The 72,089-nt window shown below is 39.4% G+C and overlaps 2 protein-coding genes across 4 annotated transcripts; one reads left to right on the forward strand and one right to left on the reverse strand.

Moving 5' to 3' along the window:
- Window positions 1-4,589: 4,589 nt before the first annotated feature.
- Window positions 4,590-11,878, forward strand: nmur3 (neuromedin U receptor 3). The gene is made up of 3 exons (XM_030729223.1): window positions 4,590-4,672; window positions 6,093-7,020; window positions 10,392-11,878. Exons 1-3 carry the CDS (start codon window positions 4,637-4,639, stop codon window positions 10,820-10,822), a joined length of 1,395 nt encoding a protein of 464 aa, XP_030585083.1. The 5' UTR covers window positions 4,590-4,636; the 3' UTR covers window positions 10,823-11,878.
- Window positions 11,879-12,732: 854 nt separating this feature from the next.
- Window positions 12,733-35,062, reverse strand: lactbl1b (lactamase, beta-like 1b). 3 transcript variants are annotated; one of them, XM_030729220.1, is made up of 8 exons: window positions 34,923-35,062; window positions 29,139-29,214; window positions 24,889-25,090; window positions 23,667-23,773; window positions 22,268-22,425; window positions 17,083-17,330; window positions 15,276-15,381; window positions 12,733-14,617 (listed from the first exon to the last, which is right to left on the reverse strand). In XM_030729220.1, exons 2-8 carry the CDS (start codon window positions 29,196-29,198, stop codon window positions 13,639-13,641), a joined length of 1,860 nt encoding a protein of 619 aa, XP_030585080.1. In that variant the 5' UTR covers window positions 29,199-29,214; window positions 34,923-35,062; the 3' UTR covers window positions 12,733-13,638. The 3 variants fall into 3 exon arrangements, with proteins under 3 accessions (XP_030585080.1, XP_030585082.1, XP_030585081.1); XM_030729222.1 differs by lacking the exons at window positions 29,139-29,214; window positions 34,923-35,062 and adding an exon at window positions 25,289-25,567 and having other exon boundaries at window positions 24,889-25,014; XM_030729221.1 differs by lacking the exons at window positions 29,139-29,214; window positions 34,923-35,062 and adding an exon at window positions 25,289-25,567.
- Between the last annotated feature and the right edge of the window lie 37,027 nt (window positions 35,063-72,089).

The raw sequence follows: 72,089 nt of genomic DNA on the forward strand, positions 1-72,089 counted from the left end.
CAAGTTCTGAGTGTGACACAATGGGACTCAATTTGGCAATGTTCCTTAGGTGGTAGAAGCAAGAATGAACCAAAGATTTGATGTGAGTGTCCAAAGTGAAGGCAGAATCAAATGTGACCCTAAGGTTCCTAATGGAGAATTTTGCAAGGGGACCTAGAGCTTCCATTATATTGGGCACAGATCTATCTGGGGCGCAAATAAATATTTCCGTTTTATCCTCATTTAGTTAGAGAAAATTGTCTGCCAACCATGTTTTAATAGAGTCTAAGCACAAAGTTAGCACCTGTATCTTAGAAACACGTTCATGCTTAAAGGAGATATAAAGTTGAATGTCATCAGCGTAACAGTGATATGATATTCCCTTAAAGGTACTCAGGATGTGCTTTAACGGGAGTAGGTATAAGAGAAACAATAAAGGCCCCAAAACAGAGCCCTGGGGGACACCATAAGAGAGATAAGCACAAGAGGACCTGAATTTAGAAGTAGCCACATGAAAGGATCGTTCAGATAAATAGGAGGCGAACCACTTCAAAAGCAGATCCTGATACACCCACTCAGTGTTTCAACCTATCAAGCAGAATTGTATGGCCCACAGTATCAAAGACAGAAGTGAGATCCAACATCAATAATACAGAACATTCTCCTGCATCACTACGTAACAGAATGTCAACATGTCAGAGAGAGCATATTTCTGCCATATTGTCTTCTCTTCATTGGCTCCCTGTTAGAACCAGAGAAGAATTTAAAATCCTTCTCCTCACCTACAAGGTCTTGAATAATCAGGCCCCATCTTATCTTAAAGACCACACAGTATCATATCACCCCCAATAGAGCACTTCACTGTCAGACTCCTGGCTTACTTGTGATTCCTAGGATACTTAAGAGTAGAATGGGAGGCAGAACCTTCAGCTTTCAGGTCCCTCTTCTGTGGAACCAGCTCCCAGCTTGGACTGAAGTGAATTCAGTTGAACTGAATTGAATTGATTTGAACTGAATTGAACTGAATGGATGTTTCAAATCATCAACGGTTTGTATGGAGGAGGTCAGGAGAGAGGTACAACAGTGAGTTTCTATAGGCATCTGGAGGCTCTGTCATGGGTTGGGGCTTCATTTCACCCATTGGTGTTGAGAAGGTTGTCAAAATTGATGGAATTATGAAAACAGAAATGTATCATCAGATTTTGATCCACCATGCAATACCATCAGGAAAGTCTCTGCTTGGTGATTACTTCATTTTCAGCATGACTACAACCCCAAACACACTGTCAGTACAAAAAAAAAGCATAATTGGATATAAAGACACACAGTAGAACATCCCAGGACCCAGATCTCATTATCATTGAAACAGTGTGGGATCATCTTGACTGAGAATGGAACCCCCCTCCCAAAATAAAAGAAGCTTTGAACATTGTTCAAGAAGCCTGAAGAAATTACAAGAAATCTTGCTTAAGAGAATTCAGGCTGCACTGAAGAATAAAGGTGGTCAAATACCAGATATTGAAGAAATGAGGGATGGCTCAAAACATTTGTACAGTGCTGTATATTTGGCTCCATTCATTTAGTAAATAACCCAGCATCTGCTAAAATTTAGCACTCAAATTTAAAGCTGCATGAGCTACAGGTAGATTAGCTCACATAACTGCTACTTACTTAAGTGCTATAGGCTGCTCAGGCCACTGAGGGATTTCAAAAGATCCTTCACCCCCCCCATTTTCACTCCCAGTGTGTTCAGATGCCACAATTACATGTCACTAATATTTGTCTACTCTCTCCTGTAGTTTATGTTGTTCGTGGTCTCTCTGTACTTCACTTTTCTCTCTTCTGCATCATCTCAGCCTCCTTCTGGCCACATTAGATAGTTGCCCCTTCCTGAGCCTGGAGATTACTGTACCAGGGTTCACTGAGTTCTTCTAAACACAACCACCTGTGTCACGTTTCTCATCATCATAAAAACAGGGAGCCTCCACAAAATTTTTGTTGTACACAAAACTCCACCAGGCTTATCACAACGCATTGCACATACCAGCTCTAATTATGCTGATTTGTTGAATTACAGCCACATTACAAATAAGTCAGTATTCTGACTGAATGAAAATTAGATACTGCAAGGCACGCAGTACTTCCCAGCCATGATTTGAAACCTGAGGTTAATTTTCAGATGCAGCTCTGGTAGATGCACTGCATTAACAACTGCATGATTTAGGCATTTTGAAATACTTCTTTTGGGCAGCCTTCATAAAACAGCAGGTATTCCATGTAAAAGACTTTTTACTTTAACAATCTAGTCAAAAATATGACTTCACACATCAGGAGGGGTGTTCACAGCATTAAAGCTAATCTTTAACCATAAATGCAGGCAAGGCAGGATTTCTTGCTGGACAATGTTGAACTCCATACAGCTTTTTGGTGCAACCTTTGCATTTAGGGTCATGACGTCGTGCTGTCGGACCACGTCACAAATCAGTCATTTGTTTTCTCTGGAGCTGCACAGGAACGTGGACCGAAAAGCTGACTGTCATAGCATGGGAGAAGAAACAGAGATTTGCAAAAGCAACAGCAAATGTTTGGCCCATCAGGACCCAGCAGGAGGAATGACTGAAGCAAGCAAAAACAGTTTAAAGCACTTCACTTGGCTGCACAAAAACCGGGTGTGTTTATTTTAGAAAAAGCAAAGCAGTGTCCTGTGTCCTAACATAGTTAGGGTTAAATTCTATTTTCAGAGTAAGAGTTTTAAAACAAACTTGTAGGTGTTTATGTAGGCTTATGCTTACATTTCAATCTAACTCTGATATGAGCTCGCAGACCTCTGTGGTTCAACAGGTGCCTTTCTGGGTGAATCACTGATGGTATACAAAGAGCTTTGGGGTCTGAAGAGTGAAGCCAGTGCAAAAGTGCTTTAAACCTGCTGATGGCATCTCTCGGGGCTGCAAAAAAGGTCAGTTTGAATAGAAATGTACAGGGAAAATGACCCTTTAGCCCCCTTTTCTCTTTTTCTAATTACTTTAGGGTCTCAGTTGGTAGTTTCAGGTTTTATTAAATACAACATCTTGCTATGCATTATGAAAAGGGTGATCTTCATTAGAGTCAAAAAGGAGGATAAGGAAGGGTATGTGCACAGCAGGCAAGTCGCTCTGTTTTTGGCTTGTTTCAACTTCCTTCTACTGTCCAAAGATTTGCATACTGACTTTAAATAAGCTGTAAATTGGCACGAATGGTTGATTGTCTCTCCATGTTAGACGGTAGCCAGACTTTCACCCAATGTCAGACAGTGTTCTGTCCTCAATAGGACTGACTGAGGCTAACAAGTTAAATAGCAAGTGAACAGGAGACTGGGTGTTCAAACCCAATTCTACTTTGATTTGCTTCTTCACTTCACAGCTGTGCCTCAGTGACCATAAGTTCCGTGAAAGATAGCTCATGTAATAAAAAATTAGGTGAGCTACATGGGAAAAAGCGCCTCAGGTTTACATTATAGCTGGCAAGTGTAGATGAAAAATCCACTGAGAGACAAGAAAAAGACGTGACTGCACTCCTAAATGAGCAACTTGAAACTGAGCCTGTCACCTGAAGCCCATCGCATAATTCTAAACCATGGGAAATAAAGTCCAGAACACACGTACAGCTGCACTAACACGTGTTAGATGAGCCCCAGGTAGATCTCCTTTGGCTCTTACATCCAGATTAATTGTGTTTTTCATTCAACAAATACAACAAATTAATTGACTTTATTATTTTATTTATTTATTTTTTTAGGCAAAGTTGAAAAACCTGACCTCTTAAGTATTTTCACATGTAAACTATGATTTTATTTAATTTTTTTTTTTCAATTTCTAGCCTCATGTACTGCCTTTTCACTCTATATACAGTAACATGACCTACTTTATCATTTTAACTGGCTCTCGCTGTTTTTGTTTCTCGCTCATGTAGTCCTCTCTGGAGGGAAAGCCTTGGAAGGAAGGAAAGCCTTCATTTGCACCTGCTTGGAGCTTTATGTTAGCTCATCTCTTCACAACGGACCTCTATGGAGAAATTAGAATTATATGCAATCTAGAGACTCACTGACGCAACGTAATTGTTCCAGCTGAAACACCCCCCTCTGCTGTCTCAAACATACACTGTTAACCCTTAAGTGAAAAAAACAAAAACAGAAGCAACCCTCAAGCTTTATATTTTCTATTTCTAATATCCTGCAATGCTACAGTAAGTTATTACCACCAGCAACTGAATGTGATCTGTATGTTTTAAGATGTAGATATGAACTTCTTTCTTGTATTTTTTTTTTAAATGAATGGAAGCTATGGAAATGAATGAAAGTATAGGCTAACCTAAATAAATTAATTAAGCAAATGCATGATACCAGGATCCCCCCACCGCCACTCCGCCCCCTCCCTCCCTCCCTCCGTCCCTCCCTCTCTCTCCACATTTTCCCGATTAATCTCTGTCTGAAGGGAACGTGGCTGCGGCGCATTTCCAGTCCCCTCCTCTGTGGACCCTCCAAGTATCTCCTTTTCTCTCCACCACCGACCAGAAGCGCGTCAAACAACTTTTACATTCAGCTGATGATATTTTTTTTTTTATTGGCTTCGTTTTGCGCTGTTTGATTCGTCATTTTCAATCATGACCGCACAGAGAGCACATGGTCAGAAGCGGCTTGCAGATCAGCAGCTTCAAGGTGAGAATTTATTTCTACATTTACATGAAACATTTCTTTAAAAAAGTTTCATGCTGCTTCTGTTTGATCTCATTTTAAATATTCTATATTTAATTAGTTGTATGTATTTTGTCTGCTTTTGCTTTTTTTTTTCTTTGGCTAATGCTTGTAAGTATTGGAAAATGCACAATTAACACCAATCAACCTAAATATCAAATTATTAATAAACCTTTTACAATATGTTTTAGAGATACCACTCAAAACGTCATTGGATCCTTTTATTAACCACAGGCTGATTATAATTCCCCATAGGTATGTTAGAGAAATATGATGTTGAACTCTCTTTAAGGTTAATTCTCATAATGCTGCCCATACCATATTAGTCCAATAACCTTGGACTTACAGAGTGATACATGAGATCTGGCCACATAAATAACCTTTCAGAAGACGTCATTAGCATCTATCAGTGCAGTGTGTGTAATGGTAATTATTCCCAACAGTCATCAGCTGACTGGAATGATTTCAGCCATATTATTTTGCCACTAAAGGCAATGTTCTCCCGTCCATGAGGGAATCTGCCACTTAAATGTATAATTGTTTTCTCTCTATGCAGAAATGGCCGTGATCGAAAGGCAGTGGTAATTTTATTTATATAGCACATTTCATTACATGCAAACTCACAGAAGCTCAAAGCATTAAAACCTGCACAGGTTTACAATGCCTTCTGAATTCTACATCAAAAATGATAAACATTTTGCAGCACCTGATCTATTTTCTTTCCTGTTGCTGCTTTTTTTCAGGTTTGGAGTCTCCTTTAATGTTTCTAGTTTTTCAAATAGAAAATAACAAAGTGAATAACAAAGTGGACAAAATGATGTAAATATAAACGTGGACATCGCCTTCATGCTAAATAAACAAACTTACAGTGCCCTTTATTTGTTTTGAGTGATCATATGCTGCTGACATTATCACATTAATTGTTCATTCATTGAACATGTTTGGCTCCCAGCTGCCTGGCTCTTATGAAACATCTGTTGTTTGCTTTAGTGATAAAGGACACCAAAATTTGTGCCCTCCAAGAAATATAAAAGGTTGAAGCCAAATAATAGAAACTGATTGAACCACACAGCAACTACAGTCAGTTATTAGTAAATAAATAAATTGCAAATGAACAACAATAAGCTTTAGTTAAAGACCCAGTCATGCTAGTTTATTTTTCTTTTTGTAATAATGATAATAACTAAAGCTTTTAGGCAAGATAAAATTAGGTTTTGCATTGTGGGAATTTGTGCATCAGTTCAGAAGTTATTACACAATATAAAGAACTATTAAGCTTAGGTTTGACCCCAATAAGCAGCATCAAAGAACTGTTAAACGGGGGGAAAAAATCCTCTTCTGATCACAGCACAGTCTGTTTTATCTTCTTATTTTCTTTTAATAGCAATATCCCAGTGATGAATACACCCAGAACTCAGCAGAAGATGTTTTGACACCTTCAGTTGTTCCTCCAGCTATCTTATCTACAATGGAGCTCTCGTTTCAGGGCTCCTCTTTCAACTTTTCAAAAATGCTCCACAATGTCAGCATTCCTCTCAACAACTCGGGGAATTACACTAACGACCAGTTCCCTGAAGACAACCTGTTTGAAATCCTGGGTCCAAAACGCTCTCCCTTCTTCTTCCCAGTGACCAGTGTGTACCTGCTCATCTTTCTCATCGGCTTGTCTGGAAATCTGCTCACATGTGCAGTGATTGCAAAGCACAAAAAAATGCGTAACCCCACAAACTTTTACCTAGTGAGTCTGGCTGTGTCGGACCTCCTCGTGCTTCTGTTTGGGATGCCCTTGGAGATTTATGACCTGTGGCAGAACTATCCATTCCCCTTCGGTGAGGGTGGCTGCTACTTCAAAACGTTCCTCTTTGAGACGGTGTGCTTTGCCTCCATCCTTAACGTCACAGCTCTGAGTGTGGAGAGGTACATAGCTGTGGTGCATCCACTCAAAACGCGATACCTGTCGACTAACCAGCATGCCAAGCGGGTCATCACCATTGTGTGGGTGGTCTCGATGATCTGTGCGATCCCCAACACCTCACTGCACGGCATCTTCTACCTGCCAGAGAGAATGGAGGAGTCAGCTATATGCACTGTGCTGAAACCTTTGTGGATCTATAACCTGGTCATGCAAATCACAACTGTCTGCTTCTATTTTATACCCATGATGGTTATTAGCATGCTGTACTTAGTCATGGGCCTACACTTGGGGAGAGAAAGGCGGCAGTCCAGTGGGAACCTGGGAAAGAACTGTTGCAGCACTCGAAGGAAGATGCGGGTGGAGAATGGCCGCAGGAGACAGGTCATCAAGATGCTCTGTGAGTTTTTTTCTCTCTCTTCAAAAGGCAAGCATTGCTCTATCATGCTGCTCTAGACTTGAAAGCACATCTCCTTCAATCTATATTGTCACTGCCAAGGCATGATCCCACAGACAAAACATGATGAAAACAGAGAGTAAATAATGACAGAGGATTATCAGCAGTTTGCATGGATCATTTAGATTTTGCAGGGCTTCCTTTTGAGTTGCATCTCCTAATTCTGCAGCTTGATGAGATTACATGTTAGTACAATTTAGCCCATCCACCACACTGGAAGACCCTTTTACTGTAGCTGTTTGTTCTTATATTGAGGAACTGACTATTACACCCACCATTTAAAAATCCTCACACCATGAATAGCAAAAAAAAAAAATAAATAAAATAATTACATTAGGAATCAATCTGAAAACCTATTTTCTGAACCAGCTGTCAATTATTGTGAGGAGTAAACTATCAGAATATTCGTTATGAACACAATTAACAGTCCATTAGTGGTAATTTCACAGGAAATGTTTGCATTTTTTTGTCATGGCTCCTCTCATGAGTTTAGAGTAGATGGGTCCTCGAATGTGAAAAGGTGATGTCACTGTCATTGTATTTGTGCAACCAATCAGAATTTAGCAGCATAGAAATTATGTTTTTTTTTGTTTACAAACATAAACCAAATCTGCAACAAAGAAACAAAAAACACCCACAGTTTTTAAAGAGTTCATATATCATTCACTTATAATTAAATTTTTTTTCCTCTTAAAATATATATTGCACCCTGAGTCACAAATATATTATATTACAAGAAAAGGCCTAATGGGTGAAGTAATATAACATTCTTTAGTATAAAGAGCTTTTTCAGGTTTCAGGTTGGTAATACTGAGAAATGTTGAAATAAACATTTATATACTCTGACCTTTTCTGTATTTTTTTTGATATCCATGTTGATATTTGAGAGTTAAATAAAAGCATGTAACCCTATTTATAGCCATTTTTTAACAACAACAACAACAGCAACAACACATAAACACCTAATTGCCTCAGCTGCAACACTTATCTTTTGCATCTCTAGAATGTAATTATATGCTGCAATAATTCTGTGTATTTAAGAATATGCAGTACATTTTTTCTAAGAATTCTTTTTCCAGTGCTATAGCAGTCACACAGATGTTGCAGGGAAACTGTAAAGTTTTCTTCCAAACTAACAAAAGTTATGTTTACATTCAGTGTGAAATGTGAATTCTTGAGGTACAACAGACGTATTGAATGCATGTTCCTTTCTTGTAAAACAGAACAACATGCACTTTTCTTTTCCTCTGCCTTTGTTGGCTCAGTGCAGCACAGTGTGCAGGTACGTTCTGTACAACTGCGTGAAATAAAGCAAACAGGTACAAATGCCTCCGCAGCGCTACTAGATGTGTGACACATCACAGGAGGCCTTTAAAAGAGGTGTTTCCCAAAAGCATTTCAACCAAAGATCTTTTAGAAATGATTATAAATTCATAAGAGCCTCAGAGGACATTTTCTGGTTTCACTGCAGGTGGATCTCTTCATCATAAATGTCGTGTGTTATGGTGAATGGGTGATGGCATTTAAATTACAAAATAAATAAAAAGAAAACATATATGAAAAAGAAAAAACAATTGCTTTGATTTGGACAGCTGATCTGCTGCCATCCTCCTTATCTTGTTTTAGGTTTAATGTGTTTAGCATCTGCCTCTGTGAGCAGCTAACCTGATAAAAATTAACTCTTTTTATTTGATTCTCACTCAATGGCAACAATTTAAAGGGTTTAAAGTTATTTATTGGACATAAAGCTTTATTTCAAATATAAAGCTTATGTTCTTGACAATGCTTCCTGTATCACTGTATGTGTGCATGTTTAATCTAAAGCAAGGCTTACAGGCAAAACAGTAACTGGGTATCAGTGTTTGCAAAGAGTGTTCATAGATTATTTGATCTCCTGAGATGCAGTATAGTTAATTTAAACTCGTGCTGTTCGACCAAACTTAGTTTTCTAGTAAATTATAGTGAAAATCCTAAAGTTTCCAAACAAATCAAGCACATCTGCCTTGACTTAGTAATTATGCAAAAAAAAATTGCATTGAGAAAAATATGGTTTCATGGTCTGAGTATTTCAATCAAGATAAAAACAGGCTTGATGAAGAGCTGGAACAAGATGATTTAGAATATAAATATGATTCTGAACTGTAAAATAGAGGATTTTGTCCCAACTTTCAAAGTTTAGATAAGAGAAAATGATAAAAAACAAAGCAGTGTGTTAAGGACTTAAAAACTCTGTAGTCTGGAAAAGAAAGAAAGAAACTGAGTACTAAATGTCATATTTAGAAATGTAAATATCTTGGCCGTGCATTGAGTGCCACCAAGCAAAGCTTGATGCCATATGTCCACCCTCATAAAAAGCCAAACACTGTCTGGGCCTGCTGGACCTCCTGCAGGGAGAGCCCCTGAGAGCATTATGCCTGAATTATTTGGCAAGGAATGTAATAGCACTCCAATAATGTTGAGCATCGTCTGCTGCACAGAACGAAACATTTACATCTGCCTATGAACAGTCATTGAACCCTAAAATTATTAAGGCTTATTACACCTGTTTGAATTTGTTTGTAGTCTCATCTGTAGACCAAGATTGTGGGTTATGTTGCAGTTTAGCTCATTGTTTCTGTATGTTGTGGTTGCTGAAGTGCAACATTTGCTAAACAATTACAGGACAGTGGTATGCAGAATTTCCATTTTCAAGACTCTCTTGACTCATTTGTCTCAAGGGCATCAATAACTAATCTGATTGAGTATTACATTATTTCGCAGTGTGTGTGTGTGTGTGTGTGTCATGAATACAGGCATTTATCTGTCCTTCTTACCACCTCGTTCTCATTTTCAAAGCCTCAAACACAAGCCGTCTTTTGTCATATATTGATGTTTACAAAAAACATAATAAAGGAAATAAGAGCATTTAAGCGCAATGCATAAGCTAATCAGGCTAATGTGGTGGGAAAGGAATATTTGAACTTAAAACACATTTTCCCAAACCTGATTTTCCTGGCGCCTACAATAGCTCACAATAGCCCAGTGTTTTATTCCAAACACTGGAATAAAGCCCCTTGCAAGATAATTAATTCTTTGTGTATATCTTTTAGAAACGATTGTCTCATCCTTTGTGAAATAAGCTCTAAGTGTTTGTTAAACAGCTATTCAAATCAAGTTAAGGAGGGAAATCTCTTTATGCTTGGATTGTTAACAATTCATAAATGCTGCATTTTTATGAGGGACCACAAGTCAGAATGATTAGCAACCAGGAGTTTAATTTTAATATTGAAATACATTCTGCAAAAATATCTATGAGCATCTTTTTTTCTCTCCAGCAATCGTGGTGGCGGTGTTTGGCGTCTGCTGGGCACCCTTTCACATCGAGCGCCTTCTGTGGAGTTCCATCAGCCAGTGGACTGACTTGATGCACAACATTTATCAATATGTCCACATCCTGTCGGGTGTCTTCTTCTACCTCAGCTCTGCAGTCAACCCTATCATCTACAGCCTACTCTCCACACGCTTCAGGGAGTGTTTTCGGGAACTCGTTTGCTCCCAGGGGGAGGACAGCAACTCTGTCAGAGACTCCCCTCCTTTTCCTAAAATTTTACTGGATCCCTCCATCTCAAGCTCCAGAGCTCAGGCTGAGGGGAAAGACTCCAATGCTTTCATCCCTTTGCTGTCTACTAACATGACGCTGAGTATGGACACTGAAATCCTCACGTGTGCTTGCAAAGAGACAATGTGCAAGACCTCTGTGTTCTGATATTTTATTTGAATAAGCTACAAAGCAGCTGGCGCAGAAATACTTTAAAACAATAGATTAACATTTTGGATATTAGGTTTATTTACTTTCAAAATTTGCTGACATGATGCTCTGTGATGAATACTAAAAAAGGCTGTGTGCTAGGGTAAGGAAATTTAAGAATTTTTGGCAGTCATGGGAACAGAATAGAGCATGAAGTTAAAGCAGACTGTTACTGGACCACCTGGTGGTGGAGTAAAAAGATAGCTGATGAAGGCTTTGGATGAACGACAGGGATCAGGAGGAGAAATATGTGAAGGGCACAGTGACAGATTACAATGAGGATAACGAATAGGAACTAGTGGCTGATTGGCTTGGAGAGCGCAGATATCAGTGGAACAAGCCAAGCACCAATTAAATTTTTTATGAGGCGATTTTGAAAGCATAGAAAAAAACAAAACAAACAAAATACCTGATATCGCTAACAGCAAAGGAGGCTGAACATGAGCAAAAAACACATTATTATTGATAAGATACATAAATTTTAAAGGTGAAAGGCAGATTTTTTTTCTTACCCTTGAGAGCCAGGCTAGCTGTGCCTCTAAATTTACAGTCTTTAAGCTAAGCTTAGCTTTTCTGTGGCTCCAGCCTCGTGTTTAACAGCAGTATTATGGATATTCTCGTATAACCATCGATCAGAAAGTGAACAAACTATTTTCTTAAACTCCTTACATGTCATTAAAGAGCTTGTATGTAATTTTTTTGGAGCTATGAATTATATTGCTCAACAGTGCCTGCACATTTTACCTGCTGTCTTATTTTGTAACTGCTGTATGCCTTATGTGGGAAAGAAGGACAGTCAGGTCTGAGCTGAATAGTTACATGTTGTAATGGATTTGTTGTATCTGAAACTTAACGTGATGCTAATCTGCAAAAATAAGTTGTATATTTCTCTGTTTCAGTGGCACAAAGAATGTAATAATTTACTGTGATCTTGTTTTTTTCTCTTGTTGCATGGCGAGCTGCTACGCTGTCGTTCACAGTGATTGCAAACATGAAAACTGATTATGGCTATTGTGTAACGGCTAATTTAAAAGCAAAATAAATACTAAGCAGTCTATACATAGCTGTTACATGTTTGAACTATGTAAATGCTCACAGCATATCATTAGAGTTTTGTTACTTTGATTACTGAACCATGAAACTGAAGAGTTTATTAATCACAACTGTATTATGTAATTTTTTTCTTCCTCAGGAGTGTATACTCCCTGTGTGATTTTAACCAAAATGATGATAAGCTAGGATAGAGATTGGCTGAATGTATCAGCTCTTAAAGTCACTAGCAAGTTGTCCCAGTTCCCGTGCTGTGCAACCTGCCCCAATGTTACTGGCCTGTAATATGTGGTAATCTTTATCAACACCACCACATATTACAGGCTGTACACCACAGCAGTTTATGCCATCCCCACCTTTTTGCTCATTTAGAGGCTGTAAGGCATCCTTGATCCGATTGCCTCTTGGCTTTCCATCAGCTTGTTTTGTACTCTGTTTTTGTTATGAGGAATTACTGTTGAAGCAGAGTGAAGGGGCACCGCACACGCACCTCCTCAAATATATTGACAATTGTTATCACGGTTGGGAAACTTTAACAAATTGCCTGATCCTTTAACAAGTCTGAGCAATGGTTGAGAATCAGTGCATGGTATAATAAGCATTTTTTTTTCTCCAGTACACTGCACGAGCTAAATTATATTTTTGCATCCCATACTCGTCAGAATAAGTTTTAATCTGTCAGCTGTGACAACACTGCACCGCACAGCAGAATGCCAGTTTCAATATTTCATCCAGCGAGATGAAATGGATACAGTAGGCAGATTTGCATTCACATTCACTCACTTTCACTCATTGGACTGGATGCTTGAACACTGAACAACATTTTCAATACCTATTTAATTTCCATAACATTCTCAGACAAGCTATCTAACACAAAACAAAACACTGGCCTTTTCACTAGGAGGGTTATTTTTGTGCTTTTGAATGCGTTATCCTCTTCAAAGCAGAGTATTCATATTCATATTGGTGTTAGAGGTCGGGATGAATTGGAGTCCATTTTTAGGGATTATACAGGAGGGTCACACAAGCACCCAGAAGTGTCCCTGTCCCTAATCGCCTCTCACTGTGGAGCAAAATCAATTTGTGCCTTAGTGACATGTCACTGCATGCTGCTTTTAAATCATCAGTTTAAAATCTGTGGCAACGCACCCATTTAATAGCTGTTTGCCATTTAAATGTCCCACTTTTACCTGCCAGGAGTAAAGTAACACAAAGACAGTCTTCACCAAAGACAGATGAATATGTATGCGTGACACATTTCATGCAACTTGAATCACAGTTTAAGAGTTGAATACAAAATGAATGTAAATGTTCTTGTAAATGGCCACAATAAGGGTTGTTCTGCAGTTCCCGCTGATGAAAACTCAAGAGCAGAAAGATCACTACAATGTGAAATTTAAATGAAGACAGGAAAAAAAACACAAGCACTCTCACCACAGTGTGAATTTGTTCAGTTCCCAAGTGTAATGAAGGGCCAGCATGAGAAGGACATTCATATATTCATATACATTCATATACAATACATTTTCTGTGAAGGACATTATACAGTTGGTTGCCACGCTCATCTGTGCTCTCTGTATATCTAGAGCACAATCATGTCTGTGACCTCTAGAATAATCTCAACATCTCGCTTCAGTCATTCAGTATTTTAGAACGCCTGTTTACGGTCCCTTACACATCCCGAGGACACGACATTTGTCTTTAGGCCACAGCGCAGTTACGGTTCAGCTGGAGAAGGATGGCCTTCGGGGTATTCTGACCACATTATATGTGTTCAGTCCTGGCGCATCAAAACCAGGGGCCAAACCCTGCTTATTAAACACATAGAAGTTAAATAACTGGCCATCTTGGGCTTCCAGGGACACCGAAGCAGTGCCGACTCGCAGAACACAAGGGTACTCTTTTTCAAACACTACTTTAAACACGCGCTCAACCAGGTAGTTAAGTTTTATTGTCCTGTACTTCTCTGGGATCAGCTCTTCAATCTGAGGGCCAAACTGCTGCATGATCAGGACTCCGTCCGGCCCGACTTTGATCTCATAGAAAGTGATATTGCTGTAAGTGAAAAATCCGATGTAATGATCTGGGTTTGGCGGAGCAACGAGGATCTTCTTGGCCCCTCTGAAGGCTTTCTCTATGGCTGGGACAATGAGGCTGTAGGCCTTTGTGACCACATCTTGTTTCTGAGACCGGCTGCCTGCCATTAGCACCACTAGGCCAAGTTTCAGTCTGGGAACCAGGGAAAAAGTGGCTGAGTAGCCATCCAAATCTCCATCTTTTCGCAACACTTCATAGCCCTTCAGCTCATTCACCTCCCACGGTGTTCCGGTACGGTTAGCAAAGTAATCCTTATCACATCTAAAGAGCGGGGTCAGCATGATCTTCAAAGAGTCTGGCTCCAGCAGCTTGCGATGATACGCGCCCAGCAGCATCATGGCGAGTTTGGCCAAATCTGCGGCTGTCGAGAACATCTGACCAGAAGGCCGGTACCAGCCAAGATCATAGAGCGGGGCTGGTTTTCCATTTGAGTACACTCCAACAGCCAATTGGCTCTGCATCCCTGGGGTGAGGTCAAAGCTGGTGTCTTCCATCCCCAGCCGGTCTAGGATGTTTTCTGTGATCCATCGCTGATAGTCAGCTCCAGCCACCCGCTCTGCCATCACATGAGCGAGCAGAGAGAAGGCAAGATTGCTGTAGTGACATCTGGAAGAATAGAGATAAAAAAAAAAAACATTTTGAAAATGAAGAAGAATAAATGATATTTCATGCTGAAGCTTTTCTGAAATATTCCATGTAGTTTAAGTGAGTGAGATGTCTGAACAGAGCGTGCAGGAGGTGGTGCATGTAGCAGAGAATGAGCTGCAATATAAACTGCTGCCGTGGTGGTGCAATACAACATCACACACACTTTTTCCCATGGAGCTGCCACTTTAAAGACCAATTTTCTCACATGCACCTTTTCAATGAACTCTAAAAAAAAAAAACACTAAACAATAAAACAAAACAAAAACAATAAAAACACAATGTGGCGAGTGAGATATTAACATTTCACTTCTTTAATTAAAGGTCAGATATTTTACCAATCAGTGTAACATGTACTGACAGGTACAGCATGTAGAAAGATCTGAGAAAATTAAACTTGACATTTAATTACACAACTTCCCCCAGCTAAAAATCTAAGTAGTATCAAAAGTGAGGCATTGTAATCACAGCGCTCTCTCAAAATGCAAAGAGCCAAATGTAGTTCTAATGTAAGAGATAAGTAATAAAAGAATATTTTTACACTGCAAGAACGCCCATTTGCTCAGTCAGAATTTACCCATTAAAAACACTGATGTCAGCACAATAAAAGAAATCATACTTGGTGCCTGGATCTGCGATGAGGACGTCATCTTGTAGAAGATTGATTGCAGACTGAGTTTTTCCTTTCCAAAGCAAATTTGTAGCCCGAAGCCTCCTGGGCAGACCTGGATTAAACAACAGTTAAATAGTGTTAAGTAATTAAAAAAAAAAAGTTTAATTAGTTAACAAAAGGGTGAATTGTGCTTGTAGGAATTAGTCTTCTCAAACATGCATCTTTGCTTCCTACTTCTTCACTCTAATGCTTATTTCATTTACCTTGTAACACCACTTTCTTCATACATAACAAATTCAGTCTTCACTCTAAATGATTATTATGTTCAGCCAGTGTAGCTTGATGACAAATCTTAAGACATGGTTGGATTTTTAAAGACCTATTATCCATCCTTGCACCAGATGTGTCTCATATTTTAATTCATTACACAGACTGAAGTGTTACTTACTGAAAACTTCTTCAGATAAACAGGTTCCTGTTTGTGCATGGCCAATGCTTAATGGATGTTACAGCTCCTGAATGTTAAATATTTTTACTGCAAGTAGTCCAAGTACTGTTTTGAATGTCTACTTCACTTCTACACATCAAGGCAACGCAAATAAACAATGAAAACGTCATAGATGTCTAGGATTAAATCAGAAGCGATTTTAAAGATAACGATAGCTTTAAATGACAGAAAGAGATGTCAAACCAGCGAGAGCTAATCTTCTTGTCTTCATTCACTGTTTGTAAGAATTTGTCAGAAATCAGTCTAAAAAATGCCCAAGGCCATTTCCTAATCATCTTTTTATTACTGTCTGAACAAGTTCATAATCCAGACATACTGAATTTATTATGTTTCTCCATCCTGACACAGTAATGGCAGCTTTACTGTCATTTGACTCATTAGTACATGAACCATTTGCTTCAGCTCAAAAGTCAGTCTATAAAAGAACATCAGTCTCCAGAAATATTATTGCAGGAATCAAGCGTGCAGAAAGAGATTTCCTAAAGACCTGTTCCCCTTCCCGACGTTCCCCTCCATTGTTCAAGTTTGATTATAAGGTCCTTAAGTGGACAATAAGCAATTTTATTTGCTTTAACTTATGTCGCTAATGTTGATTAACTGGTTCTTGGGATTCTTTCTTCCTCTAAAAGGAAAGACTCCCGAGTGGTGTTTGTTCTAAAACTTGCTTCTTGAGGCACATCCTCTCACACTTGGCCTCATGATGTCTATTTTTCTGGCCTTTTTGATAGGCTGTAAAATAGTGGCTCTATCTATATTTAGATGTGCAATTTTGTCTGGCTCCTGCGATGATGAAAGCGCAATTGCACGAACAACACTGGAAGAGGATAGTGCTTTTTGTGGGTATTAGTAGCTTTCCACAGGTAACTAAAATGATTGACACTGGGACAATAACTGGAAGCTGGAAGAGGAGAGAGCGCGATAGAAAGAAAAACAAGAGCTGACCTTTGATAAACATTCACTTGATGGAAAGAAGAAGACAAAAATGGACAAAATCCATCTCATTATTAGCCTGATGCAACTGGGTGTTTTAAGATGGAAAATCATAGTCATGTATAGCTGTGGGAGTGTTGGCTAAAATTATAAGTTCACCATGTTTTGCTAGAATCATATTCAACACATTAAAAAAAATGCAGTTTCTAAACTGTAGCCCAATTTCTGTTTATTGGCTGACAAAAAAGCAATTTTATACAAAACTTAAAAGTCCAGCCCAGCTTTGCTGAAGCATTTGGTTTTCATGCAACAAGGGAAGGCTGTCTGGAATTCAGTGTTATTTTAAGGTCATTCTGAAAAAGTGCATGTATGTACCTGAGAGCTGGCTGGCCATCCTCCGCAGAGTGACTGAAGATGAGCGTATCTGAACCTCCCCACTGTCAAGAAATATCAGGCCATCTGTCACATATTTCAGCTCCGAGTCTCGCATCTTCCCCAGAGGGTTTTTGATGGTGAAGTTCTCCACATATTTCTCCAGAGGGTCATCTAGGGAGCCAATCTTCCCATCCTCCCACAACTTGTACAGCATTAGCGTCGGGAAAATTTTTGATAAGCTTGCAATTCTGTAAGACAGAGAAGAAAGCAACATAATAAGCTTTTAATATTGCAAAAGATAGCTCAACTTGAAAAGTTTTTTTATTTTTATTTTTAAATTGCACATTGACGCACTGCATTGTTTTGCATTGCTAAAAGCATGCGTACATAGTCCGCATTTAGGCAAAAATATTCAACATGTTACATATTTTTTGTTCACTCTGGACTATAATGAAGTGTAAAAATACAGTAAGTATTATTGGGACTAATGTGCAAAATAATTTTCTAAAGCTGCAGCTGGTTGCTTGACAAATGCATCTTCCTGTACTTCCACACAGGAAGTACAGGAAGAGCGTCGACCAGAGACTACAGAAAGTCAACAGCATTCAGAGCCTTCAAGCAACAACGAAGTAAGTGCAGAGCGGGCACTTTTCTCAACTTTGAGGCGAGCCACTGAAGCGACTACCAGCGGGAGTGCGGGGTACACTTGATTGACATATAACAGGGTAGTAAATATATTAGAGGGTTATTCAAGCAACTGAAGCCAGGAATGTTTGCCATCAACCACAAAGTGATGTGCTATGAGCCGATCGCTCCCTGTGTGGATGGGCCTTTAAACAAGACCTTAGAAAGTAAATAAGCAGATTTTTCAAAATGTTGAATTCTCCTTGTAAAAATGTGCTGATCACTCTGAAAATTCAAGCTGTGTAGACTGATTTTTGGGTTTGGGATTTTATTTCATATTTTGCTGAGATTCATTTCAAAAGGTTGAACTTTAATATAATGTAACAGCTAATAAAACAAACTAAACTTCAAAGGGCACTAATAATTACTCAAGTCATCAAAAGAAGTTACATCCAAAACATCCAGAAGAGCTTTATATTTCAAAATGCATTTTAATATTTGTCAATTGGCTCCAAACGTGCACAAATCACTGAAATGAAAGCTGCAATACTTTCTTCAGCAGCATGGATCATAGCCAATGATGCTGATGGACTTAGTGAGGAGGAGAAGCAGACTTACTAAGCAAAATTACTACCATCACACTTTATTCTGTAGAAGTCCACTGCTGAAAATGTTTAACTACAATCACGAAATAGCACTAAAGCTGAAAATATTTATTGCAGAAAAAGGTCTCATGTGGATGTCATACTGTGTGCTTACTGTATAGATTACTATTGCTGGTTGATATTTTATTATAGGTTACTATTATTCATTCATAAGCAAGATTTAATTTCAGTTTTGCACTGTTTTTTTGGAGATGTTCTGCCAGTCTTCAGAGCTAATCCAGCTACTTTTTTGCTATTGCACTAAAAAAAAAGAAAAAAGAAAGCTGTTCCCAGCATACTAGGCAAAGTAACAGATTTAATTTATTTTTCTTCTTTTGTCTTTCAAAGCTTTGTGCTTTGAATCTTTATCATGCTGGAATGCACCTTTTCTCTTGAGCTTTCTGGGAGTGTGTCGGACATTAAACTGGTGCACCCACAGGCGGTGCCATCTGTATACGTCCTTTTCTCAGAAGGACGTATATAGATGGGGCTGCGTTCATGTTGCATCCTCCATACTTCACTGTCGGGGCTATGCATTCACTGAGGTAGTTCACAGTGTGGGCCCCATTTGGGCACATCAAATTTTTCTTGGTCTCACCCATAAAAACAAAAAAACAGCAACAACAAAAAGTATTATTTGTAATTCATGAAGCTTTTGTTTATAAAAACTTCTGAAGTTGTGTGCCAGAGACCAACCATAGTTTATTACATGAAGGTTGGAGTTATGCAATTTGCTTCACACTACCTGAGCTGTCATAGAAACTCTAGTTTCTATTGGTAACCGCTGTGCCAAATCTAAGGCACTTCCTGTCGAGCTACAGATTGCCCCGTCTGTGGTGCCATTTTAGAAAAACAGCCACTGCAGCTTTGATTAGTCGCACTGTGGCTGATTCTGTACCACCTGATTACTGTTGCATCTGTGTTTTGCCTGAGCTCTACTTGATCGCTGATCTTCTTGTTCACTTTCATCTTTGTGACATCTTGCAATTAGAGTTTTTCACATCCTCTGGCATTTCTTTTCAATGCGGATTAATTCTGCAAAATTGTGGCTGCTGTTCGCAGGTCCTTTATAATGGTTTTCAGGCAATTAGGCTCACTGGAAAGCATAGGTGTACACTGACTTCCTGCTTTTGTGTGTGTGTTCTCATGTATATTTTTTATCATTGACTTACTAAACTTGTCAACTTGAGATACAAGTTTTTGAACTGTTTGACATTTAAGAGTTATTTCAGACAGGGAATTCACTTTTGTTGTTTACTCCATTTGAATTCTAAAAATTCAACTAGCCGTTGGTATTTTTACAGTGGCAACATGTCTTGAATTTATAATGAAGATTTAACATACTTTTATATCACTGTATCACTGTAATCACTTTATTACTTAGCACCATTTTTACACAAATGTAAACACCCCGAGGTCAACAGCCCAGTCTATAAATAGGAGTTTCTTAAGTAAATAAAGAGGAGATTTCTTAAGTGTGAGGCAATAACCTGTCATCATGTAATTAGTTTTTAGCATTGGGCTTGAAAAATGAACATTTCTAATAGAAGGTCTGCTGCAAAAACTTGAACACTGGAGTTTTCAGATCTATTAGGCAAAGCGGGTCTGATGAAAGAGCTTTGACATTTCTATCGTTAAAATGAAGGATGCCAGCTTAACAACTTAAAGTCGGATTTGGCGGCTTTGATTTCAACCCGTCTGTCTTTCACAAATCCTCCAACTTTATACCTCTTTAAATCACTAAGTGAGGTAACATTTATAAAATCTTTTTCATAGTTTGGCTGTTGCCCAGTGTTTCTTCTCGAGGGAAGGCTATGAGTCTGATTTTTAGACATGCTGGCATTTTTGGAAAATGGTCCAGACACATTGTGACCACCTTTGGATGGAACTCCATGGTATTTGGTCCCTATTGGCATCATCCCACATGAACAGCTAAGGCTGAACAGCTAAGGCTGTTCATGTGCGAGAACCCATTGAACCCATGCAAGTGCAGGGAGAACCTTCAAACTGATGGGAATGATGGGACACGTTGAGTTCAGAGTGGAAAAATGTAAACTGTTCTCCCTCAGCAGTTCTTAAGACATGAACAGCCTTAGCTGTTAGTTGAAGGTTCTCCCTGTGCTTGCATGGGTTCTCTCTGGGTACTCTGATTTCACCATCCAAAGACATGCTTCTCTGCCTCTATGTGTTAGCCTGCGATAGACTGACGACCTGTCCAGGATACACCCCACATCTCTTGTATGACGGCGGGGATAGGCTCCACCCCCCAGCTCCCTCACAATCCTGAATTGGATAAGTAGTTTAGAGAATGGATGGATGGAAGTTAGCCAGACTAAGATGGTTAATCATCTCATCTGCTTAAGTGCTAGCTCTATCTCCACCTCTTACCCAGGTAACAATAGAGGGTGTGAAGACTTACACGGTGGTATGTAGTCAAGGGTCAGCATCACAGAAGACCTTCCTAACAGGTAAACTAAACAGGCAGCAGCCACCAACTTGGCATAACACACCAGTAAGAAACAAACAGACTGAACTTCTATGAGTGCATGGATCATAAAAGAATGGTGTGCAGGTGGCGGGAACTCTGTGCTGCTGAGAATAGGGAACTAGTGTTTTGAAAAGCGAGAAAGTCAGGTTATAAGAACAGATGGGAAAGCCCGAGGATATCTGGTGAACAGCTGGAAGGCAGGTCTGGGGAGAAGTGAGCAGCGGGGCTGGAGACAGTGGCTGATGCCAGCAGAGTTGCAGACTGTGAAAACTGGAAGCAGTTGGACTCAGCAGTTTTACTGACAAAAGATAGCATCAGCAGATTAGATTGACGACGATAAGGTCGTGGCTTCTGAATTATATATATATGAGACTTTTAATGAGCTTGAAGGGAGTTCACATTTGAAAACATCTCTGATTCCAAGATTCTTGGACTCATTTTATTTTAAAACTAACTCATTTAAAGCCAAATAAATGTTAAATAATAAATAATAATTTCTTTGCAGTAATAGGTATACAAAAGCCATAAAAAATGTTATTTAAACTTGCTTTCACACACAAACTTCAGACAGTTTTCGTAGATTCCTTTTCTACAGTTCTTCTCTCTCAGCACTGGAAATACTGCCGACATAGACTGTGCAGCCCACAGCACACATGATGCCCACTCTCCAGTGGTGAATGGACTGGTACTGTACAGTATATTAGCTGCTGCATTCACACATCTGACATCACATGGACTTTGTATAAGGGTGCTGGCTGGGTAAAGAGTGGCTAATGTCTGATCTGACATTTGCGCCTCTGTAAGGTAAGTCCTAGAAAAGGTCAGGGCTGCAGCGCATGTGTGAAAACAGCTTAATTTAGTTTTGGTTTTAAGGGGATTTCTATAAGTGGCCTGTTCCAGCTGCTGCTCCAAGAATATATAATTGAACAGGTATTTTAGCCTTTATTTGTGGGGACCAGCGAAGACCTCTATTAGTAAACTAAGTGTTTGTTAAAATCTTCGGTGCTGCCCCCCAGTCACATGTACAGTAAATCCAATATTTTCCTCTTTATTCTGGTCCAGCATCCACATCTGTGGAGATTACATTTTGGCTTTGCTGCACCTTATACTTCATTCTGCTCAATAGTGTTTCGTGCTTTGTTAAGCCCTGTTGACTTTGTTGTGTTATGCTGTAAAATAAACACACTGGCATCTAAGGAAATGTTTTTTTTCCCCAAAAGTATATAAACAACAATACAACAAAATACAACTTCATGTTTCATTAGGAAGCTTAGTTTTTATACATATCAAGTCCATCTAATCACAAATATCTAGGAGAATGTGAAAATGCATCACAAACTGGTGCTCAGGTCTCAGCAGGTTAATGACGTTTAGACTTTTATAGATAGGATCATTGGTAAGACTTATGAATGAGCTTTAAAGCACTCACCTGTAGATTGTGTACTCGTTTGGTGGTCCTGAGTGAGGGTCACTGCCATTTCTCTTTCCAAAGTTCCCTGTCCACAAAACAGTGTCATTTAGGACTACTATGGCTGACAGAGCAGGAAGGCTGATGGGGTTGGTGGCCTGCCGAAGCAAAACGTCCACCTAGGTGAGGCACAGCAAGAAGTCAAAGGTTAAAGGCTGTAGTTGTTTTAATGATCATATATTTCTATTGATTTGAAAAAAAAGTGTTGCTTTGAAAGAGTTGTTTTTTCCTAGTGGAAGTGAACTTGTCACAGGGACAGTGGCGGGAGTGTGTTGGGACATTCCGAGAGCAAGAGAGGAGCAACCACAGAAAAGTGCTGGGAGGAAGAAGTTTACGGCTACACACATTTTGGATTGTCGATTAGATACGTCAGACACTGCTGGCCACTGCAAAACAGCAAACGTCGACCTGAAGTTTGCTGCTCATTGATGAAGTGAGTAACTAATGGACAGATCAACCAGACCATGAGCGGCCAGATCTATATATATGATAGATAGATAGATAGATAGATAGATAGATAGATAGATAGATAGATAGATAGATAGATAGATAGATAGATAGATAGATAGATAGATAGATAGATAGATAGATAGATAGATAGGCTATCTATCTATCTATCTATCTATCTATCTATCTATCTATCTATCTATCTATCTATCTATCTATCTATCTATCTATCTATCTATCTATCTATCTATCTATCTATCTATCTATCTATCTATCTATCTATCTATCTATCTATCTATCTATCTATCTATCTATCTATCTAATTCCAGATCAATCAGTTCCACCTTTCTTTGCCAAATATAATTAGGAGAAATTACAGTATTTTTCTTCTGAAGATATTCCGTTCTTCTCAGAAATTAATTTTATACATGTTCAGGGGGTGTGATATTAACACAAGATTGTTTTCAGTTTAATCAAATCAAATCTTCACGTCTTTTATCCGTTTTCTGCTCGGCTTTGGTGGCTGCTGAGATTAAAAGGAGATTTTCTCAGATGATGGAAAATACAAACTAAAATGTAGATAGCATTCATCTGCTTGGCTTTAGATTTGCAGGACTTTATGCTCATTTCAGTTTATTTCTTTGGTTAATGCAGTTATGTGCATCCACTACATTGCATCCCCAAATACTCTAATGGGTACTTCACCTCCTGACTACAGTAATATGACCTTTTGCTCAGACAGACTCTCAGATTTTTCATCCACTATGTCTTTAATCTCCCTCTGTCAAGTGAAACGACATTTGGTGTTAAGGATTACCGTCCAGCCTGTAAATTTACTCCGACTTGAATGGACATGCTGGAAAAACGCCTGCAGATTAAAGTCTGTGGTCTGTGCACGACAAACACATCTCACCTTTTCCAGTGCCTCTTTCAGACTGGGGATAGGATGCTCCAGAGGTAGAGGCTCGGGGAAACGGGGACACATCATCTCTGATTTGGCACTGTGACCCATCCCCTCATCTGGATGGTAGATTGGGGGGGAGAAAAGAGAAAGAATGAGCATAGGCAGCAGGGGAGGATAGACTATTGGATTCCCCTTTTGATACTGTCAGAAAAGTGTAAAAATGGCACAAAGGCAAATATAATGTAGTCTAATTGGCTTGGAGGCTCAATAATTCTTCCATTTTTACGATGAACCCTGCTGTTCTTACAGGATCTGGTCTCACAGGATGTGTGATATGTGATCAAAAGGCACGTGACCCTGACACACAGTGAACTCATGCATTAACATATTTTAATGCATTTCTTATTTGCCCTTTCATTCTAAAGAACTACATTCTTTCCCCTTGTGTTTCTTTATTCATATAGAATCATATTACACAGTATATCTTGTGAGCTTGGTTTGCTTTAAAGCAGTAAAATTCTTAGCTCATTCTACATGACACTGCTTTCTGAGATTTTGAACTTGCAATGAATACTTGCTACAAACACTCCCATTAAGGAAGCTACTGCTGTCTCATAATTACAAGATAAACATCATACAATTAAGAGATAGTTTTATCTCATAATTAAGAGATCTGTCTATCTTTGGTGGGTTTTTTTTTTGGTTTTTTTTGCATTCACATCAGATATGAAGGAGGGATTGAGTAGCTGTACATAAGGAATTGGCTGTAACTGGATGGTGCATTGAGGTCCACTGCTGGTCAAATTATTAATTTGGCTGTGACGAAGTGCATATGTCCAGAAAGAAAGCACAGTTATGCTCAGACTGCTTTAATGCAAGGCAGTCTACAAGCAAGTCTTGAGTGAGTCAAAACAAATCAACACAAGTCAGAAGTGTAATACTTTTGCACAGTTTGTTTGGAAAAATCATATCATGGCAGACAATTTATTTCAAGTCTCAAGAGACTGCCTGAAATCTCATATAATCCGCAGCTCACAGTCTGGAGGCTAATTGCAATATTTAGCCTGACCTAAATAACTATGAGGTCTGACATAAAGAAAAAAAAAAAGCCTGTGGAAAATCCCTAAAACATGAATTTTTTGTATTCGTGTTGTAATTAATATCGAACTAAGTTAACAAATGTGCTTTGCTTGAGGTCTTTAACCACCTGACACCAATCACATGCTCTTACCTGGCAGGACTTTAGGCATCTGATATTGCCAGAAGAAGCACCCCGTCATCACCAGTGACAGAATGAGGAAGAACACCAAACCCAGCTGGGTCCATTTTACCTTCATCCTCTTGGTTTTAGTTTGTCCTTCGAATTTAACAGCAGCAGCAGCAGCAGCAGGAGGAGGAGGAGGAGGAGGAGGAGGAGCAACAACAGGAGTTGGCTTTTGCACAGAAAGACAGACACACACACAGTAAGTTAGCACTGAATGTGTCAGTTTGCTATCTTACACAGTCACATTTATACAGCTTCTCCTGTTTGTGGTTTCTCACAGACTTACACATGATGTGACTTCAGTTGTAAAACAAGTCAGCTGTCCTTTAATATGTAAGCAGTCCCTGCTGCAGTTCACAATACTCACCACCTGATGCTTCACAGGTCAGACCGGGATTACCAGTGACACAGAAATCGTCTTAGCACACAATCAACATCCTAAACATCTACTCAGATTGATTCTACTGTGTAAGCAGTTCCTACACCCCTAAGGCAGTAAATGGTGTCCAGCAGAGGCTTTTCCTGAGCAGGAGAAAGGCACAGATATGGACTCCCATCGCTGACGTTTCCATGATTGTGCTGTAATTCCAGGCCATCGGTGTTCTGTCCCTCACAATTCAATTTCCTCTCCTGCAGCCACAGGCTGTCGACATCGTAATCCCCAGATTTACTCAACCAAAGCAGGCAGGGAAATCTTAATCCCTAATCCCAGTGAAGCAATGCACTTCAGTCTAGCTTCGTCTTGTGGAACCCACCAGGAAGGCACAAGAGCTTACAATGATGGCACCCACTCAGCAAGTACAAGTAGAGATTGGGTGTTAGGGTGTGCCTTTTAGCCACAGCATAAGCTGAAAAGTACACGTATTTGGGTGCAGCAAATTTGGATAAACTAGGTTAAGAAATGACAGCACGTTCGGGGCACTGGGGGGAAATTAGATGACTGAGGATAACACGCTCTTCAGTTTCTTTACTGTAACACTGATGCAAGGATGCATCCAATACAAAAGGATTATGCTCTGTTTTTTTGTTTTTTTTTGGTAATTGTCACAAATATATTTTGTGAGATAAATTATTAATTTTCAGTAATTTCCTGTTTATTGCTCCAAAAAATGGCAAAAGCAATATAACTGTGATGCACTGAATACAAAAATGCAAATCAGGATAGCAGGGGGCACTGTTGCTCCAAAAGTTACACCTGTTTTCTAAAAGATATTCCTTTCATTTTAATATGTCCTCTGGTATAAACAGATCAGGCATAGTGAAATTATATACTCACAAATCATAAACAGCTCTTCACAACCTGGAATCAGTGAAATTGGCTGGGATCTACCAGGTTGTATAATATGGGAAAGTATACAGATGCATAAGACAAGAAAAACCTGACATGGTGTTGAATGACAGTGTTGATTACTGATTGTTACACACTGCTTGTGTTTTTGTCTTTTTAAGATTGGGGTCCTTTCTTTCTTTCTTTCTTTTGATGGGAAGTTTTGGGTCCTACAGCCATTCTGTGGTCAACTAAGACTCCTATCTTTTCAAGGCCAGGCCTCCAGGTTCTCATAGTTTTAAGGATTTTTTGTTTTATTAATAATTTGTAAGTAATTTGTTGATACACTGAATCTCAAATGCGGCAGTCTCTTTCCGTGACCTTAAACTAGGACTATCGAGTTTTTAAGAAATATTGATATATTTTCATATGCAATATAAGATGAGACAATATTACCTATAACGATATAGTCTATGTGGTGTTACAATCATACTTGTAGATCCATCAGTTCACCTTTCTCTTCTCCCAGTTCTTCTCTGCACAACTTCACACTGCCCCGCCTCTCTCTGCTTCACCCGTAAATCATGCAGGAAGCAACAGCATGGCAGTGTTGCCAACTTAGCAACTTTGTCACTAGATTTAGCAGCTTTTCAGACCCCCCCCCCCCCCCCAGCGACTTTTTTTTTCTTTCAAAAAGCGACTAGCGACAAATTTTGCGACTTTTTCCAGTGACGTCAGCAACTTTTGGAGAGCTGTCGCTGTGTTTTGTGTACGTACTGCTTCCGTTCATACTCTTTGGCATCGCCCAGACCCCCCAAGAGTCCTGGCTGCAGGTAAGAGGGTGCCGCCATACCGCAACTCCATAGCAGAAGTTGGATTGTACCGTAAGTCACGGGACCTTAATAGCGGAAGTGGGTTTTTTTTTTAGTGTGCTCGTGATTCAGCCGGGGGATACGTCGACGCCGCATTGAGCGGGTGGGCTCGTTGCTGTAATACGTTAGCGCATGGATTTACTGTCTAGAGCCCTGCTGACTGAAGGATGGAATTTTCTTCATTGTCTGTTTACATGTTTTGTTATTTGCACAGAGTACTAGATGTACAGGAGTACACACAGGATCTGTATCTTTTCTGTTTACATTTTAATAACACAGCTTTGAGTCTTTTGTTATGGAGGAAAAAAGCATTAATTTATTTGAGGAGTATTATTATTTAAATATGCCAGTAGTTTATTTTTGAGCAATTTCTCATGTACATCTACAGCTGAATGTTAATAAAAGTGCCCCTGTGACATGTTGGGACATGTAGCTTTGACTCAGAAGTGCCTTTTTTCACAGTACTAATATGACCATTCACAAAAGGTCACAAAAGTGCCTTTTGAACTTTTTAAAATATGATCTCTTCATTTAATCATCTAAAACCAATGAATTTCAAAAGATTGTTTGTTTCAGATGTTTCCCTGCTGATTGCTATACGTGTCAGTACTTCTCCATGAGCCTGTATATAACTGGCTCTTTCAACTTTCCTCATTACATTTGTGTAAGTTGCATCTGGACTACGATTGGCTGCAAAAAGTTGTGATCTTCAACTCGCATTTAACGTGATAGTAAACAAAGCTATCACGTTAAATGCGTGATTTAACGTGATGTGTTTTGTTCATTGTTTCAAATGAACAAAACACATTTCTGTGTGAAGCAGGAGAACATTTTGAAAATGTTTAAATATTAATTTAATTTTATGCATCCTGGGGCAGGATACATAAAAGTATCCTGATCCACTGGACAGGGCAATGAAAAGAACAGCAAAGAAAAAGCACAATTTCCCCTAATATGAAATGACACTCATTGAAGAAGTGGAGAAAAGGAAATGTTTTTAATTTGGACGTCTCAGTTCTCACAAAGCACAAAAACTTCTGAGTTGGAAAAATAACAGGGGCTTTTTATTCAAAGCAAAGTCTCTGGCAGAGTTAAGAAGGGAGGCCTTGACTAGAAAACACTTCAGCAAGGTCCAACAACCACAGCAAAGAGCCATTGTTTCACAAAGCCATTACACATGAATGCATCTATTTTTAGCAGCCACTAGAAATAATTAAATGAATACTAAATATGAGGCCTCATCAAATTTAGTAAACACCCAATTACTTACAATGCAGTGTGCAAGCAGTACATTTTTCATAGTAATAGTTGTGTGTAAACAAATAAATTACAGCGATAAGAAATTCAAGCTGTGTGAAATTAGCTGTACTTATTAGCTGTTCGGTCTGTTCTTATTTTTGACTTCATCATATCTTTGTTTCACTTGTTTAAAGGAGTGTATAAATGACCTAAAATGTTTGATTTCTTTATATATGCAAGTTAATTTAAACATTTTGCCCCTGGCATTTGGAGATATTAGATTTTTTTTTATCTATTATGTATAAGATAAAAGAAAAACCTTGGTGTGTCATTCTCCCTCAAAAAGTGTTTTAGCTGTAAATGTTTCTCAACTTACTTTCCAAATATAGTATGTAATTACAGTGGAAAGATCCCATTGAAGATTTGATCTATCTATAGCACTTCCTGTGAGCAGTTTATATAAAGACTAGATTCTTTAAAAAGAAGAGACTAGCATTCCTTTAGTCCTGTTATTAATGGCTAAAATGGATTTTCCAAAGCTCAGTAATGTATTTTGATGATTATAGGTATGATGGAGGGATGTGAAAAAAACTGACGTGTGAAAGTAAGCTGTGCCTGATCTGGTTGCATAACGTGTCACAGCCGGAGAGTACAGCAGCTGGCCCATTTTACCAGAAAACACATATTTTTCTAACCATTAGAACATTAACAATCACAGCAGTGTAATGCCTTTTTACGTTAACACACACACGTATTGTGTGTATTTGGCACTTAATTCCTGCATGCATTTGTGTGTGTGTGTGCAGGTTGTGCACTGTGTGCAAGGTGACTGCATTTACCTGTGCTTGAACCCCATCCACTGAGGTTTCTATGAGGACTTTACTCCCTGACTTGCCCATGGTTTTACTGCACCAGCTGTTATATAAAAAAACAGAAAAAAAAGTAGTTAGTGCTTCTGCAAAATGTGGTTGTGAAATTAAAATTTTCTCTTTATAAAATGCATTCTGTAATGATGATTTTTTTTTAGTATAGATAAGGCAAATCAAGCACAGTGACATGAAGTGCTCCAACATATATATAAGAAGGATTCATTTCTTTGGAAAGAATCTTCCTATAATAAGTATTTTAATGTTATCACTGACCTTTGCATGATGGGTGCCCTTTAAAATATACTGGTCTTGATGATCCACAGATTAACAAACCCTGCTGCAGAGGTGCCCCCACTTCACTAATAACAGCAGTAAATAATTGCTATAGTTGAGTGCCAGACACTAAATATGTTGCCCCAAGAGAGACCTCCTGTTCACCTCAGTTTCGTTGTTGTCCGTGGATTTTAATTTCCTCTAACACATTTTCTAAGACATCAGTAGAAGTCTGTGCTAGAATTGTTGGTTGCTGGGAATACTTATAAGGGCGTGCTTGAAATGACCTACTTTGTGCAAAGTGTTACCTGAAAGTGTTATATCCATGTTATATGTCATGTATATCTACACCAATGACAACACTAAAAGGTGAGGTGTCAGGGGTGAGACAAGATCAGACTCTGCACCTGGTTGTTCTGTATAAAAAAAGGGGAACTGAGAAAGGTCCTGTAATAACCTGTCCAGGGTGTGCCTGGCTTATGATAGCTGGGTGGCTGGATTTACAATTGAGACACAAGTTTAAACTCTACTTGTTTTCTCATCTCCACAATGTCCTGTGTTTGCACGTGCATGAAATAATAACAGGCACCCTCCCAGCTATGACATTAGAAAGGTGTGAGATGGATAGGCTTTGAGACTATGGGGAATGAGAAACACGAGACTACTATAATACTCCATGAATGCACACTCACTGATAAAATCCAGCACGATTTGTGAATTAATTCGGTCAAAATATTGAATTTAAACTTTGGTTATATTTTCTCCCAGACAATGCAGACAATGCAGAAAGCCTCTTGGATCGAGAAAATGGCAACAGCAAGGTGCACCTTTGAATGCTCCATTGAAGGTACAGCTTAATGCTGGCTTACAAGAAAAGGTAAATGTCAGTGCAGGAAACTGCATTCAGTCGAATCATGGAGTAAAGTTCAAACTGCTCTTCCCCACTCTCAAGTGGGGAGCATGTTAGCTAAAGAGCTCAGTGTAAGGAGAGAGGCTGATTATTCTGCGGTAGTTTGGCTGTGTTACCACTTCAAGTTCCCAGTAAGTGTACACTAGTCAAAGAATATTCACCAAAGTACCTCAAGGCAACACATCACAGCAGCACATCCAAAAAAATATTAAATTACAGACTAAGACTGGAAAAATAAATCCCAGCCATGACAATCAGATGATTTCTATAAATAAAGTTACCCCAGAAATGAAACCATATGCTTCAAAGTGGGGATGTTGCATTTTGTACACCAAGTTCATATCCCCGTAATTGTGGTTACTGGTGTTTGTAAAAAAAAATTTGTAATTAGCCAACTGAGACTAAAACCTTTTTAAAGATTGGAAAGCAAATTGTAGCCTCTCGTTTTTTGTTTGTTTACTTGTTCGTTTGTTTGTTTTTAGAATTGTGCTTTCAGAGTTCTATATTTCCACTGTGGTAAATATCATAAAAATAAAACATCAATGTCTTTTTAAGCCATTAAACAACGTTCCATCGTGTTTATATTAGAGGAGACTGAGGTTTGGGCCCTAGAAGCAGCTACTGCAGAAAGAGGATAACCAGAAAATATGCACCACTAAAAATGTGAATTTTGAACACCAAGTTCAAGCAACAACTGCACTGATTTGGCTTTAAAGTTTTGTTGTGTATGTGTAAAGAATTTATTCCTCCTCTTCAAAAAATGTAATCAATTTCATTTACAAATACTTCTTTCTTTCTTTCTTGTACTGTGCCGATTTTTATTAACCCTGAGTACGATCAAAAATAGATTGCTTTAGTTTTGTTATCAATTATATCACATATGACTCACCCTAACTTATACAGAATGTGACAAATAATATAAGAAAGTAGGGTTTATATTTACAAGGATGCTACACAATCTGTGTTTCTATAATGACTTTTTTTAGCTCCAAAATCATGTTAAAATGTTAACTTAAAATTAATATTTATACTAAATGATCCAAATTTCCAATATGACATTATAGATGCATATATACACATACGTGTATAGAGATAGCAATATGAAATAAAGAAAAAATAAATTGTAAGCTACAATAAGCCCAGTCTTGTGATTCGACTAAATGTAACAGATAAGGTAAGACAGGATACTGAATCTCAATCCTCAACTTGGATTACTGAATATTTATTGAATGGATGTTGTTTTCTTGCTAAAATGATTTACTGATTTTGAATGTGACTGTAAGGTCAGTCAGTCAGTCCAGAGAATTACACTGGATTATGCATGTTTACCTTTAATCCTGTTGCAAAAAGCACAAGAAAAAAAGATTGTAGTTTGCCCTTCATCTGTTGGTCTCCAAACCAATTAAAACTCAATCAGATATTCAGCGCAGAGCTAAAACCTGACCTGGCAGTTCGGTACACACTCAATGTACTAGGGGGTAATGAGCTGAAATTACTCACTGCTTGCAGAGCAGCTATATGTGCTGACGAGGCTGCATCTTTTCAGCAGTGTCACTAGCCTGATGTCAGAAGTGACGGGGCTGTTGCTGAGAAATGCTTTTTCAGATACATATTTTTAAATTTGATATCTGTCCTTAAAAGTCCTCATGAGACAGGACTTATAAAAACAATTTCTAGAACACATGTTGGCTAAGACAACAATAAAAACACATAGAAATGGCTGAATTCTGGTAAATCAGAAGTCTGCGATGATGTATTGAAGCTCTGCTGTGCTTTGGCAATGCTAACATGCTGATGTGCAACATGATATAGATTTTACAGGGCCTGTGGATTTACCATTGCTATGTATGGAAAGTCCTCTCCTCATCCACTATGTAGTGTTTGGTACATGAGCTCATCAGGGAATAAAGGCAGACAGGTGCTGATAAATTGCAGACGCTGCTTGAATGTAACATAATTATTGCAACATAATTACTGTATGTGCAATTATCTCTGCCGCATACAAATGTCAGAACATCTGCACCACATGGACACTACAACACTGCTATTTATGGATGCACTATAATAATGTGTTACAACTGGCACACCTACATGGTGTCATTTTTATTTCTTTTTTTAAGCATAGTTGAGTTGTAGTTTGTGTGATGTTATTCTTCTGGGTTCCCCAGTGTTTCCCTGCCTTTGCCTCCCTCTGTCTTGTCTGTGTTTGCACCTCATTCATTTTGATTCATTTTAGGTAGCAGCTTTTTCTCATGTGTCTAATGTTTTTTTTTTTGCATTCTGACTTTTTCCCCCTGTTTATTATTTTTTTTCCACCTGTTTCTTGTCTTCTCCTGTTTGTCTTCCAGCCTGGCTTGTTCCCACTCTTTTCACTTGTATTTCATGGTGCCCAGCTGTTCCCTGGTTCCAATCGTGTCTCATTGTACGACCCTACAGACTCCAATCAAGGTGACATTTTTAAGTCCACACCAGAGCCAACTGAATTTGGCTAAAATACAGAAAATATGGTTGTGGTTTTTGTGTAACAATATTTTGTGTGCTGTGTATTGGATGAAGTTTACAAATAAGAATCCAAACAAAAGCACCAAATGTCTGATTCACTATAAAGTGGACTAGTGTTGCAATTGGCTAATTTCATTTTACTTGGATACATAGAGACTGGTTAGCAACCCCCCTTGGCAACCTCCATTCACTAGAGGACAAATATATGCATTTCTAGACCCGTTGGCAGGTGCTGCACCAAAAACCTCCTTGTGATTGTTTTGGTCACTAGCAGACTGGGGTGGTAACCTGTAGCTCGCATGGAAGAAACCAAGCTGTCTATAAACACTTGCCATTTACTCTCTAAGCTGCAGTGATACTTACATGGCGAGTGTTCACCTTCAAAGTAGAAGTTGTTACTTACTGCAGCAACCAAAACGTTTCAAAAAGCTCAACTTTCCCTTCGGTGAACATTCTCTTTCCGGTTTGCGTCACACGTTTCACAGTTTTACAACCGCTTGGCAGGCAGCTTGCAAACGTTTGCAGACAAGTCTGCGTCTTCCATGTAAATTAGCAGTGGCCACAGCAACCTGCTAGTGACTAAAGCAATGACAAGTGTAGCACCTTGTACGTTTTTTAAGCTAGTGACTGCCAGCTACCTACAGCAACCACTCACACTTTTCCCTGGTGACCAGTGGCTGCCACCCAGTCTTTAGGCCTATATGACTGAGAATCTAATGACTTACACCCTCAGTTTATTCCTTCTGGATGAAGGCTTCTAGTTCCAGAACAACATGGAACAAAAATAATGTTGGTTCAGTATCCACGCCTCATATCTTATATGGTAAGTATAATATTACTATTATTAATACTCATTTCATTGTATAATTCTTATGTGTTGTTCTATTTTTGTGATGATAGATGACTCACCTACTGCACACCCAATTTACCAATGGGTACAAAGTAACCTGAACCTGCCATTTCTATAGAGCCCTGCCGGTAACTTGGCTACAAAATAAGTGTTTTTGTTAGATAGCTTCAGGTGAGCACAGTGGATTTAAATTTAAGAGAATGTGCTAACTACTGTAATCTGGCATTTTTTCTTAAAATATGACGGGTCCACCAAGAGTGTGATGTTAAAAAATAATTAACCTATCACTTACGTGAAGTTGATATTTTACAAGTAATTAATACATACATACCCTTATTTAATGGAAGCATTGGCTTGCAATATTTCAATGATTAATACATCATATTGATTTTTCTAGGACACATTGCATCTTGAGAATCATTTTCTCTAATGCAGTAATAATGTCAGCGTTAATTGCCTCGCTTACTTTGTCTTCAACATCTGTTCTCAATTTTCCTTCTGTGCTGTATGCTGCTGCAACGACCCAATTTCTTTCAAGGATCATTAAAATTTAATTTCATCAGTCAATCCAAAAATCGTCATGTCCACTGGCACGCTCGCATTTTTTTCCCCCCCTCATTTTTACCGCATTCACGCTGTGACGATGGGCTGCATGTGCAGTTCTTTTACGCTCTTTGCAAGCTGTGGGCGTTAAGGGTATGGTCCTGAATTAAATGTGTTGTTGCAAAGTTTAAAAGAAAATTCAAATGTCTAATGACAGAACTTGGCAGTAAGTGAAGCGTGCCATCCACGTCATCCTGATAGGGCGAATCAAGATGAAACAAAACAGTGCAAATCTTACACTGACAGCCTGTCAGACTATCTGCATTTAAGTGTGCAGCTGCAAATTTCAAATGACAAATGTGTTCATTACCTTCAGTGGTGCTGATTATAAAAGCTGATACTCAGTACGGAGTGTCTTATTGAAATCAGATGCAGCCACGATGAGAGTACATATGAGATATAACGTTCAAGCCAATTCAGTCAGTTTACTAGAGCCTGAATACTATTTATTGACTTATAAGCTATACAGAACATTTGTAAATTGTAAAATACCACACGCACAAAGAAATCTAGGATCCAAGTTGTGGAAAACATGTTACATAAGCTGTAATGAATCAGGCACCTCTTTTTCTAGGCCATGGAACATCCTACATTGATTAATTCCTTGTGCACTTACCTCAGGTTCTGAAACTATTAACTGCTTTTCCTCCTCTTCATCAAAATGGTAAGAGAAAAATATTCCGCTTTTGTACTGTCTGGTTTAGGGAGCTCAAAAGGGGAGCCTGACAGATGTTCGTATCATGGTTATGGCTAAATCCTCCTTGTATCAAACCCAGTATTCTGGATTAACCATCACAGCCAATGGCCACATCTGCCATAGCACAAAAATAGGTGCCCTCTCAGTGTGTGCGGCATGTGTTTTATGTGCGTGGTTTTTTTTTTTTTCTTTTCTTTTTTTTGCATTGTATTTGCATTTACATGGCATGTGGTTTTTGGAGTAAAAGCTTACTGAACAAAGTTAAAAACTGGAGCTATTTGCTTAGCTGGAAACAGTTTTAGTGACAGGAAAAGATTACAGCCCATTAATGAGGTTATGGATCTTGAGGTTATTTGTTTTAAAAGTGCATCCTCTACGACATGAAAGAACTTAAAGATTTATTAGATGAAGTCCCTGGTGGCTCATTCATGCTGATAGATTGCAGTGTTACCTAACACAGGTCAGATCTGCAAATTGTTCTTTTTTTAAAAAAAAAAAAAAAATTCCTGGCATATTTAACAAGCATATGCCTTCGCTTCACTGAAAATTACAAAGACACCCAAATTTGTTCCCCCGACTATGGATCTGCTTTGGATTTATAGAAGAAATCTGACCTAATTCTCTGCAGTGTTCTTGTTTCATGTTAAATCGAAATGTGGAAAACATCTTGTGGGTCAGTTGCATTTGGATGCAAACATTAGATAAGCAAAGATAAGCGCTCAGTCTTGTCAGAGACAACCAGAATGTAAAAAGTGGACGTGCTGTAGTCCTGTAAGTCCTTTCATGCCTGCAAGCAGGAAGGAGCATGCAGGGATTTTTATACATTTTAAAAACAGAGAAATGCTCTTGGGCCACTTGCTGCAAAAATCGTGAGGGATGAATATGCAGACAGCACTCTGTAGAGGACGCGGCTTACTGCATAAAGTTGCAGGCTTACTGTAAACTGCTGCACTCACTGGCTCTTTGTTTATGTGGTGAGAGAGAGTCTGCCATATTAAAGGGTCACTATAACATGCACGTTACGCAAGCCCCACTCTAAAACCTTATCTGGATGATAGATGTGTATTTACAGAGGGACGGATTATACCAGACACTGTGGACAAAGAGGAAGGTGTTCGGGCTGCTTTCTGTGGGATAGTTGAATGAAATAAAATAACAATTTATGCACAGCCATAGAAGTACATACATTTCATGATCTTTAAATAAAAGTCTGCTCTAAAAGTTACATGCTGCCCTTACAGGCCACAAGTGGATAAAACAGTGCATCTTCCATCTTGTTTGTAATAGTTATCCCAAACATCATCAACCTCTGAACTCTATGTATTCAAACCTCTGGTCATTAAATGCTACATTAAATGTAAGATTACCATCTACTCTCCATCTTAATCCTTAAATTTAGCATTAACAAGCCAAAGCTACCAGAACTGAAAATCTAATCCTTTGTTTTCCATCAACAGATGGAGATAATGGTCATATGCATTATTGAAATGTACTTCTGACCTCTGGAGCGGTATACAAAAACAGTACCTCTAAGACACGACTCAGATTAATGTAACAGCAGTCATGGTGATATTTTCAGGGCAGTCCTGTACACACGAGTGAGAAATCAATAAAAATTATGTTAAAAAAAAATTGGTTTTTGCTAATAGAAAAAGTGTATTTTGTGAAATGTTTTGAAATAGAAATTGTTCTGCAGCTGGTCCTCGATCCCACAGAGTAGAAAATCCCTCTGTCACTGCTTTATTGCCCTTCAGCCAAGAAGACTATCTTCATGCTGGGCTGAAATTTTCACTCTTTCAGTGACACCAATCTGATTTTACCACAACCTTTGGACACCAACCATTGAGCTACTGTCAAAGTTGAAAACAGTCCCTTTCTCTGCTGTTACCAATGCCAGATTCATGTCTTAACTCAAGCCTCAGCTGTCCAGTCCCTTACACCTCCAGTAAGACCTCACCGCCTCCAGGCATCAGTGCTACCCAACACAATGCTAAAAAAATAAAGACACCCTCTTGATACAAATACCAAAGCAACAAAAGCTCCTTGATTTGAAAGAATGTGAGTGCATACACAGCAAAACTGTAGTTCCATCATCGTACTGAATCACTGCATGCTTTCTTTTTAAGAGCCTAAAAAAATTTATTCCATTTCTTGTAGTGAAAACGGTAAAATTTGAAGTTACTCCTCAAATTTGGCAGATCCTTGACTGAACAAACACTGATGATTATCCATCTATTACACACATGCAAATACAAGTGCTGCATCTGTGCTCTGTACTCTAATTTTAATAGGATTTTTGGGTTCATTTTCCATATGTGAGCTTTTCTGTAAATTTAGAGCTAATCATTTTAATACATACAAAAGGTCACTATAACTTTCTATACTTTTTGCTTCTTCTGTTAATGTTATGCATTTTTATTACTGTTATTTCATAGACTCATGCACTGGTTATGATTCTACATAGACATTAATTGCTATATTGCAGATCCACTTGTGTTTCTTTCTTTCTTCTCAGTCTAAGGTTATAACTCAGCTGGGATAGCCCCCCCCCACCCCTGCAACCCTGAACTGGATAAGCGGAAGAAAATGGATAAATCGATGGATAGTCCGCAAGTTTTGCAGTAAATGGAAAACGGGTTATATAAATGCACCTTTGCAACTCTGGCTCAAACACTCCATATAATAATTTTGTATAGTAGCTTTCAGCTTTTTCTGAGTTCTAATGATTATCATTACATTTCTTTTCACTGCTTTACTTCAAACTTTACAAGCCAGGACCTCGTCCTTTCACCTGCACTGGAAATGTGTTCATCTCACCCACACATAACGTGATGGTATAACGGTGGTGTTTTGAACTGGTTATACTGACATCTTGTGGCCAAAGTGCATATTACAGCAATTTCTGTAAGTCATCCTACAATAAGAGATTTAAATTAAAATCTTATTCTAGCTCTGTTAGATGTTTAACATTTAATTTTATGTTGAAATGTAGCTGACAGTGTGATGTGAGATCTCTGGATAGTTTCTGATTTCTAGTCCTAAAAGGTTTAAATGGTTGATGGGTGCTTTAATGATCCTGTTTCCTGTTGTAACTTTGATGAACTTCAATGCAAATGTCAGGACTAGTGAAGAATTAGCTTTTTGAAATTCCCCGAGCTTTGCACAGACTGATTGATCTGGGTTCTCTTTATATGCCACTGTCAGTGTCTCACCTTCATGAGTTCAGCAGGCGGATAAATGCCATCAAAGGTTTTATATGAAGTGAATAAATTACAGCTTTCATTCTCACCTTGAACTTTTGAAGTCAAAGATGTAATCGCTGCACAAGTTAAATTACTGCAATGTCTTGAAACTGAATTTAATTTGAACAACAAAATGTAACTTTTTAATCGTTTAAGATATGTTAATATTATCCAGTACTTTTTTTTTTCACTTCAGCTGAGAACGTCACAAGAAAATTTGTAAATGTGCAGTTTCTGTATGTCTGCAGATGGCCACAGTGGCAAACAGCTGCACTTCTAACCCCCATGATGTCAGAGGCTCTTGCATAATTATTAAGTTGTGTTTTAAACTGTATTATCTGTTATGTGATAAAATAACTGATAAAATGTTAACATGGTTCTTTCTTTATCCTTTAGCCTTCTGCAGAGCATATTTGTACACATAAGTGATTTTTAAATGCCAACATTATTCTCTTCTGCCATTTAACTGTCTGAAATGCCTGCGCCACATTCAGCCTGATCAAACTTTGTAAAATGTTTATGTAAACAGAATTGGATGAACTGAATTTTTGAACATCCCTTTATATTGCCTAAATATTTCACCTATGGAAAGTGATCTAATGTGAGCATCTAATGTGACTTTTCAGTGTTTGTATAGATTGCTAGGTGACATGTCTGACACATGCAGGGCAGAAAACGTACCTCATCTGGATGCTGCACTGGGTACTTATTTATATCACAGTTTTTATGTGAATTCACAACATTTGTGAGAATCAGCTCAAGACAGGCGTTTCTCCTGCTGTTGCACACGTACGTAGTTGTGCATCGATGGAAGTATGCAGGCTTAAATTAACATGAATTAATGGATTCACGCAAAGCAGACGTTCCTCTTAAGACCACTCCATCATTGAAGCCGGGATTTGTGGTGACATATAATTGCCACTAGATGGCATTAATGCTCCACTCCAGTAACCAGCCGCAGAACAGAGTTCATATGTGGAGAGGAGTTTCAAGCAGCTACCTTGAACTGGCTTACAGCATCTTTTGATAGATAAAGAAGAATGAAACAGCGGCGTGAAAGAAAAGTTACGTGATGAATTATCCTGAGACTGTTTCATCAATTTCCTGGTAATCACCCTCTGTTTACTGTCATCTGTTTTCCAGCAGCGGGGAAAACACTATTAAAGTAAATAACACTGTTGGCTTGTGTTGCATCTTGGCCGTGTTTCTCTTAAAATATTTGTGTGCCAAGTCTCCACAGTCTTGCCAACAGTTGCCACCAACACAAAACCCACAAGACTTTCCATTGCTGATACAAAATTGCAATCAAGCTACATCCCAGGGGACAAGTCAGGACGCAGGCATCTCGGATTGTGATGTTCTGTGGATGGCTAAAAAGAAAAAAAGGGGGGAAAAAAAAGAAGGTTGTGCTGTCTGCCAGGATGTGAAGCCAGGAGCATAAAGGAGGGAGAAGTGGAAAATTAACTGGTGCTGATTGCCAGAATGCTCACATGACTGTAACATATGGGAGCAATGGTGAGGACGGTTTCTCGAGCCACGTTCCAGCAAATGTACCGACATGTGACACTCAATTACAGTATCACACGGATCTTTGGTGTTTTTCTTCTTTACTTTTCTGGCAGCCCAAAACCCATGTAAACAATCCAGTCAGCGCACTGAAGGTCAGATATGATAATCAAACAATTACAGTGAGCTTCAGGGCTGTGATTAAAACGAGGGAAAGCTCGGCCTTGGACCATCTGAAAACTTACTTAAAGAAAAAAAGTCCTCGATTACAAAGAGGAAGACTTTATGAAAAAAAAAACCCCAAACCCATCAACAGCCAGACAAAGGATTCGTTACAGGAGCCAGAGATAACCAATGTTTCTCACAGTTAGGACAGAAAAATCCAATGCAGCTTTCTGCCTTGTTCTATGTTTATATGTTTTGAATACACCCTCTCTTTTGAAGATATCTTTTAAAAGTAGTATTGTAAACAACAACAGGCCACACAGAACTTGTAAATTATTTTTCCTAATTTAAAGAAAAATAAATACAGTAAAGAGTTGAGGCCATGTTTAAGTGGTATAAAAGTTGTTCAGACCAGGTGAGCAGAATCTTACTAATGACCTGCATTTGAGCTTCATAATTATATGGAGCCAATGTCTTGAAAAGCACGACTCTTTCACTAAACATGGCACACAATTAAATCATGTGATCTGTGCACACTGTGTGCATACACTGCTAAAAGATTGTCTTCTCGGGACTGTACAATAACAGAGCTCTCTGCTCATGCATGTGAAACACCTTGAGCTCTCTTTACTGTGGGGAAAAACAATAATAAAGTTGTTGTCACTGCTTAGATTTGCTCAGGTTTTAATCTTAAAACTGGTAGAAGCCATGCAATTTTGGGCTGTTCCACATGAAAGCTTCACCAGATTAAAGAACGTTGTGATGGAATCTCTGGTCCTGGCTTCAGCATGGTGGTCCTTCATCCAGTGAGAGCGGTTAAAAGTAGAATAGTCACGATAATCAAAGATAGCTTGGGACAAAATTGAGACAGTGTCAGAAATTCAGGATAAACATCTCAGAATGTAACTGCTGCTATGTGTTTGTGTTGGACAATGTGGGACACGTTACTTATACTGAAAACAGTTGCCTTCAGGCTCCCCAACAAACCAGCAGCACGTGTTGATGGTGGCAAGGAAGAACTCTCTTCATGTCACGCTCTTTAAAAATAACCCTGGAAAAAAGGCCAAAAACTGTGACCTTCAACCAATATCGCTCCAGTCCTAAATAGTTTCCAAACTTCACCGCCGTTACATTTCTGTGTAGTAGCGTTAGTCAGATTTATCCAAAATCTGCACACCTTGTGACTCTGTTTGTTGGGGATAAGATATGACAGCTTAGCCTCTATTTGACCCAGGTTGACCACCTTCCCTGCTTTCGTCATAGCCGGTGAATGAAATCCTGACTTAAAATATTAGTTCTGCAGTGCTGATCTTTGAAAACTAGAGCCTTAATTTGAGACATTTTTCCGATTTGAAGGAACAAAGAATAAAAATGCTATTCAGTCTCGTATGAAGTGGAACACCTGGTCACACAAAAAACCAGCATGGAACACTCACTGATCAAACCAACACTGCACTTGTTGTCTTGACCAAGGAGGACATATTGCCCTTAAATCTGTTCAATTTATCCAAAATTTTCTGTGTCATGAAATCATGGAAATACTCCGGCAGGTAGGGTGCCAGAAAAATTCAATAAAAAAAAAGGGAAATTTTCTGTTCTATAAAAAATAAAATAAAAAATTTTTAAATCCTGCCAACTGGTGCAGGTAGGGCGCGAACTACCAACTTTCCAACCGGCAGGTGACGTGTTCCACCCCGAGATACAGTCAGGTCAAATGGCCCCTGGCTACTCCTCCACATCAAAAGGAGCCAGTTGAGGTAATTTGGGCACCTGGCTAGGACACCTCCTGGGCGCCCCCTGGGTGAGGCGCTACTGGAAGGAGACCCAGGGGCAGACCCAGGACACACTGGAGAGATTATATCTCTTGGCTGGCCTGGGAACGCCTCAGCGTTTCCCCAGATAAGCTGGAGGAGGTAGCTGGGAGAGAGTGGTCTGGGCTTCTCTGTTTAGGCTGCTACACCTGCACCCGGTCATGGATAAATGGAAGGAAATTATAAATTTTTTCCTATCAAAAACTTCCATGATGACAAACCTAGGGATGTGCGCGATTACTCGACTAGACGACTAGTCGTCGCTATTGTTACTAGTCGGTACCAGAAGTACTAGTCAGTTAGCCTAATTATTAAGGTTTTAATTAACCCAGTGCTGGTAAATGTTTGTCCTAAATGTTATGCAGCCATCTGCCACCAGATGGTGCTGCAGCCTTACATCGTTATAGAAAAATGCCATAACATAAGCGCACCTCCAAAGAGACACCCTTCTTTCCCTGCATTTCCGGTTTGCACAAAGAAGCGAAAAAACTAGCAGGACAAATGTATTTGCGCCTTAAAAAACTGACCACAGCAAAGAGTTGGAACCAGGAGGGAAAAAAGTGCCAGCATTTCATGTTTCTGTCGGCCGACACCACATGTAAAGCACCGGGACACGACCGAAAGGTAATTAACACACGCAATGCACCTGAACAGGTATACACGGCGGCAACAACATCGGCTACTTAACGTCGTAGCAGCTTAAGTCTGAATCGGGGTAAGCTGGAGGAGGAGGCTGGGTGAGAGGGAGGTCTGGGCTCCACTGCTCAGGATGCCGCCCCGGATAGGAGGAAGAAAATGGATGGATGGATGTTTGTATTGTTTTGATGCGTGTCATTAATTGTAGAGGAACGAGCATCGTTCATAATGCGCCGCACTTAAGTCACAATTTATTCGTTTTTCGGATGTTAATTTTCTCATATTCAATGATGCGTGAACATCGTTTGCAGTAACATGTTTTCAAATATTTTTCAATTGATTTTATGTTTTTATTTTTCGTTGTTTGGAGTATAACGTGCAGTGTTCATAATGCGCATGTTCGGTGCTGCACAGTTAAGCAGCATTTAAAGTGCGATTTATCATAGAAGAACGGATTAATGGTTTCAAATGCCTTTGTTTAGACAGCTTTTAATGTTGTCCGTTAAACAGGCATAAAATTTAATTTGATATCTGAGTGTTTCTTAGTTTTAGACTAGTCAGTTAGTCTAATTTTTTTTCCCTTGTTTAGTCGACTATGAAATTAGTCGCCTAGACTGTTATTTAATTCATGTGAAATTTCAGATATTTTTTGTGTCATATGCACTCAGTGAATCAGATTTCAGATATGTATTTACATCAATAAACTAGAATTTAACAGTAATGACATATTCATGAAATTGTGTTACTCTTGTGACTGGATTTTTACAGTCTTTTTGTGTGAAAAATGGGAAAAAATCATGTTATTCACAGGTCATTTTTTTCACGTTATTTTACTTTAGAGATGTTAATTCACTATTTTGTGATTTTATTGATATTTCACATATTTCAAAATTTATTTCAACATTTATAGAATAAATTCTGTTAAATTACAGTTTTTTTTTACAGTGTAGTGTGTTTTACAGAGAATCAACAACAATACCTTGAGTGCGCATAATTTTGTCAGTTATCTTGTGTAAATTCAAAACCAACTCATTCACTTCACACTATATGTTATACACTCAGTTAAATCTGTAATGAACAATGAATTTATATTTCAAAACTAGTTGACACTCTTATTTATTATCATTTCATGTCTTTGCTAACAGCGTTTGTACCACAAATTAACGTCAGTCTCATGTACACTATTTGCTTTATTAACACACGGCTGAGACAACTGTCCAACTGTGTTTGCTCTGAAACTAAAGAGTCCTAGACTTAGGTGGCTCTGACTTGCTGTTTTCTCATGTAATAATGCTTTATCTTACCATCAGTAGAGCACCATAGTATGTAAAACTGAATCTATCATAATACCTTTAAAAACATTCAGTGTTAGTCCTTTAAATAACTTGCTGCTGAACATTTCTAAGGTGTGTTGAACCTGAGACACTCTGTTAGCTTTACTGCTCTCTTGCCCTTTCACGCTCAGACAAGCCGAGCCTACAACAAACATGGCATAAGGAAGCAGCCTGGACTTTTTGTTCTTTTCCATGATGCCCGTTGCTGATTGTGTGAATCCCATTCTTTCATTGGTTTTCTCCCGACCTCTGACCTATTTTCACTCCTGAGCAAACAGAGAGGCATCTGGACTCAGCGTTCCCATCGAGAGCTACTTAAAACGCTGCTGTCTATATAGGTCAGCAAATGGCCTTCAGTGTCATGAGCAAACCATAAACAGATCAAGAATGCACGAAAGTGTGTCTGTACATGTGTATATGTGTGTGTGTGTGTGTGTGTGTGTGTGTAGCAGAGATGTACAACTAACTGCAATGCAGGGTTGATGTGCGTTTTCATGGGATCTCGCTGCACTGGCGAAAAATTCCATCTGTTGCCAGCGCCTTTTCATGCTTCACGCTTGTTTAAACATTTATCTGGTTGTGTAATTATTTATTTTTGGCATGTATTACATTATGTTTAGGTTAATAAATATTCTTATAGTAATGTATGATTCCTGTAGGCATTCTGTTTATTCAACATGAGACGCAAATATCATGAAATTCAAAGGAGGGATCTTTTGTCTTTCTGTTTGTTGAAAGTAAAAGAGAAAGAAAATGTGTTTGGTTAAAGCTTTAGTGTGCTGCTTTGACCTCTTGAGGGCAGAGAATAATCTAAAGAAAATTCCACACAGCAATTTTGTCATTTTTTATGTTATTCATACTTACATTTCAAGCAGTAATAGTTTTTTTTAATGTAGATCCCATTTTTCAAAATCAAGTCAAAATTTTTTTAGGTTTAACTTTCGGTCTCTTTTCTTCATCCACTGTTTTAATCTGACGGTGTGCAGCCATCTTGAGCATTTTCCAAACTATTTGGATTGTGTCCGATTTAAGAAAGAAAAGAGAAAAAAGGAAAGAAGGAAAAAAGAGAGACATTGTAGAAAATGGAATGCAGGAGGGAAGAAAGGAAATAAGATAAATTATACATAAGACTTTAAACTGTTAAATATAGTTTCTTAAGTAAAAGGTTTAATCAAAGCTCCAGACAGAAGCATACGTATTTTGTGTGAGGGAAATAATTGAATTTAGAGGTAATATCAATGTTCTGGGCTCACAGTGTTTTACATCATTTTGGTATTGTACATGTAAAGGACTCACTGGATCTTTAAAACTGAAACAAAGCATTACAAAGAGGTCATTGACTGTATATATTTGCGACTATCCTTTCCTAATTTCACCCTGCGGTTTCACACTTACTGTCGAATGTCATTTACGCAGCTTAATAAGTTTGGTTGACCCATCGATCGGCCTCTAGAAGCGAACAACTGATGTCTCTCATGATTTTGCACTGCACAGGAGATGCATTGGGTTTACGTAGTTTGACACAGATTTAGCGGGCAGCATTGCCTCGAGGGGTGCGAGCATTGATGCTTGCATGCTTCGGTTAACATCAGCGAGTTCAGACTACCAAACTATTCATGACCCTTGTGTGACACTCCAGATCCAGCCAGCCATGGCTTATGGTGAAGCTCGAAGCTGGGTAAGCACAAGCACTTTAACATCCACTGTTGGCTGTGAACACATCACATAACCACAAGTGACACAGAGCCTGGATTCACAATCTTATAGATCTTCTAGTCGATATTTTTTGTGGATTTTAGGTTTTCACAAACAGTTAAAGCAATAGAGTTAATCATGAGTATAATATTTACAGTTTTTTTCCCCCCTCAGCAAAAACAGTAATAGTCTGCAAGACACAATACAATTATTGTTGCTTGTCAGCAGGATTATGCAAAAACTAACAGGCCCATTGTCATGAAACTTTGTGATGAAGTGGAGCATGGGTGAAGGAAGAGTCCGTGACATTTTTTTTCCTGCAGATCCATATTGTTTTCATTGTGGGATGATGCGTATGCACTCTCAGAGCGGGTTTATGGGTTTAGGTGTATCAGCATAAAAAATATTTTACAATAAATGCAAAAAAACAAACAAACAAAAAAACCCCACAAAGTTTGTCATATGTGTTTTCCTTTCAGCTTTAATAACTCAACTTTATCCATGAAATCATATACAGAAGCACCTGGGACTGAAAAGTGATAAGTTTAACTATATGTCGACCTCCAAGTCTTTCATGTTCTCTTCGCTTCTGGCCTCTATCAGAGACACTTGTCCTTATCTGCAGGTCTTCTCACCACCCACAGCTGTCAATGTCCTTCGTGGTATCAGGAATGACAGTGTGTTGACAGCGATTGATTTTAATGTCAGCAGCTTCACAGAATCCTGGAAAGTAACCAACTGAAGAGTCACTTGGCGCAGAGAGAATATCTCTAATCTCGGAAGTCAGGTCTTGTTGCATCTGCAGATCTTTTTAACAGCATTTTGACTTATTTGAGCTGGAGTGCAGCTGCTGCTAATGACATTAACCAGTTCTCTTTCCCATGAAGTGTCTTAGTAAGCTTTTAGCAACAATGCACAAGACAAGGTCCCTGCATACCTAAATTAAATTCAGTCACTAATATTTATTATGTCTGTGTTTTTCTTCCTGGAATAAGAAAGTCTGATGATAAACAAACATAAACTTATGTGGCTAGAACACTGGGAAATGCCACTTTTTTTTTTTTTCTATTTTTTATTTTTGTTGGAAAGATAGCAGATTTACTTACAGATACATATTTCGTTTTCTAGACATCTTCCCATTTTTTCCCCCCCCTCAAACAATAAACAACAATTAACAAACTAATTAAAAAAAGCAAAATAAGAAAAACAAGAGTAAAAGAGGAACATAAAGAGATGGGGGGAACACAGTAATGCAACTTTTACCAGTTGGGATGGACAAAAAGAGAGGTTAGAGAAACCCGGCTCTAAATGGGGTTACATATTTCATCCACCTGTTCCAAATTCGGTAGAATTTATTTCTTTGGATATTCAGCGTGTAGGTTAATTTTTCCATCTTGAATATTTCAAAAGTAGTATCTAACCAGCCATCTATTGTAGGGGGGGTTGGGTTTAGCCATTTTCTTGTAATATTTTTCTTACTCGCCACTAGAAGGGCCTGTAATAATTTCCTGTCCATTTTCTGTTTCAGAATAGTGACATCAGCAAGATAGAGCGTCACAAAATCAAATGGTATTTCAGTTCCAAAAACCAAGCCCAAAATTTTATGGATTTCTTTCCAGTAGGTACTCAGTTTGGGGCAATCCCAGAACAAGTGGTAATGATTGGCTTTCCCTGTACCACACTGTCTCCAACATATCCCTGTTATGTTTTTGTGTTTATCCTGGGCTGGAGTCTTAAAATACCTTTTTATGTTTTTCCAGCTGTGTTCTCTCCAAAATGGGGAACTGTTGGAGGACCACTGGGATCTCCAAATATCTCCCCAGGTTTCCTCTGGGATGGCAACTGCTGCTTCTTCCTCCCATTTTTGTTTTATATACAGAGTATTATCTTTCTCTGTTATGAACAGGGCAGTATATATTCTGGAAATCAATTTCTTTGTCTTTGAGTTATATGCAGACGCTAGAATCTTATAAAACTCTGATTCAACTCCTGTAAACCCTGTGGTTTTGCAGTTTGTAGTGAAGATATGGCGTGCCTGAAGGTATCTGTAAAAGTCCTCTTTCCTTAGGCCATATCTATTCTGCATAGACTGGAAGCTATGAAAAATATTATTTTCTGTTAATGTGAGGTAAGTTGTGATACCCTTCTTTATCCAGGGTTTAAAGGTGCAGTCACGGTTGGGAGGGAATTCTGTATCAAATGCACACCATCTGAACAAATACAACATTTTTTCAATTCATGTCAGATTGACCGCATTCCTCCAAATTTTTAACGTTAGGCTTATCCAACAATTTAACTCCCCCAATTGAGCCACCAGCCCTCTGTCACCAATCAAGGCCTGTAAAGGAAATCCAGCCAACATTTTAGACTCAATTTCCTTCCACCTGGCCCTATAATCCTCGTTACACCAATACAGAAGTGGGGCCAGCTGGGATGCGTAAAAATAGTACTTGAGGTGTGGGAGAGCCATGCCACGCATTTCCTTACTTAGTTGTAGGGTTCTATAGCGGACCCTTGGCTTTTTCCCTTGCCAGATAAACCGGGATATCTGCCTATCCCATTCCCTGAATTGTGCGGCTGGCACATCAACTGGGAGAGTTCTAAATAGGTACAGCAATCTTGGTAGCACTATCATCTTAATTGCATTTATTCTGGAATTCAGGCTTAAATATTGAACAACAATTTACCTTTGCGACGGATATTTAAATGGTTCATAAACTGCAACCAAGTCTTAGTACTGTAACCTAATATGCCCGTCTGCAGACTGTTATCCACTCTTATACGTCAGGGCTCCCTACTTGGTCACGCCTGAATGCTTGTAGTTTTTCCTTGTATCCAGCTGGTTCTCTTGCTGTCTGACTCCTGCGTCCTGCCCGTGCTGGTTTCCATGTGTACCGCTGGAGTCTCTCCAGAGGCGAAACCGGCTGTACCACTCTCGTCACCGGCAAACCTCTGTCTTTCAGATCCGCCGATGCTTCCTCCACTGTGTCATACGTCTTAGTGCCCCCATTGAGGAACACCCTCAGCTTGGCTGGGAACAGGGTTTGGAATCTCACGTTGTTCTACTTTAGGATCCTTCGCATATCTCCGTATTCCCTCCGTCTGGCCAGTATTTCTGGCGCGTAGTCGTGATCCATGTTGATTTTGTTGTTGTTCCATATAAGGCCTCTCTTTTCCCACGCCCTTTTCAGTACTTCTTCCTTCTTTCGGTAACTCAGGAATCTGACCACTATCGATCTGGGGTTGCTTCCTGGCGGAGGTTGTGGCGCTAGTGCCCGGTGTGCTCGTTCGATGTGCAAATCAATAGATGGTGGGAATTTCATATTCTGTCGTATGAGCTCTTCTACAAATGTCAGTACTGCTGCTGGAGATCCTTCTGCTCCTTTCCTTCTGCTCCTTCTGGGACTCCGTAGATCATATTTTCCCTGCGGGAGCGTCCTTCTAGCTCTGTCAGCTTTGACTGTAGCTGCTCTTGTAGTTTTAGCATTTCCGCTATCACGTCCTCGGCCCCTTGCACACGATCTTCTGCCGTCGCAATCCGTGTCTCTGCCTCGTCTAGCCTTAAGTTTGTTTTTGCTATTTCGCCCTTAATGTCCTCCATCTGTTGCTTGTTGTCTTTTCGGAAATCCCTCAGCTCTTTGAGAATTTTTGTGAGGTTTACCTCTTCCTCATCCTCCATGTTGTCAGATGCTAGGCTAACCGGAACGTTAGCACTCACTTTTGGGTGTTCGTTGGCGTTTCCGTCTGCAGCCTGGGCGAGCTTCTTGTTCTTATACTTGGATGCCATCACTTTCCCCTTCCTCTCAACTATTTGAAGTTACGTGTTCACTGTATATTTTGACTTCTGGGGCTATTTATTCTCGTTTCTTCCGTCCGAGATTTTCTACGCTGCCATCTCTGGTGGCGACCCGGAAGTCTCTGGGAAATGCCACTTTTTAAGAAAGATTAGCGAACAGAATAATTTTTTTTCAATTTGTTTAATGTTGATTACAATGTTGTAACTAATTTTAAAACAGTGTCATTCACTTGTAAACATCTATTAGCAAACAAGCAAACTAAAAACTAAAAAGCCCTCCTTTCCCACCTTTCTATGAAATTACCAACTGTAGTATTACAATGATAATCTATATAAAAGCAAAGATGATGCAAACCATGGTTCACTAAATTGTTCATCTCATAAGTTAATGCTAAATCTCAGTGAGATTTAAAAAAAATAAGCAAATGGTTTTATAATGTTTTCACATGACTCTTTTTTTATTATTAGAGGTTTGCTAATTATTAACATGAGAATACAGCTATATGACCCTGGCAAAAATGAAGCAGGCTGCAACTGACAAGGAGCAGCCAAAATAAGGCATTTTTTAATGAAAACTATAACCTCACATACACTTTTGCATCTCTGCTTTTTGCAGATGATACGGTTCTTTTTTTTTTTTTTTTTTTTTTTTAAGCCTGTCATGTCTGGTAGATCTTGCAAGCAGAACTGTGATCTGAATGCGTTGTTGTGCCAAACATATTTGCTATTTCAAGATGAGCTCTATAGGTTCTCAATAGGCTCTTCTTGTTGATGTTTTAACCCTTTATTTTATTTATCTGAGTTATTTTTCCACATACTAAGTAACAGCCAGAGCTGACAGGCTGAAGAAGAGGAAAATAAAGAGAAGAAAAAGGGAGAGAGAAAGGGAGCAAAAAAAAAAAAGGGGAAAGAGCACAAGTCTATTAATCAGATAGTTCATCACTTTAACATATAAAAAAATACTATCAATACTTGCAAAAATAAATTTGTGTGTGAAAAACAAAACTAACAAAGCATGTTACGCACACCAACAATTTTGTTGAGTTGTGATTGAGTGGGCGTTTGTGTCTGTGTCATGTTTGTGTCTGTGTCATGGAACGTACTTACCAATGAGGGCAAAACGCTGCAGCTCCACCCATCAGAAGCCAGAGGCAGGTACGGAAAGCCCCCGGAAACCCAGGCCACCAGCAGCCCACCAAGAGCCAGGAAGCCCCCCGGCCACTCAGTCCAAAGACAACCGCACACCTACCCCAGCTGATGGGAGAGGGTGGTCTCAGACGGAGCCCCCCCAGTCGAGGAGCGAGGGCTCCAGGGAACCCAAGGCGATGAGAAGCCAGCCCCCCCCCAGCGGCCAGCCCCCTGCACTGGCCGGCGGCAGGGCCCCCGGGCCCACGGCACCCAAGGACCGCCCGACCCTCCACAGAGCCCCCCCCCACGCCGAAGAAGCCAACGCAGCCCCGCACCGCACCCCCCCGGGGGGCAGGCCAGCACCCACGCCAGAACATCCAGCCCCACCCCGGAACCCCGAGGCACCCCCATCCCAGGGGGGTAGGGGGGAGGAGGCAACCAGCAAGGAGCGGCCAGGAGGCAAGGCACAAGGCCCAGACCCAGGTCCAGCCATACATACAAACACACCCAGACACCCGTGTACACATTTATACACAGATACTCATACATGCCCATACATACTTACCCACACACAGATATGCCATACATACACATTCACTCACCCACCCATACTCACGGAGACGGTGACAAATACACAAAGACACACATTCATCCATAGCTACCCACCCTCTGAAGGCGGGGCAAGTGGAAACCACCCCAGGGCCAACAGCGACCCCAGGACGCCACCAGCCCGGTCCCCAAGGAACCACCCGACCCCTACCCCGGGCGAGACGCAAGAAATCGGGGTGTAAGATGACCCATCCACCCCTCCTCCTCCCCAACTTGTAGGTCTATGTGTTAATGTTTGTGAGTGAATGAGGTGTATAGGGTGCAGTTAAAATTGAGGGGACAGTTATGCCACAAGCGCCAACTGTTGGTCGTCAGTGCTTGCCCACACTGCCCCCCCAAAACCCTCCATGTCTAAAGTGCAAATAAAATTTGGGGACAGACAGTGACGAGGATCCGAGTGGGGCCACCTCAGCGGCCCACCTCATCAACCTCTGAGTAACATGCCTGCCCCAAAGGTCCTATGTGTATCAGGTTGTAAGTGTGTATGTGTTGTGAGTTATAATGACTAAAGTGCAATTAAAACGGAGAGGCAAGTGGTGGTGCAGCTCTCCACGTGGCCTCTCCATCCTACATCTGTGAGTGATGTGTATTCTGTGTGTGTGTGTGTGTGTGTTTGTGTATGGGGAGGGGGAGGGGGGGGGGCATATGACCAGGATAAATCCTGGAAGAAGAGAGCCAGCTGTCCGCTGGCTCAATAGGCACCCCGACCTCCCACACCCCAGCACAGGGCAGGGGGAGGTGAGTCCGGGGCCGCGGTGACAGCATCCCGGAGCACTGCAGCACCCGAGGTTGGCGCCCTCGCCCCCACTGCAGAGGGCGGCCCGCTCCCCCTAGATGCCCATTCACTCAACAATAGACACAAACAGGCGACAGGACTGGGCATGGAAATGCAGTGCGTGATTAGCCTTTTTTTTTTTTTTTTCGCCAATTTATAACTAGACAGGCTTAAAACTAAAAAATATAGGTAGGTTCTTAGCCTAACTTAAATTATTTTCAACAATCTGGAGGACGGTGAAGAGGACCTGGATAGTTTGCTGCGGTACATCGACGGGTGTTTTGAGCGAGTCGTCATGGGGAAAACAGACAAGACGCCGACTCCCTCCACCAGCAAAGGAACGCCATCCACAAAAAGAAGCCGCCCAGAAGATTCCCCAGAGGCAACTTCGCCACCCACCACCAATATTGTGGACATTCTGGAGTCCATTAATAACAAATTGTCCAGCTTTGACGCCCGCTTGGCCCTGGTTGAAATCCTCCACAAGGAGTTTCAGGCCCTGCGGGAGTCAGTCGAGTTCAGCCAGCATCAGGTGGAAACACTGGCTGCTGAAAACGCTGTCCTCAGAGAGTCGGTGAATTCCCTCACCGAGGAAACGACCCGGCTCTCAGAAGAAAATAAGAAAATTAAAGAATCGATTATCGAGCTTCAGGCCCGCAGCATGAGAGAAAATCTTGTGTTTTCAGGTATCCCGGAGAAGGCAGAGGAGGACCCGGAGGTTACAGTGAAGGAATTTATCCAAACTCACCTGAAGCTCCCGGAGGACGCCGTGAAGACCATCGCCTTCCATAGAGTCCACCGCCTGGGAGGGAAGCGACCCGGAGCACGCAGACCCAGACCGATCGTGGCCAAATTCGAACACTTCAAAGAAAAAGAGCTGGTGAAGAGCCGCGGCCGGGAGCTGAGAGGGACGGACTTCAGCGTCAACGACCAGTTTCCAAAGGAGATTCTGGAGCGACGCAAGGCCCTATTCCCCATCCGGAAGAAGTTCATGCAGGGAGGCTCCCGGGCTGTCATCGCCGTGGACAAACGGTATGTGAACGGACAGCTTTACCGAGACAAAAACACCACGCCATGGCTCTGCTGATCGATCAGGTGATCTGTGTCCATATTAACGTTCTTTTCTGAGTTTTTTTTTCAACCATCTAAACAGTACCATTAAATAGTCTAAATCTGTCTAAGTAGTACCATTAACGCCGACGAGTCAGCATAGTACCGTGATCGTTTGTTTGTTTGTTTGTTCTGTTTTGTTTTCCCCTCATCTAATTTCATTCTTATGTCACTTAGGTCACTTTTTACACGTCTTTTTTCTTTCTGCACTCAGCAATATGTTTACGTCACTTACAATGCTACAGTTTACTACACTAACATACAGCGCAGATGCACACACACCAACATACAGCGCACATACACACGCACACATCAATATAAAGGGCACACGCCAACATACAGAACATATGTACACACACACACACATCCTTAGTGAGCACACAACAGTCCATCAGTTAGTTTAAATATGAGCACACTCAGATTTGTCTCATGGAATGTGCACGGGGCTGGTTCGAGGGAAAAGAGACTAAAAATTTTTAATCGGTTAAAAGACTTAAAAGCAGATGTTGTTTTTCTACAGGAGACACGTGTCCAAAACATCTGTGCTCACTCTTTCCTCTCCACAGTTCCCTCACACGTACTCAGCCTGCTATAACTCCAAACAAAGAGGTGTAGCTATATTGATTAACAAGAAGATAAACTTTAACATTAGCAACAGTACAATAGACCCTGAAGGTAGATTTATAATACTTAATTTATCTATACAGAATACAGATTTATGTATTGCTAGTATATATGGACCAAATGTTGATGACCCCTCCTTCTTTCATGCTTTGTTCACTTCACTCTCAGATCACTCTGACACCACACTTGTAATAGGAGGAGACTTCAACCTGGTACTTAATGCAGATATTGACAGGCTCAGTACAGCAGTGAGTCAGAGGAACTGGCAGTCTGCAGACATTCTTAAACAGTACATGAAGGATTTTGGTCTTTGCGATGCTTGGCGTTCACATCACCCCACTTTGAGAGATTATAGTTTTTTCTCACCAGTACACAAATCTCACTCCCGCTTAGATTACTTTTTAGTTAGGAGCTCCATAATGATGGATATCACAGACACTCAGATTCACCCTATCACTATTAGCGATCATGCACCGGTGTCTATGTCTCTGACACAGAAAAGAGTCACACCACCAATCAGGAACTGGAGATTTAATACATCATTACTTAAAGAAGAAGATTTTATTAATTATTTCAAAAGGAATGGTCAGCATACTTAGAATATAATGATATTCCAGGAATATCACCATGTGTTCTTTGGGAAGCAGGAAAGGCAGTAATGCGGGGCAAAATAATATCTTACTGCTCGCATAGGAAAAATAAAGAAAAAGCACTTGTGTTAGAATTAGAACAAAAAATTAAATCTTTAGAAACTGCCTATGCCGCTTCACCACAAGAACATACAATTATCAGCCTGAGGAAACTGAAACTGGAGCTAAATGAAATAATTGATAAAAGGACACAATTTATGTTGCAGAGGCTGCGTTTGGAAAACTTTGAGCATGGAAATAAATCTGGAAAATTCCTGGCCAAGCAATTAAAACTGAATAAAGAAAAAACAGCTATTTTTTCTATTAAAGACTCGACTGGTATTATTACTCATGACCCACAACAAATAAATAACTCTTTCAAAGACTTCTATGAAGCCTTATATTCACCACAGATTAACCCATCTGATACTGAAATTGAAGAATTTCTTAATAATATAAATCTACCAAAACTAAATGACAGCCAGGCTGCAGCTCTGGATTTACCTCTTTCATTGTCTGAACTTAGTGAAGCCCTACAGCATCTCCCAAATAATAAAGCCCCAGGCCCAGATGGTTTTCCAGCTGAGTTTTATAAAGAATTTTGGTCTGAGCTAGCTCCCATTTTTTTCAGAATGGTAACTCAGATTCAGAATGACCACATCTTATCTCCAACCTTAAACTCTGCTAACATTAGCCTGCTTCTTAAACCAGGCAAAGACCCCACATTCCCATCCAGCTACAGGCCAATCTCTCTCATTAATGTAGATCTTAAAATAATTTGCAAAGCCCTTGCCAAAAGATTAGAAAGTATTACTCCATTTATTGTACATCCAGATCAAACAGGCTTTATCAAGGGTCGGCACTCAGCCAATAATACACGTCGACTGATAAATATAATAGACTATTGTTCTATTAACAAATTAGAGACGACAATCGTGTCTTTAGATGCAGAGAAGGCATTTGATCGGGTAAATTGGAAATTCTTACTAGCAGTTCTGCAAAAATTTGGATTCGGTTCATCCTTTATAAACTGGATCAGAACACTACACAGCTCTCCGAATGCGCGTGTTAGGACAAATGATCTCATTTCACAAAGTTTCAGTCTGCAGAGGGGCACTAGGCAGGGCTGCCCACTCTCTCCCTCTCTTTTTGTAATTTTCATTGAGCCGCTAGCAGCAGCAATCCGTCAAAATGTAAATATTAAAGGGATTCAAACTGAAAATATGGACCATAAACTTAGCCTTTATGCTGATGATGTATTACTTTTCCTTGGGAATTCACAAGGCTATCTTTTGAAGACTATCACACTGATAGATAAGTTCTCATCTATATCTGATTACTCTATCAATTGGAGTAAATCAACAGTTTTGCCTCTGAATTGTAATTTCCAGAGAACCTCTAGGACCCCACTAAAGTCAGGAAATATTAGATATTTAGGCATAAATTTTTCCGCCAGGCTCTCAGACTTGGTACGATTAAATCATATCCCCTTATTAAAAACAATAGAGGATGATCTCACACGTTGGAACAGTTTACCTATATCACTCATGGGGAGAGTTGCTGCCATTAAAATGATGGTTTTACCAAAAATTAATTATCTATTTTCATTGATCCCTAATAAACCTACTCTTCCTTGGTTTAAGTCACTAGATTCAAACATCTCAAAATTTTTATGGAAAAACAAACCGTCAAGAATAAGCTTAAAAACTTTAAAAAAGCCAAAACACAGTGGAGGTCTAGAATTACCAAACTTGTATTACTATTTCTTAAGCAGTAGATTGCAGTATATTTCAAAGTGGATCAAATCCAATTCATTAGACAACCCATGGCTGGATCTAGAACAGGCGTTTTGTGGAAAAATAAAAATCTCAGATCTACCTTTCATCAGTTCCAGTATTAAACATCATAACTGCTATAAAGTCCTTAGTATAAATACCTCTCTGACAGCCTGGTGGGAATTTTTAAAAATAACTAAGTCTTCACTCATCCCCTGTAAACTAACACCCATTTGGAACAATCCAGATATTTGTCAGAAAAAGAAAATGCTGAATTTTCCGTTATGGCGTGATAAGGGTATAAATAACTTAGAACATATTATCCAAGATGGAAATTTTATCACGTTCCAAGAACTTATATCAAAATATAGAATTGGCAACGGTAGATTTCTGGAATATCAACAAGTTAAGTCCGTCCTACAGGGAAGATTTAACCTTAATCAATTGAATCTAGAAATGCCTACTTGGGTAACAGAATTTCTTAACCTCTGTACCCCAAAATTGTTATCAAAATTATATAAATTATTAATAAAAACTGATGATTCAGTTTCCCTCCCAATTGCAAAATGGGAGCGTGATCTTTCTGTCAACCTGGATCAAAATTTATGGACAGAAATATGTTTAAATATCTTCAAAATGACTAAAAGACCCCAAATACAACTTGTACAATATAAGATTCTCCATAGAACATACTACACTGGACAAAGGATGTTCCAAATGGGCCTTACACACTCAAACATATGCACCCACTGTACAAGCAATTCAGAGGATAATCATCTACACGCTCTGTGGTCTTGTGTACCAGTTCAGAGATTTTGGCAGAGGATTTGTGAAGATCTATCCACTTGGTTTAGCTGTCGTATCCCAACTTCCCCCAGACTATGCATCTTAGGTGATGTCAGTGAATTAATTATGGAGTTAAATATATCACACATAGTTCTTACTGCCTTGTGCATCGCTAAGAAGATGATCCTCATGAACTGGAAGACAAAAAATAAACTATGTATTACTCAGTACAGAAATTTATTAGTAGATCATGTTAGTTTAGAGAGAATGTCTGCTTCTTCTAAAAACAAATTGGAGGAATTTGACTCTCTTTGGTTCCCACTGCTCAGCTCCATTACTTAGTGGGGGTGGTGGGCTGCGGGCTCTGCTCCTGATGTGCTTTGTGGGGGGGTGGGTGGGGACTCCGGAGGCCTAGGTAGCTGGTAGCCTCCTGAGACTGGAGTCCTGGGGCGACCTTCAGGTGATGTCTGTGTGCCTGTCCTGGTTGATGGTGGTGGGGGTTTGGATGGTGCTGCCTTCGGTCCTGGGGTGTGGGCGGGGTGATACGGTTCTTGTGGCTTCAGCATAGCACGTGTCAGCATGCAGATGGAGCGGTTTGCAGCCTAGTGTGAAATGGCTGGGGATGAGAGTCACCACTTCCCAGTCTGAGGCTACAGTTCTGTGCTCCCTCTGGGTTGGGGGAGAGAGTCTGCCCCAAGCAAGGGAGTTCAAGTATCTTTAGATCTTATTCACGTGCTGTTGAGTGTGAGGTCGCCCTGCAGATTGGAACAGCAGTACTGCAGTTATTAGACCTGACTGCTGTGGTGGAGAGAGACCGTGGCCAAAAGGTGAAGCTTTTGAGTTACCAGTCCATCTATGTTCCAACCCTCACCTATGGTCTTGAGGAGTTTGGACACAGATCTCAGAGTAGAGCCACTGCTCGTCAGCGTGAAAACAGTTTAAGTTGTTTGGACATCTACTTAGGATGCCTCCTGTGGGGCCTGCTTTTGGAGGTATTTGCTGGCATACCCAACTGGGAAGAAACCTAGGTGTAGATCCAGAACCAGTTGGAGAGATCTGTCCTTAGAACAACTTGGGCTCCCACAAGAGGAACTGAAAAATGATGCTGGGGAGACGGATGGCTGGAATATCCTGCTTAGCCTGTCACTGTGAGCCAGCTTTGTATAAGTAGAAGATAATGGATGTGTGGATGGCTGTTACTTCTTCAGTGAAAAAGCTGGTTAAAAGATCTAATTTAAACTGTGATGGGTGCTGAAAACCTGAAAAATGAGATATTCAGGGAGATGAATAAAGTAGATGAGAGAACTGGAAGCCAGGCAAAAAAACAAAGGCTTATAGTGAGTTGTCTGTGAGGTTGGACATGATGGAAGGAGAAAAGGATGCGCAGCAGGTTAGGGTGATTAAGGACAGAAATGGAAATGTGAGAAAAAGTGAAGAGAGTGTGTTGAGAAGATGGAAGGAGCACTTTGAGGAATGAAGAAAATGTGAGATAGAAGAGGACAGATGGAGGACAGTTAGTGAATCAGGAAGTGCAGAGGATTACTAAGGAGGAAGGAAGGAAGCTATGAAAAGGACAAGGAGTAGAAAGGTGGTTAGTCTACATGATGTACCTGTGGAAGTATGGAGGTGTCTAGGAGAGAATGCTGTGGACTTTTTAACCAGATTGTTTAACACAATCCTGGAGAGGGAGAGGATTCCTGAGGAATGAAGAAGTGTACTGGTAAGGATTTTCAAGAACAAGGGTGATGTGCAGAGCTGTAGTAACTATAGAGTTATAAAGTTAATGAGCCATACCATGAAGCTATGGGAAAGGGTTCTTAGCTAGGCTAAGAAGAGAGGTGATGAAACGTGAGCAGCAGTATGGCTTTATGTCAAGAAACAGCAGTACAGATGTGATGCTAGCTTTGAGAGTGTTGATGGAAAAGTGTAGAGAATATTAGGAGTTGCACTGGGGGTGGGTGGTGATGCTGAAGTGGGAGTGGCCAAGCAGGAGGAAAAGAGGAAGACCTCAGAGGAGGTTCATGAATGTAGTGAAAGAAGATATGCAGAGGGTTGGTGTGAAAGAAGAGCATGATAGAGACAGGGTGAGATTTGCTGTGGCAACTCCTAAAGAGAGACAGAAGAAAAAGAAGGATGATCATGACCATGAGTACAAAATCTTTTGCACTAGATGACAGTTTCTCACAAAAGAATCTAATATGGGAAAACCCAAACTATTGAGAATTATTAATCTTTAAAGATGGCTGAAGGCGGATGCCACTGGGGGGAAAAAAAAAAGAAGCTTGTGCACATGTCCAGGGTGCAAAAAGTACTGTTTATACTCAAAACTGGATTATTTTTAGGGGAATGAACAGATGTTAATATTTGGAGTGAGTGTCACGAATAAAAAAACATGTAAGGCTTATGTCCTTTTAAAGATGATGTTGATATAGATGAAAAAAATTATTCTGTCAATTAATTTTATATGCAATAAATACACTAATAATGGGTGTTCTAAGTTACTGTTGACAAGACACAACTGCATTAGAGAAACATGACTTCTGAAAATATTTTATGAATTGCACTGCGTTTACACAGCGAGGCCATCGAAATGCAAACGTGCTGCAGAACTGTTTCCCTTAAGTAACATCATTTTCTTTGTATGCTGCATTTAGGAGAAATAAAATAAAAAATGCAACATTTACATGCAATATACAGTATATATGCAATAAAATATTAAGGCAACTATGCAGCTTGTAAAAAAAAAATTGACCTCAAAACTCCATTTATCCAAAATTTGTCAAACAGATTTTCTTATTCGTATGACATCTTCACATACTGTTACACACAGCTGAATACCCAGCCTGTTTGGATGCACATATCTCTATTCTCAGAAAAGCATAGGCATGTTCAGTTCCTTTGTTCTGGGAATTGTCTTACGTACTATACAAATACATGATTCTGTGTGTGTGCCAGCAGGACCAGATGATGCAATATTTATTTGAAAAAGACACTGACTACTCCAGATAGACCAGAGCTGGTTCTGACACAACTGTTTTCCTTGTGAATATTGTTTGTGATTTATATAATTAATTATTAAACTCTACTAAAAAAAGTAAACTATGATCATTTTAAGACATCTGAGATAAGTCTTTATTTTTCTCTGGTGCGAATTATAGAATTTGACCACAATAAAGACACAGACAAACAACCACTGGTACTCACATTCACACCTGTGGGCAATTTAGAATCACCAGCTGACCTAAACCCACTTACTGCATGTCCTTGGACTGTGGGAGGAAGCTGGAGTACCCAGAGAGAACCCACACAGACATGGGGAGAACATGCAAATGCCACACAGAAAGTTGCTAGATGGTGGATTCAAACCCAGGACCTTCTATTTGCAAAGCAACAGTGCTAACCACCATGCCACTGTGCTGCCCTAAATATCTAATATATATTCTTTACTATTAGCAGACAATGGGGAGTAGTGGGGAGAGGAAAAATGCACTGTTGGGATGATAAAATACTTAAAGGTCTTTAAGATCTGATGGGGCTATTCATCTCATCCAAGATTTTATATGTGGGAGAAGGATTTTACATTCGAATCTGGATTTAACAGGCAGCCCACGGAGAGAATCTAATTGAGAGAAATAGTGAGAGAGAGTGTTTTGGACAAACTAAAGGCTTTTCAGGAAACTCTTAGAAAAGCCTGAGAATAAGAAATTACAATTGTTTTGACTCAAAGTAATAAATGCATGAATTAATATTTCAGCTTCAGTCTAAGACAAGATGTTTCTGATTATAGTCAAATTGCATTGATGAAAGAAGGCAGCCGTAAATATTTGTTGAATGTGCACGTTGAAGGACATATCCTGGTGAAAAATGACTCCCAGATTCCTCTCAGCACTACCGGAGGCCAAGGTAATGGCAATCCAGAAAAAGTATCTCATTAGACACCATATTTCTAAGATTTTTAGGGCCAAGAACAATAAAAGGCTATAAAATACTATTGCCTAAGGGAAGCAGCATAATGTAAAAAGTGTTGGTCCCAGCTTAGAATCTCATGGAACTCCATGACACATTTTTCTGAGTGAGGAAGACTTTTTGTTTACATAAACAAATGTAATGTATCAGATAGATACAATAGATATGATTCAAACTAGTGCAACACATTTCCTTTAATACCATGGTGTATACTATGGTGTATTCTAGTCTCTGTTGCAAAGAAAGACATTTTGTAAAATAGGTTTATAATTAGCCACCTGGATGGTTTAATTACAACCACCTTAGAAACCGGTGGTACATATACTGCTAATGATCATCAGAACATTTACTAATGGTAAAACTCTTGTAGGAATGGGATCTAACATGTTGATGGTTTAGAGGAAGTAATTACTGAAGCAATTTAAATAAATATCAGCTGTTATTAAAGTTGCTATACTTAATGATACAGCCATGGGAAGGCTATGACTTTTTTAATGGTTACATTTTATTTGTAATGAAATTCATCAGGCCATTTCTGCTTAAAGTAACACAAGGTTCAACGGAGCTCTGACTCTTTGTACTGCAGTACTGAAAAGAAACCCGAGGTTGTTCCTGTTTTCATCCATCAGTGAGGAATAGTGAGATGTCCTAGCTTTACAGAAGATTTTTCTTTATAAAGTAACAGTTCAGTGGCAGTGTGCTTTACACCACTGCATCCCACGCTTTGCATTGCCCTTGATGATGTAAGGTTTGGATGCAGCTGCAATCAGTTCCACTTTGTTATGATACCATTAACCGTTGACTGTGGAATATTTAGTAGCAAGGAAATTTCACAACTGGAATTCTTGCACAGGTGGCATCCTATCACGGTACCATGCTGGAATTCACTGAGCTCCTGAGAGCGACCCATTCTTTCACAAATGTTTGTAGAAGCAGTCTGCATGCCTAGGTGCTTGGTTTTATACACCTGTGGCATTGGAAGTGATTGGAACACCTGAATTAAACTATTTGGATGGATGAGTGAATACTTTTGGCAATATAATGTAACCTGTGCTTGTCTCTGGGAGGAAGCCAGAGTATCTGGAAAGTACTCGGGAATGTGGGAAGAACATGTAAGCTCCACACAGAAAGGCCTCAAGCTGTGAGTCTTGCTGTGAGGCGACACTGCTAACCACTGCACCACCGTGCTGCGCTAGTTTATAAAATATACAGCAGAAACCGCATATGGCCCACATTTTTTACAATACTCGTTATGCTTGTTTTAATGCTTCAAGAAAAATAGAACACAACACAGGCTACATCTTTTCTAAAGTTGGCCAAGTTTCTGTCTATGCATAATTAAGCTAACTGCTTCTGATCAGATGTTTATTGTTAATTTTTAAAATGTTTTGTATTAAATTCTGACATTCTTCTGAATTCTTCTTACAGTTAGTAACCAACTCTTAGAGACAAATTGTCTGACTCACTGACTAAAAGGCAAACTGTTGATAGAGGAAGAGAGACGACAGCCAAAGAGAAGTTATTCAGTTGGCTGTTTATATTTTTATGGTTAAATAATAACAATATTATGATAGTCAATCACTATGCTACTTTCACAGAGTAAATCAACAACACTAAGCCACAAAGGTACAGCAGGGGGTACAGTAATAACAGAAATTTAGTTTGCAATTAATCACAAGTATGTCTAGTTACGTATATATTAATTTATATAAGAGGTGAATTAAAACTGGTAATATGGGGTTGTTAGTCTGTGATATTACCCATTACGCTGACCTAAATTTACTGCTTTTGTATTTAAGTTTTGTATTGAAGTGTCCCAGTGGCAAGTGGGTCACACATTGGCATTACCACTTTTATATATAACTGGGTAGAATTAGTACTTTAGAGTAGGCATATTACAAAAATTTTCATTTTTTCCAGTTACATCAGAAACCCCTGCAGATAGAAAGAGCATGGAAAAACATACATTTTGATACCAAAATCACACCAACAGCACAAACAATAATGAAGTTACACCCAATTAACTACTCCTTTATCATGGATTGTTTTACCATTATGATCAATGGGAAACTGTGATCTTAAAAGTGGATTACATGCAGAAAAGTTAGTATTTTTTTCTCTGACTTTAAATCAATATTTGAATTAAATTTTCAAGAAAGAGAGGCAGAAGTATGGCAAACAGAAAATGTAAGAGCTGAGAAAACAGCTTTATAACAAACAGAATAGTAAAATTTTGTCTAGACTACCTGACTTTTTTTTTTCATTTGATCGTGTTGGCCGCTGTGGAATCTAGCTTTGACAACTGACATTTTCTGGGCATTATTAAACTACTTCCTGATCAAGAAAACTTGTTGAAACTTTAACAGTTTTAAGTTGAAACATAAAATTACACGTCCATACACTTTAAATTGATGTCCATATGTGCCATCAGTGTTTTTGACACGTTAACTTGGGAGAGGTTTTTGAAAAACAACCGTTCAATACGAAAGATTTGACAGAATGAAAAAACTGAAAAAGAGGCTGTCTGGGGGGAGTCTCCATACATTATAGCAAAAAATGATGGAAAATACACACCTTCGTTTGATCAGAAACCCGCTTTTTGGCAGCCCACTTCAGCTTATTATCCGAGGCTACAAACAGGCTAGCTCGGACAACATTTCCAGGCTATGGCACAGTGATTGTAACATACCTATTTATAGCCAACAACCTGGGTTGTTTATGTTTTTTCAGTCAAATTTTCAAGGAAATACATAGGGACAGGCGATATATGGAGTTTTTAGGAAATATATATTTTCATACGCGATATAAGGTGAGACAATATCGTTTACATCGATATCATGTATGTCGTGTTACGTCGGCGACTTTTGGAGAGTTTGGAAACCTGAAAACCTCCGCTGTTGCCGTGTTTTTGTACTTACAGCCTTCATACTGCGTCCGTTTGTACGCTTTGGCAGAGTCCAAACCCCCAAGAGTACCTGGCTGTTGGTTTGTACTGTAAGTCACATGACCTTAATAGCAGAAGTGGGTCTTTTTCGTGTCCTCGTGATGCAGCCGACAGATACGTAGATGCCGCATTGAGCAGGTGGGTGCGTTGCTGTGATAGTACATATATGTATGGATTCACTGAGCTACCTAAAATCTTGCTGACTAAAGGATAGAATTTTATTCATTCAGTCTGTTTTCATGTTTTGTTATTTGCACAGAGTACTAGATGTACATGAGTACACACAGGAGGAAGCACTTTGGTGAAGTCTACTTCACTGGAGACTGGCTTTTTAAAGAATAAGTCAGCCTTTTACTATTTTTGCTAATTATTATTGAGGAGCATTATTATTTAAATAATAATAATAATAGTTTATTTTGGGGGAATTTCTCATGTACATCTACAGCTGAATGTTAATAAAAGTGTCTGTGTGACATTTGTGACATGTAGCTTTGACTCAGAAGTGCCTTTTTGTTTAGGGAGAAGATGGATAATAAAAAGCAGTGGCTCCAAAACAGAACCCTGAGGAACACCCATGGTAACTGGGAATGGCTGGGATGTGACATTATTGAATGAGATGATCTGAGTGTGACCTCAGATATATGACAAACCAGTTTAAGGGAGTATCAGTGATACCAATAAATGCAGGTCTGTCGAGGAGGATGGTGTGGGAGAAATGGTATCAAAGGCTGCAATCAGATCAAGCAGAATGAGAATAAATAATAGTCCAGAGTCAGCTGCATTTATAAGGTCATTTGTTATCTTTACAAGGGCTGTTTCTGTGCTGTGTGGGGGGAGGCTGATTGGAACTGTTCATAGAAGTTTTGGTCAGATAGATGAGTATGTACCTAAGATGAAGCACTTTTTTTTTTTCTAGTATTTTGGACAAAAAGGGGGAGGTTAGAAATGGGATGGAAACTATTCAATTTATTGGGGATCAGTACTGGTTTTTTAAGAACAGGAGTTACAGCAGCACAGTAGAGAGGGAACTAAGCCAATGGAGAGGGATGAGTGAATGATGGCAGTGATTAGGGGAGACAAAGAGGGGAGGCAGTCTTTAACCAGTGGAGTTGGGAGAGGGTCAAGTTGACAGGTGGATGGCTTGGATTTCTTGATGAGGGCCATTATTTCAGCAACAGGGAAGTTTGATGCTGGTAAGCAGATGCAAATGAGGTGCTGGGTGAGACAGCGGAGAAGCAATTTAAGATGAAGTGGATGAGCTGTTGGTGAAGGGCGTTGATTTTGTTGTTGAACAATGACATTAAAACATCACAGGAGGCAGATGTGTACAGGACTGCAGACAGGAAGTCGGGTGGGCACAGGACTTTGTTCATTATGTGAAATAGAGTCTTTGTGTTCCCTTCACTGGAGCCGATCAAATCTGCATATTATGCTGGTTTGGCTTTCAAAAGAGTGAAGAATATGGTTATTGTACACTTCTTTGTCAATGGCAAGTCCGGTTTTCAGGTAGAGACGTTCAAGTTGGCGGCCTTTCCTTTTGAGCTGGCGGAGTTCAGGTGTCTACCATGGGGCTGAGTGGATGAAGGAGACTGTATGGGTTTTTAGTGGAGCCGGGGCATCAAGGAGACTGTGAAGATTGTTATTGTATTAAGAAACCAGATCATCTGGAGTGGATGATGGATAGATGCTGGGAAGATGATTACTTCAAGCTGCAAGGGACTGCTGGTGGTCCAGTCTGTTGAAGTTTATGTGTGCCTTTCCGCACCTGAAGATTTAATTCCAGGATTTAGACCCCTAACCAACATACCCCTCAAAGTTTCACCCACATGGTAGAGGGGCAGTGGTTGGTTCCACTCAGGGTCCTGTGTTCTGCACTAATTCTGCCTAAGGCTCCAAAATCCTAGGGCTAAACAAGGAGTGTCGGTGAGGGGGAGGCAATGTATTGACCAAAGAAGAATTGCACATTTCTCCCTGCACCATAACTTGGGTTGCTCAGTAGGAGAAGCTTGGGAGGAAGACTGTGGTCATTCTTACGTGCTATGGACCTGGTAGCAGACTTCACCAGTGATGTTGCAACATTTTGCTGACAACACAACTCACCAGTTTTTAAATGATTTTTAAACGTCTGATGATTTAAAATTAGTAGGCTTGGCTTTTGCAATCTCTTAATACTTTTGTCTTTAAGAATAACACATTATGTACACTAACACTTTGTGCTGCATGGTGCTAACAATTTGCAACCCAAATTCATGCAGTCATTTTTTAGGAATAGAAAGATTCACATTTAAACAAAATGAATAATGACACTTCCAAAACTGGACCCCCAGAAGCATGTCCTGGTGGAGAGATTTTCTTTAGGTTGGTGGCAACGCATCATCCCTAAGCATCCTTGGATGAATGTTGATGTACAGTCTTAACTACTCATTGGTTTTCCCTTTTGGCTTTCTCCCCCTCCTTTTTGACAGATCACTGTCCATATCCGGGCCAGCATCCTGAGTGGAGCACGCTCTCATGTTCCAGATATTAAATTACTCATGAAAAATTTGCTCGGCCTTCAGGCTCCACTGCAGCTTGCTTTGAAACTTCCACTTAGCCCCCGAAACATCTCAGAGTGCGGGCTTGTGTCACCTCTCTAAGGAAGGTCAATTTTTTCAATTTAGAAACACCACATTACAGGCCACTTCAGATTGCATTAGCGTCATTCTGCTTGTCACCTTTTGCTCCTCCATTCTGTCTTACTTCTCTTCCATGTGTTCACATGGGTTTCCTAAAACAAGCAGTCTGAGAGGTTGAACACTGCATGATTCAGGAACAAGAAAAGGTCGGATCACTCACTCTGTGTGCACTTCATTGTACCGGAAAGTTCCATCAAGCTGTGTTTCATCAAGTTAATGTTAAAGATGCTTTAAAGACACAGATGTAGCGTTTGGAACTGTCTGGATAACAGGACAACTAGAAACTGTGCAGACTGACTTCTTATGACTCAGCCTGATGGGAACTTATAATATTAGCCATATGATTTAGTACTGCTACAATACTTTCCAGTTTATTTAGTTTGAAATTAAAGAACACCCAGAATGCCTATCAAGCAGCATTCTGACAACTAAATATATTAGATTAAAAAAATAAGAAAATAAGAAAAAACAAACAAAAAAACATCACGCTTCATTCTGAACTGCTGACATGGAATAATTGAATTAACACCTGCAGGTGCATTTCTTGAATGTTTCAAGATGTGTAAAATTACATGTGCATCTATTGTCAGACCATTTCTGTTTACTTTTAACATAGTAAGAGATACATGATGAAAACCAACATACAAACTCACTTTATCCTGCAATAAAAAGTCATATTTACCTTTTAAAAAATAATTACAGCAATTCTGCTAAATATATCCTGTGCTTTCCTTTACTTGGAGGATATAAGATGCAGATAAAGCAATGAGAAGCACATGCAAAGATTCCTCTGACTTCAGACCTTAGGCATTCCCATATGGCAGCTGAAGGTCTCACAGTGGAGCTGTGCCTTCATGTATAGATCTCAGCAAAAAGGTGAAAATCCAGTCACCCGTGATTATTACCAGCTCACTCATGAAATCACAAACCACGGGGCAGTGAGTGAGGAGAGATGGTTCGAGATCAGGAGCAGTTTTCTATCAGACCGAGTTTGACCCGCATACACAAAGTGGAATGGAATAGAAATGTTATTTATATTGAACATTTCACTGCATTCAAACTTAATGCGCTTTAACAAAGAAAATATATGCATAAACCTGGGAACGATGCAGCAGACAGAATAAAAACCAAAATATAGAATGTGAGGCAAAAACCCCACCCCACTCCCAAAAAGGTGGAGCTGCCAAACAGCTAATTGTGTATTAATAAATTAATGGTTGTCTACTATTTAAAAAAAAAAAAAAAAACACAAGTAAGAACTAAATTATTTTCCATCCACAATTAATACTGTTACTTTAAATTCATACCCATGAAATATTAATAATTCACTCAGAAGCTTTTCCAGAGGGTCTGTAGTGTAGTGCACACCAAGCTGAACCACTGGAGTTCAATGGAAGCAAAAATAATCTTTTTATTTTTTGTATCTGGAAACATTTTACAAAGGAGCATAAAACTATAAGGCCCCTCTGATGATGGCCAGGTGCACTATTCCAGTACTCCAGAAACATGGTCCATGAATCATTTATATCATATCCGAGTTTCTGCTGCATGACCACCGGCATCTAAATCTCACTTCTCGCAGAGTTTCTCGCACTGATGACTTTGAGGTCATCATGAATTACATGTGTGCACAGATGTGGTGTAAGAACTTGTGGAGGTATTATATTCCATTTAGGCATTATGAAATACCAAATAGTACATTTGCATACTTTCTCATTGCACTTCCTGGGGGGTTCTACAGACCAGATTATTAACATGATTAATTTTATGAGAATAACCATGCTCCAGATGTAATTTTACTAATACCACATTGCTTTTTTTTTGGATTCTCAGCTGTTAAACATGTTAATGAACATGGTCCGACAAAGTGCTTTTATCTACAGTTTGTGTCAGCTGTTCCTTTTAAGTTGCACTAGCCTTCCCAAATAACAAATAACTGCAGCTGTTAACTGTGCTGTTGTTAATAAAAAATCTTTATGTGTGTATTGTATTTTTAAACATCTTTTTCCAGGTAAAAAGAAAATTCAAAAATATTTTAATGTAAATTTTTTACAATTATCATATTTTCTAAAGAAGAAAAGCAAGTCAGTTTAATACAACAGTTACAGAAAAGACAATTTCACATTACTGTGAGGCAACATAGAAACTGACATTCACTTTTGTATTTTTATTGTGATACATGGGTGTAATATTGACCATAAAAAGTTTATGTATGGATAAACGCAAGTAAAATATTCAGTTTTTGGTACATATGTGTATTGTTTAATAGATTAATCAGTAAACGTAAAAATACAAAACCTTTATTTGGCTCTATTTTGCTGTTTTAATATATCCTCCAGAGAACAAAAAAAGAAAAAAAGTATCTTTCAATTTCACTTTTTTTGTAACCACTACAGAGGACATAAAGTCTCATGAGGATATGGCATTTATCTAACCCAACAGATCAATATGATGGCATCTTTTTTATGCTCAGCATATGCTCTAGAGCTGTAGGTGTTCCACACTGGATAAAATGTATATTTGTTTACATAACCACTTAACGGGTCGGATCATCAACTTGTCTAAAAAGCAACTATTGTTAAACAGCTGAGCTGACTGAAGCCCGAATGTAAACCAGCTTGCCAATATAATTTATGACCTAAAAGTCAAGCCAGATTAGACCTGATTGGATCGCTGGTGCCATATGTGACCTACAATCTGTGCCCCCGCTTGCACTGCGGGGCGGGAGGGTCAGTGATCTCCCTGGGCTAAGGTTGCCATGGGAACAACCTCTGGATGTTGCGTTCTGCTCTTTGCAGCCCTCACACAGCGCAGAATTACCAAAGATTTCTTTATGTCGGGCCTGTATTCTTCTGCTCTATTTCCTCACTGCGCTCTGTAGCTTAGCGCTCTCTGCTCCCTCTCCAAATACAGACGCTTACATGCAGTGGCATTTCGACACTTGCGTGCATGCTTACACAACACATAAATCTGCGAGCATAGACACTAACACACAGTACAACACCACCGCCCACATTTTAATGTGTCACTGTTCATACTTACTCTTAAAGTAAAGTCCCTGATAAAACCATCACATTTTTTGTATACTGGCTTGTTAAATACACGTCCAATTTGTTGCAGTCACACAAATGTTTAAATTGTATGTTGCTTTTTATAGACTTCATAAACACAACATATAATTCCTATATGTTTGGCAAGTTAACTCAGCTGAATGTCTGAGGATCCTTAAAGCCTCCAGACAAATTCTGGTCTGTGGTCACCGATTTGTGCTAGACAGCAAAGAAAAATTCTATCCACAAGCTATTGGGTTTGGAAACCTACCACGTCTGTTCAAGCTGAAACTTCATGGCTAAATTCAACATGATGATCTGCAGGGGAACTGCTCACCACTGAATTTGAAGTCGCTCAGGGCAAACCTTAAAAGACCAGTGATCAGTTGTTTATAGCATGAACAATAGTTTAACAGTTTGTGAAATGGGATGATTTACCTCAACCATTGAGCTGCTACCACAAACAGCAGGACAGCCCCTCGTAGCCTGATATATTAGTCATTAGATAAAAGCTATAAAATGAAACAGGATAAGGGGGCAGAAAAAGAATCCTTTAGTGAAATAAGCTTAATTTCTTAAGTCTACTGAGATGAAATCAGAAGAAAATAAAGCAGAGGCAGGAAAAAAGATCTTGTTGTAAAGCCATTATATTGCAGAGAACACAGACGGAAATATAATTGGGTCCCCCTGGAGATTCTGAGTTTCCCCCCTTCCTCTCAGGGTCTAGGTTAAATACAAAGGAAATACAGTAAAGAGGTAATAACCCTCAGAGCAGCAACCAAGTTAAATTAACCATTTTTTATGTTTTCCAACAGGAAAAGCATCTAGATCTAGATCCCCATGAAGTCATTAAATGACTGGAGAATTTTTATTAGATCTTTATTGAACTGTGCAAGCGTGGAGAACCTACATTCGCCTTAGAAGGCCAGTCCTTTCGTGAAATCACTAACATGACCTGGCCTGAGAAGTACTGATATAAAGAAATGCCTTTAAATTAAATTCTGTAAAAAATCACATAACAAAATAAGGAAGTTGCTGTTAGTGCAGTGAGGTGTGGTAAAACATCTTAATGTGACTTTAATAATTCTAAAAGCGCGATTCCAATAATCAAACAATATGTTGGATATCTCCTTAGAAAACATAAACATAAAAAAGATGTAAGTATAAATATATTCCCTATTTGTGCCCATATGCATACCATGTTGCAAGTCACCATAATCATGCAGCATGCAAACACCACTTTGTATAAAAAGCAATGCACGTGTATACCGAATGGGAACTCGAGTACAACATTATGCTGTGCCAAGAAATATGGACTGTTCTGTTGTAGTGAACCAAAACTCAGCATTCACCCACTGTGACTCGTACTGTTACAGTTTCACCTGTAGGTGCAGCTCCTCTTTCAGGAAGTGCATGGTGATAAAACAGATTACAAGGCTCAGCATGTCAACATGCTTTGTGTGCCATGAGAAAGAGGTCTGCTTCCTAAAAGGTGCCGCCAGAATAAAAGACGAAATTGAGCTTCTGCCCTCGATTGTTTTTGCTTTTACTTTTTAAAAAAAACCCAAAAAAACTCGCAATGTCGGTGACAAAGGATGTCTCCGGTTCTTGTAATATCTGTATGAATTGAAGTAATAAAATCTTAAACACCAAAATTAACCCACATTTAGTAATAAACATGTTAGAGTTTCTTACAGTCGCAACAATCTTAAATTATTTCATTAGTAGACCTTGCAACCTCTAAAGCACTTGTTGATTCATTATTCAGATACATTTTTCATAAATTAATTTTGAGAATATTTCAGTTTTATTTGTCTTTACTTATTTACATCACTCAGTTGCTGTCATGTTATTAAGACTTAAAAAAAACCCTTTTTTTCCCTATTAATAAGTTACCAATAATAATAATGGTAGTGTATCCATAACACGCTAATTTTGTTTTAATCCTTATAGTAATTTAGTTACAGAGTCAACTAGCATTGACCATTGTTTTGCATATTTTACTAGACTACTTCTATGGAGAAATGTTACAAATATTTTTTTAAAATTTTGTGAAACTTAGTAACAAATACTCCTGCATATGAAATTCTAAAGCCTACCTGCTGATGGAAGGCAAACACGGCTTCTTGTAAGGGTGTTACTGTAGTCCTAAAGAGACAGGAAAATTTGATACCGGGCCATTCACATGCAGAGAGCTGGCACATACCGTAGAGTTTTCAGTGAAATGTCAAGAGTTCAGAGACTTAAGAGAACACCATGACTTTCTAATCCCACCTGGTTACTTATTTTAATGTTATTCACAGCAGACGTGATCGGGAAATTCTGTTTGCCAAGCGGGTCAACATGGGTAGCGGCGGCTTTTAGAGGGCTTAACCATCAACTCTACACCACTTCCAGTAAGCCATTTGAGCTGGGTCACGATGAAAGAGTCCGTCCCCACAAAAATGTCCAGAGTGACAGGGAAAGAAACAGGAATCCTCTTAGAAGCAATATCCTGTCGTGCACCTCCATCTGTTGTTCTGTGATGGCTGACAGTCTAGATGGAGAGAAAAGAGAAAAAGATAAGGAGGACATACAGTATTCTGGCTTTTCTTTAAACGTGCTCAGGTTTAGCTTTGGTGTCAAGTGATTTCTTGCAACATCCAAAGCCAATAACAAATACTAAATAATGTATTTGCATAAATTTGATTTACTAGGGGAGCATATTTTTTATTTATTAGGTGATGATTCCCATAACATATTTTCTCTGCTATATTATTGCCACTCACATGAGATGACAAAACATATTATTTATTGATTAAGTACTACTTACAACTGCAGGTACACTGTT

Source organism: Archocentrus centrarchus, chromosome 5, assembly GCF_007364275.1.
Source record: "Archocentrus centrarchus isolate MPI-CPG fArcCen1 chromosome 5, fArcCen1, whole genome shotgun sequence".
In the NCBI taxonomy this organism is placed as follows: Eukaryota; Metazoa; Chordata; class Actinopteri; order Cichliformes; family Cichlidae; genus Archocentrus; species Archocentrus centrarchus.

Coding starts and splice junctions, on each gene's coding strand:
- nmur3 (XM_030729223.1), top strand. CDS start 4,637: ATGGTCAGAAGCGGCTTGCAGATCAGCAGCTTCAAG. Junction 4,673..6,092: donor TGCAGATCAGCAGCTTCAAG/GTGAGAATTTAT, acceptor TTCTTTTAATAG/CAATATCCCAGTGATGAATA. Junction 7,021..10,391: donor ACAGGTCATCAAGATGCTCT/GTGAGTTTTTTT, acceptor TTTTCTCTCCAG/CAATCGTGGTGGCGGTGTTT.
- lactbl1b (XM_030729220.1), bottom strand. CDS start 29,198: ATGGGCAAGTCAGGGAGTAAAGTCCTCATAGAAACCTCAGTGGATGGG. Junction 25,091..29,138: donor TGGATGGGGTTCAAGCACAG/GTAAATGCAGTC, acceptor TCTGTGCAAAAG/CCAACTCCTGTTGTTGCTCC. Junction 14,618..15,275: donor ATCGCAGATCCAGGCACCAA/GTATGATTTCTT, acceptor CTATTCTTCCAG/ATGTCACTACAGCAATCTTG.